A 71,881-nucleotide genomic window follows, 5' to 3' on the forward strand; every position below is an offset into this window, starting at 1 on the left:
AGTTTAATGATATATTTAATAAATCAACAGAACACTGAACAAAATAACAAACAAACAAAACAGTTCCGTATGGTGAAACCACTAACACAGGATACAACCACCCACAAAACACAATAGAAAACAGGCTACCTAAATATGGCTCCCAATCAGAGACAACGACTGACACCTGCCTCTGATTGAGAACCATACTAGGCCAAACACATAGAAATATAACAATAGAACAAAACATAGAAAAACAACATAGAATGCCCACCCCAACTCACACCCTGACCAACTAAAATAAAGACATAAAAAAGGAACTAAGGTCAGAACGTGACAGGAGGTGTGTTGGGTCATTGTCCTGTTGAAAAACAACAGATAGTCCCACTAAGCGCAAAACAGATGGGATGGTGTATCACTGCAGAATGCTGTGGTAGCCATGCTGGTTAAGTGTGCCTTGAATTATAAATAAATCACTGACAGTGTCACCTTTATTTAACCAGGTAGGCCAGTTGAGAACAAGTTCTCATTTACAACTGTGACCTGGCCAAGATAAAGCAAAGCAGTGCGACAAAAACAACAACACAGAGTTACACATGGGATAAACAAACGTACAGTCAATGACACAACAGAAAAATCAGTATACAGTGTGTGCAAATGAAGTAAGGAGGTAAGGCAATAAATAGGCCATAGTGGCGAAGTAATTACAATTTTGCAATTTACACTGCAGTGATATATGTGCAGATGAGGATGTGCAAGCAGAAATACTGGTGTGCAAAACAGCAGAAAAACAAAAACAAATATGGGGATGAGGTAGGTAGTTGATTGGATGGGCTATGTACAGCTGCAGCGATCGGTAAGCTGCTCTGACAGCTGACACTTATAGTTAGTGAGGGAGCTATAAGTCTCCAACTTCAGTGATTTTTGCAATTCGTTCCAGTCATTGGCAGCAGAGAACTGGAAGGAAAGGCACCAAAGTAGGTGTTGCCTTTGGGGATGACCAGTGAAATATACCTGCTGGAGCGGGTGCTATAGGTGGGTGTTGCTATGGTGACCAGCAAGCTGAGATAAGGTGGAGCTTTACCTAGTAAAACTTATAGATGACCTGGAGCCAGTGGGTTTGGTGACTAATATGTAGCGAGGACCAGCCAACGAGAGCATACAGTGGTGGGTAGTATATGGGGCTTTGGTGACAAAACGGATGGCACTGTGATAGACTGCATCCAATTTGCTGAGTAGAGTGTTGGAGGCTATTTTGTAAATGACATCGCCGAAGTCAAGGATCGGTAGGATAGTTAGTTTTACGTAGGATAGTTAGTTTACATGAGTGAAGGAGGCTTTGTTGCGAACAAGGAAGTCAATTCTAGATTTAAGCGATCGGTTGAAGAGCATGCGTTTCCTTTTACTAGCATTTAATAGCAGTTGAAGGCCACGGAAGGAGTGTTGTATGGTGTTGAAGCTCGTCTGGAGGTTTGTTAACACAGTGTCCAAAGAAAGGCCAGATGTATACAGAATGGTGTCGTCTGCATAGAGGTGGATCAAACAATCACCCGCAGCAAGAGCGACATCATTGATATATACAGAGAAAAGAGTCAGCCCGAGAATTGATCCCTGTGGCACCCCCATATAAACTGCCAGATGTCCGGACAACAGGCCTCCGATTTGACACACTGAACTCTATCTGAGAAGTAGTTAGTGAACCAGGCGAGGCAGTCATTAGAGAAACCAAGGCTGTTGAGTCTGCCGATAAGAATAGAGTGCCAGGGAAAAAGCCAGGGAAAATGCAGAGTGCCAAATTCAAATAAATTACTATACACACATGTAAGATACCAAATTAAAGCTACACTCGTTGTGAATCCAGCCAACATGTCAGATTTCAAAAAGGCTTTTCGGCGAAAGCATAAGATGCTATTATCTGATTATAGCACAACAGTAAACAAAGAGAGTAGCATATTTCAACCCTGCAGGCGCAACACAAAATGCAGAAATAAAATTTAAATCATGCCTTACCTTTGACGAGCTTCTTTTGTTGTCACTCCAATATGTCCCATAAACATCACAAATGGTCCTTTTGTTCGATTAATACCGTCAATATATATCCAAAATGTCCATTTATTTGGCGCGTTTGATCCAGAAAAATACCGGTTCCAACTTGCGCAACGTGACTACAAAATATCTCAAACGTTACCTGTAAACTTTGCCAAAACATTTCAAACTACTTTTGTAATACAACTTTAGGTATTTTTTAACGTAAATAATCGATAAAATTGAAGACGGGATGATCTGTGTTCAATACAGGAGGAAAACAAACTGTAGCTAGCTTTCTGGTCACGCGCCTCTATCTAACAGTACACTTCAAGTGACCCTTGTTCAAGATGACCGTACTTCTTCATTACACAAAGAAATAACCTCAACCAATTTCTAAATACTGTTGACATCCAGTGGAAGCGATAGAAACTGCAAGAAGGTCCCTTAGAAATCTGGATTCCCAATGAAAACTTATTGAAAAGAGAGGGGCCTCAAAAACAAAATCTAAATGGTTTGTCCTCGGGGTTTCGCCTGCTAAATAAGTTCTGTTATACTCACAGACATGATACAAACAGTTTTAGAAACTTCAAAGTGTTTCCCATGCATATCTTATCTTATGGGGAGGAGTAGCAGGCAGGTGAATTTGGGCATGCATTTCATCCGGACGTGAAAATACTGCCCCCTGTCACCAAGACGTTAAAAAGGCAGAGCAGTGCTTTATTATGGACATACTTCTCCCCATCTTAGCTACTGTTGTATCAACATGTTTTGGCCATGATAGTTGGTACAATCTACGGTAACTCCAAGCAGTTTAGTCACTTCAATTTGTTCAATTTCCACATGATTTATTATACAATTTAGTTAAGGTTTAGGGTTTAGTGAACGATTTGTTCCAAATACAATGCTTTAGTTTTTGAAATATTTAGGACTAACTTATTTCTTGCCACTCATTCTGAAACTAACTGCAGCTTTTCATTAAGTGTTGCAGTGATTTCAATTGCTTTAGTAGCTGACGTGTATGGTGTTGAGTCATCTGCATACATAGACACACTGGCTTTACTCAAGGCCAGTGGCATGTCATTAGTAAAGATTGAAAACGTAAGGGGCCTAGACAGCAGCCCTGGGGAATTCCTGATTCTACCTGGATTATGTTGGAGAGGCTTCCATTAAAGAACACCCTCTGTGTTCTGTTAAACCGGTAACTTTTTATCCACAATATAACAGGGGTGTAAAGCTTAAAACACACGCTTGTCAAAAGCTACACTGAAGTCTAACAAAACAGCTCCAACAATGTTTGTATCATAAATTTCTCTCAGCCAATCATCATCATTGTCAGTGCCATGCTTGTTGAATGTCCTTCCCTATAAGCGTGCTGAAATTCTGTTGTCAATTTGTTTACAGTAATATAGCATTGTATCTGATTCAAAAACAATTTCTTTCTCCAATAGTTTACTAAGTTTTGGTAACAGACTGATTAGTTAGCTATTTGAGCCAGTAAAGGGGGCTTTACTATTCTTGGGTTTTTGCCAAAATGTAATTTATAGTGCTCCAAAGCTTTTTACTATCATTCATATTTGTTTCATATTGTAGTTTCTTGTTTTTATTCAGTTTTGTCACATGATTTCTCAATTTGCAGTATGTTTGCCCATTGGTTATGCAGCCAGACTTATTTGTCATTCCTTTTCAACCATACAATTTTTCAATTTCTCATCAATCCACAGTGATTTAACAGTTTTTACAGTTTCCTTAATGGTTGCATGCTTATTAGTAACTGGAATAAGCTATTTCATAAATGTGACAAGTGCAGCATCCGGTTGCTCCTCGTTACACACCACAGACCAACAAATATTCTTTACATCAACAACATATGAATCACTACAAAACGTATTGTATGACCTCTTATAGGTTATATTAGGCCCAGCCTTTGGAACTTTAGTTTTCCTAGTATGGCGACTATATTGGGATTTGGATACTGCTTTAAAGCAAATTTATGCAGCAATAGTAAAGATGTGATCAATACATGTTGATGATTTCTGTCACGCGGAGCAGAATAGGTGAACCCAAGAGCAGACTCAGACGAGGAGACTGGGATGAGGAAATCAAGGTATTTATTGAAACATGGGGGGAAAAATTGAGTGCAGGCCAGTGGAATCTTTCTTCTGAAACTCGGCAGTCTATTCTTGTTCTGAGAAATGAAGGCTATTCCATGCGAGAAATTGTCAAGAAACTAAAGATCTCGTACAATGCTGTGTACTACTCCCTTCACAGAACAGCGCAAACTGGCCCTAACCAGAATAGAAAGAGGAGTGGGAGGCCCTGGTGCACAACTGAGCAAGAGGACAAGTACATTAGGGTGTCTAGTTTGAGAAACAGATGCCTCACAAGTCCTCAACTGGCAGCTTCATTTAATAATACCCACAAAACACCAGTCTCAACATCAACAATGAAGAGATGACTCCGGGATGCTGGCCTTCTAGGCAGAGTCTCTCTGTCCAGTGTCTGTGTCCATCTTAATATTTTCTTTTTATTGGCCAGTCTGAGATATGACTTTTTCTTTGCAACTCTGCTATTGGAACACAGGAGTGATGGTTGCTGATAATGGGCCACTGTACGCCTATGTAGATATTCAATTTTTATAAATCAGCAGTTTCCAGCTACAATAGTCATTTACAACATTAACAATGCCTACACTGTATTTCTGATCAAATTGATGTTATCTTTAAATGGACCAAAAAATGTGCTTTCTTTCAAAAACAAGGACATTTCTAAGTGACCCCAAACTTTTGAACGAATGTGTACATTATCAAGCATTTCACACGTTATCCAGATACTGACTGTTAGCACTTGATGGTCTACAGCGGTTTCCCACCAAAATGGGCTTTAGGTGAGGCAGATGAACCTGTAGCCATACTACTTCAACAGTATTTAACATGAGATCCTCTCTCAGCTTTACAGGAATGTGGTTCTATCATGACACAAGGCGAGACCCAGATGCAGACACAGAAGGCAGATGGTTGGAGTCTTACAGTGTTTATTAATCCAAAAGGAGTAGGCAAGAGAATGGTTATGGCCAGGCAAAAGGTCAAAACCAGATCAGAGTCCAGGAGGTACAGAGCGGCAGACAGACTCGTGGTCAAGGCAGGCAGAATGGTCAGGCAGGCGGGTACCGAGTCCAGAAACAGGCAAGGGTCAAAACCGGGAAGACTAGAAAAAGGAGAATAGCAAAAAACAGGAGAACAGGAAAAACGCTGGTTGACTTGGAACATGCAAGACAAACTGGCACAGAGAGACAGGAAACATAAGGCTAAATACACTGGGGAAACAAGCGACACCTGGAGGGGGTGGAGACAATAACGAGGACAGGTGAAACAGATCAGGATGTGACAGGTTCTGAATATAAATGGAAACACCTCCACCTTTGGCATTTATGTATTTTCTGTAGATGTGATAAACATGTATTGCTACCTATATATCATCAAAGATATTATGTATGTGAGTTTCTGAGAATATGAATGTAATCTGTTACTAGCAAATTAGGGAGTTATGGGTTAGGGAGACATGGGTTAGGGTGATGTCCTCTATGACTTTTAGTGCTGCTGAGACCTCTTAGGACTATTCTTTCTATGCCAACAGTCAATGCTTAGTTGACATACAGTGCATTCGGAAAGTATTCTGAAAAACCAAACTAAAATATCACATTTACATAAGTATTCAGACCCTTTACTCAGCACTTTGTTGAAGCACCTTTGGCAGCGATTACAGCCTTGAGTCGTCTTTGGTATGACGCTACAAGCTTGGCACACCTGTATTTGGGGAGTTTCCCCCAATTATTCTCTGCAGATCCTCTCAAGCTCTGTCAGGTTGGATGGGGAGCATCGCTGTACAGCTATTTTCAGGTCTCTCCAGAGATGTTTGATCGGGTTCAAGTCCGGGCTCTGGCTGGGCCACTCAAGGACATTCAGAGACTTATCCCAGATCTACTCCTGCGTTGTCTTGGCTGTGTGCTTCGGGTCGTTGTCCTGTTGGAAGGTGAACCTTCACCCCAGTCTGAGGCCCTGAGCACTCTGGAGCAGGTTTTCATCAAGGATCTCCCATTTCCACAGAGGAACTCTGGAGCTCTGTCAGAGTGACCAATGGGTTCTTGGTCACCTCCCTGACCAAGGCCCTTCTCCCCGATTGCTCAGTTTGGCCAGGCGGCCAGCTCTAGGAAGAGTATTGGGGGTTCCATACTTCTTCCATTTAAGAATAATGGAGGCCACTGTGTTCTTGGGGACCTTCAATGCTGCATAAATGTTTTGGTACTCTTCCCCAAATGTGTGCCTCGACACAATCCTGTCTCAGAGCTCTACGGACAATTCTTTCGACCTCATAGCTTGGTTTTTGCTCTGACATGCACTGTCAACTGTGGGACCTTATATAGACAGGTGTGTGGCTTTCCCAATCATGTCCAATCAATTGAATTTTCGACAGGTGGACTCCAATCAAGTTGTTGAACCATCTCAAGGATGATCAATGGAAACAGGATGCACCTGAGCTCAATTTCAAGTCTCATAGCAAAGGGTCTGAATGCTTATGTAAATAAGGTATTTCTGTTTTTTTTTATTTTATAAATTATCAACATTTTCTAAAAACCTGTTTTCGCTTTGTCATTATGGTGTATTGTGTGTAGATTGGTGAGGAAACAAATGTATTTAAACCAATTAAGAATAAGGCTGTAATGTAACAAAATGTAGAAAGGGGAAAAGGTTCTGAACACTTTCCGAATGCCCTGTAGAGCAACAGACTGTATGCCAATAACATTAAAATTATATTACTATAAGAAGTTCTGTAACTTCTAAGATGATTACCCTTATCTTAAATCAATAAGAATAAATTGAGAAATTACAGTCATTTTGTGTGAGACGCCACGAAATCGGCTGTACAATTGGAGAAAATATGTGATGTCAGCAAAACTGTCTTTACAAAGCATTTGTGCCAAAATGACTGCTGGCCCTGGATGGCTAGTCATTCACCAACACAGGACCCATAAGCCCCTCATACACAGTACAATACTGCTCCTAATAATCTGTGCTGACTAAAACAACATGATGAAAGAAAGTAAGGTGCAGATATTTGGCCTTGTGCCAGCCTGTAATATCCTCTTGATTCTAGTTCAGTGTCTGTTCCTGTTCCTACGTGGAGGTGCTTGTGCAGTGCTGGGAAACCCCAGATCCCAGCCAGAGACAGACTCACTGCTGCTGTATCAAAGTGTATGGCTGTATCCCAAATGACACCCTATTTCCAATAATAGTAGACTACTTTTAACCAGGGCCCATAGGGTAGTGCACCAGGGGAATAGGTGTCAATTTGGTATGCAGACAAAGTGTATAATACTGCTCAGATCCAAACTTCCCTACCTGCCAGGTGTCAGCTTGTGACTCCACAGTAAAATAATGCATTTTTTCCATGCTGGTAATGGCAATGTCAGTAAGCTCTATAAAAATGTAGCATGAATGAAGGCTTGATTAGGTTTGTCATCTATCTATTCATGGTTCATCTCTGCTATGTATTCCCCACAAGGCGAATTAATCATCATATTGAGTGTAGTTGAAATAAAATCAATACATGATTTAACAATGGTCTCTCTATATTAGAGAAATATGATCAAATGCTGTTATGGCTGCATCATCACAAGCAGCCCAATTCTGATATTTTTTCCACTAATTGGTCTTTTGACCAATCACATCAGATCTTTTCACATCAGATCTATTTTAGGGCTGATCTGATTGGTCAAAAGACCAATTAACTGAAAAATTTGGACCAAAATATGACACTACCAAAAGGTCTGTTCTATGCTTTTATTTCAAATCTAGGCTTCAGATGCTGAAGTCCACCGCATTTGTGGAATTCTTACTGGAGAAAGCGATAAGGACAAACTATTCTGTTAGTCAGAGAAAGGGGCCCTTTAAGGTCCCATGCATCTGTGTCCACACATACTTACACCCGCACTGACATTTTCTCAGCAGTATGAGGTTACATACTGAAAAAGAGACTTCTGCATCGCCTAACTGCTTTTTGTTGCTTTGAGGACAAACAAGCGTCTTTACTCTGGTGTCTGGCCCCAATCAGCACTGATGTCAAAAGTCCACCAAAAAGGGCAGCGTTAACTGAATTAGAATGGGCAAGAACCAGTATTTTTAGAAGACCTATGATTCATTCACAATTTTTTGAATGACCTCTAACCTGCTAAGTTTTTCCTGATATTTAAAAAAAATGAGTACAGAGAGCAGAGTGTGTTAAAGTACATCACCAGGATTACAAGTGTTCCGGAGCAGGAGACGCAACTGACAAGCTAGCCTGGTCACGGCCTAGACAGGGTCGCAAGGGGCCTGGAGAAGATTACGAACCCTACACTAACCATAAAGCTACACAGAAAAGGTCCTTCTAATACTAGTAATATTTATGTTAAAATGTATTTCGCAATAGCTCATATTCTAGTTCTCTTCACATGGGCTCAGCAGAACTACAATGATCAACATTCTCTGAATGATGCCTTGGCAACCACAGCACAGTGAGGGCAGACTGACACATTTCCCTGTTAAACCATTAAGTTCATGAGTACACATTATTTTAAAATAATATCTTACAAGTCCACAGGGAAGTCCGTTTTGAGCAGCATCAGCAGAATTTCTAGCTGCAGGATGATCGAGTATACTTAATTTGTACTGACTGATGTTCCCGTGAATGAAGGTTATGGGATCTCTGAAAAGACAGTCATTGTTCATCATCTCCTGGCTGCAAATGACTTTGTACTATTAAGAGGAAGAAAGGCTAACCACTGGACCCATGTGATAGCAGGGCCCTGAAAGAGGAGACCACTGATGCATGAGTGAAAAGTGCCTTATGTCAAACGTAATTGTCCTGGTCTGAAAAACAAGCCAGTGATGTCTGATTTGATTCCCTCCTGTTTGGCTCAAATGACTTCTTGTCTAGCTTCTGAGATGTTACCTTGACAATGATCTTCTGGGTAGGTCTTGGGATGCTTTAAAGCCCCCACCCAGTCCACCCAAGACTAGGATTTAATGACCCATCATGTTCCTGTCTTTTGTTTTCTCTGCTTCGTTTCACAGCCAACAAACAATGCAAAAAAATAATTTACAACAAAATGCTGCAACAAAAAGCACTACAGAAGCAAATGATTCACAATCCACCATAATATGGTACAACCATATCAAACCACTGACATTAGTGACCTGTTTGCGATTCAGAATTACAAAGAGTCATGTATGTCACAGTCCAAAGGATGTCTAAAGTGGACACCTGTCACACAGCCCGACCTTGTATGTGGATGCTTCCCAAATGGCCCAATGGGCCTTGGTCAAAAGTAGAGCACGACATAGGGAATAGGGTGCCATTTGGGAAGCAATCAGAGTTTCTTCTGACTGAGTGTGCTATCTGACCAATCACCTCCAGACATGTTTTTCAGATAGTCAGCCTCGCTGGTCTGGGAGGAAGACATCTCTCTCAGAGACAGATAGTCAGCCTTGCTAGTCTGGGAGGAAGAATTCTCTCTCAGAGACAGGTAGTCAGCCTTGCTGGTCTGGGAGGACGACATCTCTCTCAGAGAACAGATAGTCAGCCTCTCTGGTCTGGGAGGAAGACATCTCTCTCAGAGAACAGATAGTCAGCCTCTCTGGTCTGGGAGGAAGACATCTCTCTCAGAGAACAGATAGTCAGCCTCTCTGGTCTGGGAGGAAGACCTCTCTCTCAGAGAACATGTCAATCCTCAAGAATGTAGATCTTTCGCTACCCACAACTAAATACCATTTTTCCTCTCTGTCACTTTGCTTTTTTCCTCTCTCTCTCTCTCTCTCTCCCTCTCATCGCAAGGATCTTTGAAGTAAATAGTGAAAGGAACCCGGACTGTAGCAAATTACCTGAGGACTGAAACATTTTTGACATAAGTCCTGAGAGATGGGGCGAGCCACTTTTCCTGGCGGTCCCTTTGGGCGCATTTAATCTGGGGCTGTGGAAGACAGCGGCGCTGACAGAGTGACGGGACAGCTGGACACGCTTCCAGGGCACCAGTGACGGACACAGTCAGAGACCGGACCACGGCAACTGCAGACACAGCCCAGACAGGAGCAGGGCCACACAGCCCAGACAGGAGCAGGACCACACAGCCTAGAGAGGAGCAGGACCACACAGCCTAGAGAGGAGCAGGACCACACAGCCCAGACAGGGCCAGCAGGACCACACAGCCCCGACAGGAGCAGGACCACACAGCCTAGAGAGGAGCAGGACCACACAGCCCAGAGAGGAGCAGGGCACACAGCCCAGACAGGAGCAGGACCACAGAGCAGGAGCAGGACCACACAGCCCAGACAGGAGCAGGACCACACAGCCCAGACAGGAGCAGGACCACACAGCCTAGACAGGAGCAGGACCACACAGCCCACAGGAGCCCAGCCCCGACAGGAGCAGGACCACACAGCCTAGACAGGAGCAGGACCACACAGCCCAGACAGGAGCCCAGCCCCGACAGGAGCAGGACCACACAGCCCAGACAGGAACACAGCAGGACCACACAGCCCAGACAGGAGCAGGACCACACAGCCCAGACAGGAGCAGGACCACACAGCCTAGGGACCCACACAGCCCAGACAGGAGCAGGACCACACAGCCTAGAGAGGAGCAGGACCACACAGCCCAGACAGGAGCAGGACCACACAGCCCAGACAGGAACACAGAGCAGGAGCAGGAACACAGCCCAGAGAGGAGCAGGACCACACAGCCCAGACAGGAGCAGGACCACACAGCCTAGAGAGGAGCAGGACCACACAGCCCAGACAGGAGCAGGACCACACAGCCCAGACAGAGCAGGACCACACAGCCCAGAGAGGAGCAGGACCACACAGCCCAGAGAGGAGCAGGAACACAGCCCAGAGAGGAGCAGGAACACAGCCCAGAGAGGAGCAGGAACACAGCCCAGAGAGGGGCATGCAGGACACACAGCCCAGACAGGAGAAGGGACACAGCCCAGACAGGAGACAGTAGTAGGGACACACAGTCCAGACAGATGCAGGGACACACAGTCCAGACAGATGCAGGGACACACAGCCCAGACAGTAGTAGGGGCACAACCCAGACAGAGGTAAGGTCACACAGCCCAGATAGGAAAAGGAAAACAGCCCAAACAGGGGTAAGGTCACACAGCCCAGACAGGAGCAGGGACACAGCCCAGACAGTAGTAGGGGCACAACCCAGACAGAGGTAAGGCAACGCAGCCCAGATAGGAAAAGGAAAACAGCCCAAACAGGGGTAAGGTCACACAGCCCAGACAGGAGCAGGGACACAGCCCAGTCAGGAGCAGGGACACACAGCTCAGACAGGAGCAGGGACACACAGCCCAGTCAGGAGCAGGGACACACAGCCAAGACAGGAGCAGGGACAAAGCCCAGTCAGGAGCAGGGACACACAGCCCAGTCAGGAGCAGGGACACACAGCCCAGACAGGAGCAGGGACACAGCCCAGTCAGGAGCAGGGACACACAGCCAAGACAGGAGCAGGGACACAGCCCAGTCAGGAGCAGGGACACACAGCCCAGTCAGGAGCAGGGACACACAGCCCAGTCAGGAGCAGGGACACACAGCCCAGACAGGTACAGGGACACAGTCAGTGACAGGATCCAAGTGTTGTGTTTTCCCTTTTTATCTGTAAGAAGAAGAATCTATTATTTTCTTCAGTCTAATTTGTTACCGTCACCCTTTATCTGAAGCTAGTTAAACAACGTCTCTCTCTCTATCTCTCTCTCTCGCTATATATATATATATATATATTTCTCTTTCTATGTCTCTCTCTCTATTTCTCTCTATCCAGTCAGCCCCTTTATTGTAATGCTGGAACAGGATGTTAGTTATTTTATGTCAGGTAGATAATCCATTGGTGTTGCACTTAAACTGATTCGTACCTCTGGAATGAGGAAACGAAAACAGAAATGTCAGTTCAATTAATTCCATTCTTGGCAGCCTAATGAGGAACCTTCAATGAGTAATGTAGATCTATAAAGAACTGGCCTGCGTCCCAAATGGCACCCTTTCCCCTATATAGCCACATAGGGCTCTGTTTAAACATAGTGTACTATATATAGGGAATATGTTGCCATTTGGGATGCACACCTGGTTTACATCATAAGTTCTATTGAATGTGACTAAACCAGTGGTATTCAGTTACGTGAATCCTCCTGGACATGACGTATAGCTCATACCCAGCCCTCAAAACCTTCGCACAATTGGAACACTGTTGCTGGACCACACACCACCTGAAAGGGAAAGCTGTTGCTGGACGACACATCACCTGAAATGGAACACTGTTGCTGGACAACACACCACCTGAGATGGAACACTGCTGCTGGACGACACACCACCTGAAATGGAACATTGCTGCTGGACCACAAACCACCAGAAATAGAACACTGTTGCTGGACCACACACCACCGGAAATGGAACACTCTTGCTGGACCACACACCACCTGAAAGGCAATAAATCAAATGCATCTATTTTATAATGTGAGACAAATTACCACAGATTTACCACAGGGCTTCCACAGAGTTACCACAGAGCTTTTCAGATAAATAAAACCCAGGGGTGGTGTGTGTGTGTGTGTGTGTGTGTGTGTGTGTGTGTGTGTGTGTGTGTGTGTGTGTGTGTGTGTGTGTGTGTGTGTGTGTGTGTGTGTGTGTGTGTGTGTACATGTACATGTACATGTACATGAATGATGAAAGCCTTCGACATCCAACATTTTGCTTTATAAATGTGCCAACACCAATGTATTTACCTATGCACCCAATAAACCATGACCAAACCATGACATCTCCACACACCCTCCTCCTGTGGGTTTCCTATAAGTTTCTCCCTCCCTGGCTGTTTGGGACTAATCAGGAATGCATGGGGTGCATTCATGGCTAACAAAACGATGATTACAGAGGGTAACAGGATCAGTACTAATCAGCGTACCCTGAGAAAATGCCAGAGGGATTTCAACCATTGTCAGGTCATCACTTTCCCTTTTAATTATGAGTAATGCAGAGGTAGAATATCCTCTTTAGCTTGGTGGCCGGCCCTTTCTACTAACTGTCACATGGTTCTTTGATTCAGAAATGATCAAAACCTGCAGAAAGACAGTGTGGATAATCAACCTGATGTGCCTGTCTGCCTTCTTATATCTCTGACAATGAACAATGGCCACCTCATAACTAATGGCACTGGTACAGAGAAAGCCTCTTCAATGAAGAGAGAAGGAGGAAAGGAGGGAAGGAGGGACAGAGGGAGGGAGAAAGGGAGGGAAGGAGGGACAGAGGGAGGGAGGGAATAGGGAGGGAGGGAATGAGGGAGGGAATAGGGAGGGATAAATAACCATTATCCAAAGACATGTTCTATCATGTCAGAAAGTCTATTTTCTCTAGCCAAATCCCTCAGTACCTTGTACAGAAAATATTCAGGTCTTGTAATAGAGATTAGAACAGCAGATTAGGAGAAGGGTGGGCATTTATCTGAGCCTGGGAGAGACAGAGAGAAAATAATGATGCTTGTATGAAGCATCTTAGGCTTATCACGGGACTGATAAAAGAGCCAGAAACAATGAAGTGCTCTATTGAACTGACAGCGTATCTTATTGCTTTCAATGTGACAGGGTCAAAGAGATGGAGAGACTTCTACCACACTGCTCTGGCTCTTTGAGCTGATGGCGCCTTCTGCTGGCAAGGTATTGAATAGACGCTCAAACCACATGGAATGACTGCAGTACCCAATCAAAACGCTAGGTGGGAGTGTACAACAAGTCACCTCACCTGTGCATACCCAGGCCTACATGGGAATTTCAATTTAGAGCATTCAGGCAGTTATTGAGTTATGATTGAGTTATGGTTCCGTTGTACAGTTCAGTTTATTCTCTAACAATATATTTACAGGACAATATATATATATATATATACACATTTATACACAGTTTATGCAATTCATATTTACATAGATTATCTAAAAATTGAAAGAGAGAGATTATGAATACTGACATGTTTCAGAAATGATGAGGAAAGTTGATCAAACGAGAAGGGCACCATATTAATGTCAGCAGCAGCAGGGTCATGTTCAGGTTACCTCCATGATCTCCACCAGGTGGCTCTCTCCTCTTGTCAGTTTCTCTAACGTTGGTCCAGTTGAACTGTTTCATAGTCCCTCTGTCAGTTGGCACACACCTGGCTTTCTACCAGGGTCTCCAGTGTGTGGAGCTAATAAATAATTCTTGCCTTCGTGCAGGCACAGGGGACCACAGAGACTTATGGGAGGGAAAGGGGACGAGAGGGGGGCTCGGGAGAGGGAGGCCGGGAGGACTTGAGAGAGGGAAGGTGGGTGAAAAACCAAGTGGAGGAGAAGGGACGTTATGTAGCGACGGGGATCCGGAGCAGGATGAGGGGTTGGAGGAAATAGGTGACAGGCTGGGAGGGAAACTAAAGTGACAGGGAAACGAGGAGTATGGAGGAGGGGTGGTGAAAACCGAAGAAGAACAAGAAAGGCAAGGAGACAGTGGGGAGAGATAGTCAGGTGTCAAGGGGTACGAGTGGCCATTAGGTTGGTAGAAAGAATGGTGGGTGGTCGACAAAGTGGATTTGCGGAGGCAGAGAACTGCCCCCTGTTTAGAGGGATGGCATCCCTCTCTCACAGGCACCATGTCCGCCCAATGAGCCGTCTCCTTACCACCTAACCTCAGATGGATGTCTGTTAATGACGAGGAGGATGGGCACTGCAGCTGCTCTGTACTGGTGTTTGTGGTTGGGTACTGACTGGATGGATACATGGCTGTACTGGTGTTTGTGGTTGGGCACTGACTGTCTATGTAGCTCTTCAGCCCTTGGAGGAGGATGAAGCCCTTTTTCTCCAAGGGGCTGCTGCTGCCCATGAAGCCAGCCAGGTGAGAGACACACTGCTGGAAGCCTGCCGTGTAGATGGCAGGGAGAGCAGACCTGGGGAATGCTGCTGTTGGGGGACTGGGGGCGCCTGCCACGGAGGCCTCACTGTGAATAACCTGCTGCACCTCCTTCGGCCCACACACAGCCTGGCTGGAACAATCTAAAAAAAAGTTCAAGGGTGGGAGAGGGAAACATTTTTCATTTGTACGGACAATTTCATGCACTGTAGATAATCCTTCGCAAACACACTTGCAGGCCAAGAGCTAATTAGATAGACTTACCATTGCTTATGCTTCGTTTGTCTGTCCTTTTTTGAAGATATTCCACAGCCAGGTCTAGAATCTCTGCTTTCTCCAGTTTGGGGTTCTGTAAACGTGTAAAAGTGGTCAAGATGAATAGAGTGAATAGACTAATAAGGAAGCAGGTCAAAAATAAACAGCCACGTAAAAGCCTTTGGATGGCGCTATAGACTTACAGACTACAACAATTAAGGCTAGATAGGATTGGATGGATTGAAAAACTCACCGAATCTAATTTGTAGTTCAGTAACAAAATCCTTAGCTCGCTAAGACTCTGATTTATTCGGTCTCGTCTTTTCTTCTCTATAACTGGCTTTAACATCTGCATCGAGACAAGAGAGGGGAGAGAGGTGCCAATTGTAATCAAACTGATTTATTTTTGTATAGGCCTAATTTACCTTAATTTAAGTATAATAGCATACTGATGTACACAGTATGTTAGCTACTGTACATGTTAGCTATCACTGCAAAGCATGAGGCTATTATTATTACATTTTACCATGCATTTTCCATAGCCTACACATGACACATCTGAAAACATACCAAAATCAGAGTAAAAAAATACAAGTTCCTACTCACCCTTTTCATACTTTTGGTATTTTTCGGGCTTGAATTTCCAATTTTCTTCTTCATCATTGTGCCCATTATTTTTGAAGAAATGTCCAGATGAAAAATGGCACGTACTGGTAATATCCTTGCAGTTCGGATCACGGGTGTTGAATGAATGGGGTGCGCAGTGCTACACCAGTTTATATCACAGAGGCCACACAGATTGGTGTCGAGGTGACAGTGACGTAACTGAAAACTCTGTCAATTAACTCCTGCAACTTCATTGAAATTGAAATAAAATGAGATAAATTAAGAAAGGGTTTATGGGTGGGAAGTTTTAATGTCATGTAGTATTGTAATAATGTAATGTGATAATGGAGCAATGTACATTTGTATAATGCACAATATTTTGTTTGATGTAATGTTTTTATCTCTGTCAGTATCCCAGGAAGAGTAGCTGCTGCCTTGGCAACAGCTAATGGAGATCCTAGTAAAATACGAAATGGTAAACTAATGGGCAAATCCTCTATTTCAACGCTCTCTTGCTAAAAAAAATATATGAGGCCATATTTGTCATTCATTTCCAGTTCAATTTCGATTTTAATTGTGTATTTCTAATTCAAATTCTTCTTAAAAGTAGGCTAATCTGATAAACAACCGTCATCATACGAAATACTTGTCAACAGTAGGATTAGTTTTTAGAGTTAGATTTTATCGAAAGCAACAAAAAAAATATCTAAAATAGTCAGAAATCCGAGAGCGATGGAGACAGCATGGCGATGAGTTGACACCTCTTGGATACATACTGTATGTGCTTCACAATTTGGTGACTCGCGAAGACCATAGCAAATGTTTAACACCTATGAAATCACATTTGGCTGTTTTCTACTGATCACGTTGTCGAATAACGAATTATTATTAGCCTATAAACTAGAGGGTTATAATAATGCTAAGCAGCAGATGCAGCAATGAAGAAAATAAAATGCTATTCTGTTAATAGACACTAGTCTATTATGGCGACCCAGTTTTTTTGTTTAAAGGGTCACAATTGTAAATTGTATTTTCTTCTGTCTACAAGTACCATTTCGTTATGTGTGCATTTGGCACCATGGAGGTGTGCCTATGGGAAAGATAATTTACTCATGGGAACAGTGAAGAAGTGACAAACAGGTGAATAGTTATTTTTTATGATGTGTGATATATCCGCACACTCCGTAAAGTGTCGATATACTTGCAGGTCACGTGAGAACAGGACTGTCCCAGGAGAGAGGGTGGCGATTTCAATACACACCCCAGCATACCCCAATTAACCATAGGCATACTATCACAAACATATGCATTCAAGTCACTACAATACCCACTGGGCACAAACTGGTTGAATAAACGTTGTTTCCCGTGTCATTTAAACAAACAAAACATGCAATGTTGAATCAACGTGGAAGATTGTTAGCAATTTTATTTGCAATTTCGGGATTTCATTTTTGTCTATTTCCACCCAACTTTTAGCCTATCCAATGACATGTTTCCCATTTGTGTTGATTTCTCGTTGAATTCATGTTAGTTTACTAAATTCAAATGTAAATCAAAACTGGACGTTGAACTGACGTCTGAGTCCAGTAGGTAATGTGCTATTTATACTATTTCAAGTGTAGGCTAACAACATGATTTAAAGTATAGTTTTAACAAAAGCGAAAGGATGTACGTAAAAAGGATCAGGTGTGATTGTGTATGTCTGGTAGGGTGGGCGGGGGTCGGGTTTGATTAATAGCTAATGGGGTGTCAAGGTAAGGTTGCACCTAGGTGTTAAGCGTGCACGTGTGTATTTGCAGGAGTGGGCGGGTGTGTGAGTGCCATGAGCCATCTTTTGAGCCAAAGTGTGCCGCTTTTATGCACAGTCCAAACAATGAGAAGGTCAAATCCAATTGTTTTCGTCACATGTGGACTAACAGTGAAATGTTAACTTGGGGCCCTTCCCAACAAGGAAGAGAGAAATATAATAGAGAAATAATAGAAAAGTTAAACACGTAATAATAAAAGTAATAATAGATACCCAATGAGTAACGATAACTTGGTTATATACACGGGGTACCAGTACTGAGTCGATGTCCAGCGGTACGAGGTAATTGAGTTATATATGTACACATAGACCTAACTAGCAACAAAGTGACAGATAGGCTAGTAAACAGTAGCAGCAGCGTATGTGATGAGTCAAAAAAGTCCGTGTAAAAAGGGTAAATGCTGATAGTCCGGGTAGTTATTTGGTTAACTATTTAACTATTTAGCAGTCGTATGGCTTGCAGGTAGAAGCGGTTAAGAGTCCTTTTGGTTTCAGGTGTGCATAGAGGTCGGACTACAATGATGTCGATCAATTGTAGGCTATACGAAGTTGAATATGTGAGTATGTGAACATTGACGACCTCGAGAATCTCCATCTTCCTTATTTACAAAACACAATTTCACACTCAATTCGTGAAAATGATTTTTTTTTAAATGGATTTCAGCAGATTTCGTGCATTTGTGTGTGGCTTAATTCGTAGGAAAATAAGGGAAAATACAAGGGAAAATAAGGGAAAATACATTTTGGGGGGGGAAACTTCAGAACAATCTTTTAAAAATTATTGGAGCAATGCATTTTGGGCAACAGCGTTTACACTGCCTTTTTTGTGTCCCACATGTATTTATATAAAAAAACAAACGCGTTAACAACCCAATATTGTTAATCAACCAGGTTGTCACCTAAATAATTATTTTATATTAGTAGCCTTGCGTTTATTTTTAATTAATGCCAATGCGTTTTTTAATGCTTCTTTTCGCTTAATACTTTGAGATACTGGTGCTAATCAGAAACTTTCTGTCCAAAAATGATGCAGAAAAATTAATCCATGCTTTTGTCACTTCTAGGTTAGACTACTGCAATGCTCTACTTTCCGGCTACCCAGATAAAGCACTAAATAAACTTCAGTTAGTGCTAAATACAGCTGCTAGAATCCTGACTAGAACCAAAAAAATTTTATCATATTACTCCAGTGCTAGCCTCCCTACACTGGCTTCCTGTCAAGGCAAGGGCTGATTTCAAGGTTTTACTGCTAACCTACAAAGCATTACATGGGCTTGATCCTACCTATCTCTCTGATTTGGTCCTGCCGTACATACCTACACGTACGCTACGGTCACAAGACGCAGGCCCCCTAATTGTCCCTAGAATTTCTAAGCACACAGCTGGAGGCAGCGCTTTCTCCTATAGAGCTCCATTTTTATGGAATGGTCTGCCTACCCATGTGAGAGATGCAAACTCGGTCTCAACCTTTAAGTCTTTACTGAAGACTCATCTCTTCAGTGGGTCATATGATTTAGTGTAGTCTGGCCCAGGAGTGTGAAGGTGAATGGAAAGGCTCTGGAGCAACGAACCGCCCTTGCTGTCTCTGCCTGTGATTCTCTGCCTCTAACCCTATTACAGGGGCTGAGTCACTGGCTTACTAGGGCTCTTTCATACCGTCCCTAGGAGGGGTGCGTCACTTGAGTGGGTTGAGTCATTGATGTGATCTTCCTGTCTGGGTTGACGCCCCCCTTGGGTTGTGCCGTGGCGGAGATCTTTGTGGGCTATACTCGGCCTTGTCTCAGGATGGTAAGTTGGTGGTTGAAGTTATCCCTCTAGTGGTGTGGGGGCTGTGCTTTGGCAAAGTGGGTGGGGTTATATCCTTCCTGTTTGGCCCTGTCCGGGGGTGTCATCGGATGGGGCCACAGTGTCTCCTGACCCCTCCTGTCTCAGCCTCCAGTATTTATGTTGCAGTAGTTTATGTGTCGGAGGGCTAGGGTCAGTTTGTTATATCTGGAGTACTTCTCCTGTCCTATCCGGTGTCCTGTGTGAATTTAAGTATGTTCTCTCTAAATTCTCTCTTTCTCTCTTTCTCTCAGAGGACCTGAGCCCTAGGACCATGCCTCAGGACTACCTGACATGATGTGATGACTCCTTGTTGTCCCCAGTCCACCTTATGAACATTTGAACATCTTGGCCATGTTCTGTTAAAATCTCCACCCGGCACAGCCAGAAGAGGACTAGCCACCCCACATAGCCTGGTTCCTCTCTAGGTTTCTTCCTAGGTTTTGGCCTTTATAGGGAGTTTTTCCTAGCCAACATGCTTCTACACCTGCATTGCTTGCTGTTTGGGGTTTTAAGCTAGGTTTCTGTACAGCACTTTGAGATATCAGCTGATATACGAAGGGCTATATAAATAAATTTGATTTGATTTGCTATGTCAGATTTTATGAGGGTTGCCAGATTGGAGTAAAAAGCTTTATTTGTCTTTTTTTGTGTGGAATTGATGAAGGTTTTCAATTGGGGAATGGGGATACATTTTCATGATGGGAAATTAGTTAATCAATAAATGTGGGGGAAACAGAAGACCTGAAAAAAAAATGGTTTGATTTAAATTCCCCTGGTGCAACTGCATGGTATTTGCAACTATAAGAGTCTGGGCTATGATCAATTAGGCCATATCAATGCAGTTAAACAGGTTCATGTAAAATAATGAATTATGTTGGCTTACACTTATGGCACTTCCAAGGTCATTTCATGATGATTATTATGGTCCTGTCAATCATGTTATATAATATTGTAATAAGGCATATTCCAGCATTGTAGGCCTACTGCCTTTGCCCAGAGGCCTACTAGGCTTTCATGACAACAGCTATTAGAGCTCACATTGCAATGTATGAGCCCTGGTTAGAGTCCCTGTTGTAGCTTTCACTTTCTTATGCTACACTGGTGGCAGCGTTGGGATCCCGTCCAGCTCACGCCTGGTTATGTGATCTAGTGGTGGGAAGCATTCTGTTTTTCAACATTGTGTTGGGTGTAATTACATTGATACATCTAGTGAACAATGGATAATCAACAACGGGTGTGACAGATAGAAGTAGTCACTACAGGTGTGATCAAGCCTTACATCAAAGTTGCCTGAAGCTCGGTCTAAGGCACTGCATCGCAGTGCTAGAGATGTCACTAGAGATGTCACTACAGATCCAGGTTCGACCCAGGGCTGTGTCGCAGCCAGCCTCGACCGGGAGACACATGAGGTGGCGCACAATTGGCCCAGCATTTGGCCCACCTGTTCAAAGTATTATTACAATCATGGTGGTCTTTTGTTACTTAAGCTTATACGTCTAATAACCTGACAATGATCCACATCATATGGGTAGACAAATAATATAAGTGTGTTATGCTGCAAAACACAACTGTCCTTTTTTTAGGATACCAACCAGTAATATGAATCACTGTTGATCCATCCTGTTCTGATCTAATGAGATGGATGTAGGATTTCCTACAGCCTAGAATTGAGGCCTTTCCCAGTCATGAAGGACAAAGTTAGGCCCCTCTTGGTTCTCATTGGCAAAGACTGACTCTCCTACACCATTTTGCCCAATATGTTATACCCCTGAGTTTGTAATTAAACCCTTTTTAAGGTGGTATAACTTGTATCATTATGGGCTGTGAAACTCATAGCCGAATGGCTTCAGACTGAACATTTCTCACTGAAAATTGCTGCTGACATTGAACATAGCTTAGGGTTAGGGTATATTAATTCATTTCAGACTATCCTATGCCACTATTCACAATATCTCATACCCCATAGGTTGTAAATAAACACTTTTTAAGCTGATATAGCTTGTGTCATCATTATAGGGCTGTAAACCCATAGCCAAATGGCATTTCTCACCATTTATTTACAGAGATTAATTTCCATTTTGTAACCGGTAGTGTCCATTTATTTACAGTAGAGTGTTGATTAATTATTACTTTCTTCAATGGAAATACAGAATATGTATAAAAATGCCAAATATACCAAAAGCTAAATCAAGCAGAGATTTACGACTACTTAAACATGTTAATCATTACTGAAACATGCAAACTACAAACATTTAACAAATTACAGATAATGAATACACAACAACATGATAGAAATATTTTATGAAAAAGAATTCATACAAAGGTCAAGAGTTGGCTATAACATGAGTACAAACAAAGTCAGTGTGTGTGTGTGTATTATAATTTCCCATAATAGAATATGTATCCCCATTCCCGAATCAAATACCTTCATCATACCACAATAAAACAAAACAGAAAAATCTGTATTTTTTTTCTCCAGTCTGGCAACCCTCATACAATTAGTCTTGTATAAAATGCATTATGAAGAACATTGAGTAATTTAGGCTCCATGAAATATGAAATGCACTATGAAGAAACTCGTGTAGGCCTATAGTTGCTTACAGGAAAAAAAGTGCGTTTCTGACTACAAGTGCATCAGAATCATTAAGCAAAAACAAATATAGAAAACAGTGTTGGCATTAATAAATAAAAACAATATAAGCTACTATTATATTTTAATTACTTCGGTGAAAGTACACGTTTGTATTTTTATATAAATAAACGTGGGACACAGCAGTGTAGAACATCATTACCCATCATGCATTGCTCTAATAAGATTGTTCCAAAGTTTGCCCCCCAAATTGTATTTTCCCATGAATTAAGTCAAACAAAAATGTGTGTATTTCCTTATTAATTAAGTTAAAAAATTGTACATTATGCTGAACAAAAAATCACGAAATCTGCTGAAATTCTTTTTGTACATATTTGCACGAATTTAGTGTGGAATTGTGTTGATATTTTAGCTCTATCTTTGAGTCCGAGCCGTTTTGACCCCTTTGTCTGCAGAGCTGACGCGCATGACGAGTTTCTATATTGGTTGGGACTTTCTCAAAGCGGCCAGGGGTCTCGAGACCTTATTAATAAAGGCCAGATGTCGCTAATTGCATTCCTTCAGTGGGGCAAGCAAGCGCGCTGTGTCCATCACTCCGGCTCATTTATGGGGCGGGTCCACGTGCCTTGAAATTATTGATAGCACTTTTGTTTTCTTGTCCTTTGTAGTGCAGGTGCACACTGAACAGAAAGATGCTCTTTTAGCCGATTGTAAGAAAAGGATTATCTTCAAGGACATGATGGCAGACTATAGCCAAACAAGCTGATGGTGTTTGATAATGACAAAGCATTTGTTCAAATCACCTGCCATTTTAAATGAATTTATATTTCATAGATTGTCTATATTGTTGACATTTTGGAAGACATTTTATTGCACACAATTAGGCTATTCCTTTCTAAACGCGTAGCTACAGCCTAGACCTATCTCGCGCACGCGCGCTCGCACACACAGGATTAAACAGAAGTCATGATTCTTCAGAGCACTCACCAGTGACTAAACCGTAAGAAAGAAGCTCTCTCTTTTTTGTTAAACGGAACTATCAGTGCCTCTTCAAATCCAGTTAATCTCTACGGGATGTCCCTGATCCGATCATTCCGTTGTTATCTCCACATATCCCCATTATAATGGTGGGATCACGGCCAGGGCCACAAATGTTTAGAGAACTCTCTGTGAAACACGGTTTGACTAAGTACTACTATTTTTCATTATTGTCTGTAGGACAAAGACTAACGGCCTAGACCTTATATGATCAATTTAATTTGGTTTAACATAATCAACTTTTCTCTGCGGATTCACCACAACGCCAGATATCGTTTAATGGAGGTGTCCTCCCATAAAGGCATTACCTCTAAGTGAAATCACCAAAGGTACGAAGGCTCAAGGCGGCCAGGTGCCGTGCGCAACGGCTGACTTGTGCAGAGGTTGAGATTTGTTGTGCTACCAGAGTTTTGCAGAGTTTATATCACAGGTTAAACAGGTAAAAATGCTGTAGACACATTGAGACGGATAGTCTCTTATCGCCACCTATTTGACTGTGCAAACAACTCCATTAAATATGCTTTTGTGTTAATGCCGTGGGCAGTGTTTCAATGATAGCTTTAAATGTCAGTATAAAACATCAACAAGAAAGCCTAGACCTTGATAGGCAGTTAGACTAGTGGTCTCCAAGGTGAGCCAGTGTTTCTAATTTTCCCATACTTTCAATGCGTTTATTAAGTAAAATGTCTGACTAAACATGGGTCCAAATGAGGAGTTAGATGTGTGTATTGCGGCGTGGCTGCGGCTCCGAAATCCGAAGCGTGTGTGCATGTGCGGAATATTCTCTGCTCTACTCATTCGGCTGCCCAGAGAACAGTATACTCTGGAAAATTTCACTGACGAATGGAGAATGGTGCTCATTTAATAAAGTTAGATCAAAGCTCAATTAATTTCTGCAAGATCACATAAGCTAATGATATTATACATGACAGAACCGAATTTAATATCATAGTAGTTTATAACGTTACTGTAAATCCAAATGTTTAAACTATTCAAATTAGAAGATTTTGAATGGTCCAATACGTGTAATCCAGTCGTGTCTTGAATTGAGAAAGGTGAACACATCTTTGTGGTTAATGTCGTCCATCACCTTCTAATGGTCCTTATCCGACTATCAATGTATTCATGTTTATAAATTGAACATGTCCTTAAACTGAATTGTCGACCCTATTGTTGTAAGACGACGTTTTAGCCTCTGTGGGACACCTGAATGGGACATTTGAGTTCCATCCAAATGCAAATCTAAGAAGTGGCCTATCACCATCCCAGACTCCAGACCATCACACCAACACCAGCTTGGATGTTGCTAGATTGTGGGGGATGAAGCCATTTAAAACACATCAGACATTTTAAGACAACCAATGACTTGTAGCCACTGGTCATAATGTTGTGAGATGGCTGTGTAATTATTTTTTTTACCTTCATTTAACTAGGCAAGTCAGTTAAGAACAAATTCTTATTTTCAATGACTGCCTAGGAACAGTGGGTAAACTGCCTGTTCAGGGATGCAGAATGACAGATTTGTACCTTGTCAGCTCAGGTTTTGAAGTTGCAACCTTCTGGTTACTAGTCCAACGCTCTAACCACTAGGCTACCCTGCCGCCCCAATTGATGGCATGTGGGTGTATAAGGCCAGCAACAGGCATACATTACAAATGGAACATTAGAATAAAGATAACTCTTGTTTTTTATATGATTGTAGCCTATGCTATATGATCCAATGTCACAGCCCCCTAACAATGTTTAACTGTCCTCTTTGCTGGCATAAACATGTTTTTAAAACAAAGGCCATATATTATGGATTCAGACATTCACTTTGGTCGGAATGTATTGTTTTATGAAAACATTGAACCTCATGGACTTGCAGTTTCCACCATTCCACCTATTAGCCTACTCTGACGATAAAGATATCATGAAGAACTATTAATTTATCGAATTACAGGATAAACCTTCCCACTGGGCACACACTGTTTGAATCAACGTTGTTTCCACGTCATTTAAACGAAATTACGTTGAACCAACATGGTTGGTGCCCAGTGGGATATTTCCCAAACGAAATTAGGGTACAGGATTAGGCCTAGGCCTAATAACACTAACAATAGTGTTATTCGATGCCAAGGGCGTGCGCATCTGGGATCAGGGGTGGTGCCCTTTCTTGAATAAACCAATAGCCATGCCTGGATGTATTGACTGTATATGTCATGGTAACTGTAATCCAATAACTGTAATCCAAATGAAGTAGAACGGAGGGCGGGAATGGGCGTGGTTGTATTCTACGGCATTTATAGATGTGAAGCGCCATTTACCTCTCTGATTTTAAACAACATCTCGACATTATTTTATCAGGAAAACGATGGAGACTGTGCTCCCAGATCAAAAGGACGTAAGACGGGTAAGTAAAACTTTTTCATTTTCATTAGAGTTCATTATTTGTCATTTCTGTTTCGTACAAATTAGGTGCATGGACGATAGGCTGTTTATTGCCACAAAACTCCGTCTGATTTTCATCAAGCCTAAACGTGTCCGGGGATATCCTGTTTTTGTCATTCAATTTTATACATCAGTAAACGAATAGGCCTAACTCAGGGATTTATACGTTCAGGTCCCCAAACCCCTCATGGAGAAACGGAGGAGAGATCGTATCAACCACAGTCTGGAAACCTTACGACTTTTGTTGTTGGAGAACACAAGTAATGAGGTGAGTTACATAAAGTTGGTCTGTGTCTTTTTTCTGAGTATTTTCAGATGTATTTATTTTGTACTTTTGTTTATTTAGAAACTGAAGAATCCCAAGGTGGAAAAGGCAGAGATTTTGGAGAGTGTGGTCAACTTCCTGAGGACAGAGCAGGAAGGAGAACAACAGCATCAGCAAACGAAAAGAGGCCACTCCAAAGAGGGTGGGGTAGAGCAGAGGTCCCCCTGCAAGAGGAAGCAGCATAACTACCGTGAGGGCATGAGGTCATGCCTACTAAAAGTCAGCCACTTTATTGCAACCAAGAGCCAGGAGTTGGATGAGCCCAGCCACGATGCTGATGCCCCACCTCAGAGGTCCCGCATGGGGCTCACCCATCCTCCATCATCTGCCCAGCTCCATGGTACATCACCTTCCACCCCCGACCAAACTCCCCTGGCTAGACAGCAGCTGCCACAGCCTCACCCAGGCCCAGGTCTGAGAACTGGCCTCGGTAACATGGAGCGTCTTTCCCCCTCCAAGCCGTACATGGAACACAGTGACTCTGTGTGGAGGCCATGGCCACAGCAGTGATTGACAGCCTCCAATGATCTGCACAGTTGGGGTCCCAGTTCTGCACCAGAGATAAGGTTGTAGAACTTCTAACAGCTGCCCGCTCATCAACTGCCCAGCAGGGATGGGATGGAGGAGGTTGATTGGCAATAGGTAGTGATTGGGAGTAGAGTGGACAGTGATGGGAAGTGGAGTAGACAGTTAAAGGTGGGGGCTGACTGGGTTAACTGTGTGACTCTCGGTCAGTAGACTGACTGTCATTTGTTTAAATGTTTAAATGTACATCTTGTATATATGGATTACTTTATTTGTTCATGATATGAACAGATACTGTCGTGGAAATGCCAATATATGTCAATTGTTTCCATACGTCTAGTATATATCTACAAGGGAAATATGGCAAACTGAATTTCCTTTGGAACATTTTTTTGTGTGTATTTAAAAATACAAAAGGGAATCAGATAACCAGTCATGTAACCCATTATGTCATTTTTTTTTGGCTTCTTTGGGTTCAGGGTTCTGCCTTTTTCTCAGGCATGTCTGCTGATTATATTTGTAAGTTTAATGTTGTTTTTTTAAATCACGCTCAAAAACCACAAGTCTTTCTATTTTTTTGAGCCACTGAAGGTAAACAAGATGTTTGACTCTCAATCGTATCTTTTTCAATATGAACCTTACCTCTGTGGCCTTGCTATGGCACGAGACTTTGTGTGGTGATATATTATTAGACAATATAGCCTTGATTAAAATACATTTTTTCTTATCGTTTTAAGGGCATATAAGATAACAAACTGCATTCAACTTTATTTTTTGATGAGTGGTTTCACTCTTTTTTTTAACCAGGCAAGCCAGTTAAGAACAAATTCTTATTTACTATGATGGCCTCGGAACAGTGGGTTAACTGCCTTGTTCAGGGGTAGAACGACAGATTTTTCCCTTGTAAGCTTGAGGATTCGATCTAGCAACCTTTCAGTTACTGGCCCAATGCTCTAAACACTAGGCTACCTACTGCCCCATTGTGCTAGTCTTGCTGGTTTACATTGTAAACTAAAAAAGTGTTTTGTCCAAGTGAGAAACACTGACATCCTGTTTATGTTAAACATGGCAAAAAAAATGTTGTCCTGTATTTTTTTTTATATTAAAATTGAGTGAAAGTGGACTCTTGTCTAAAACTTTGTTGGCTGCTATGTCTGTTTGCTCTAAATGTTCTACTTCCTGAGCCATCAAAACACATTGTCCCACATTGTTAGTGTGAATGGCCTGGACCTGGGTTGAGAACAGCCCTGACATTTGCACATTTTTTAGGTGAGAAGACCATATATGTCAATGGGCAAGACCAACTATCACCATTAAAACAAACGGTGCACTTTACACTGGCATGGGCAACCATCAGCAGACATTGAGATGCAGAGAGTTGAGCATCGTAATACAGTCTGGAGCATCCAACCGGCTCTGATCTCAAGTCGCAGGCGTGGATAGGTAGATCAGGGGTCATTCGCAGCTTGACCATATTCATTGAATAGGAAATATTCAAGGGGTAGTAGGCCTGACTCAAATACTAGAATTTACATTTTAGTCATTTAGCAGACACTTATCCAGAGCAATTTACAGTAGTGAGTGCATGCATTTTTCGTACTGGTCCCGTGTAGGTATCAATCCCAGAACCCTGGTGTTGCAAGCACCAAATGAGCCACACAGTCCAATAATTGAAAAATCAATCATTAAGATCTATTTATTTAGACAAGTCCTATAGAGGTTCTAGGTACCATGAAGTTATGTGTAAAATATTTGCATCATATTTTTGTGTAGAAACTGATGAAGACTGACTTAACAACTTAATTTAAAATACAGTGAGGTCCAAAAGTATTTTCACAGTAGACAACTATGTTCTGGCTCTTTACTGCATCCCTTTGAAATGATACAATCACTATGAGTTTCAAGTGTGGACTGTCAGCTTTAATTTGAGGGTATTTTAATCCATATTGAGTGTACCGTTTAGAAATTACAGCACTTTTTGTAAATAGTCACCCATTTTAGGGAATCCAAAGTATTTGGACAAATTCACTTACACGTGTATTAAAGTAGTCAAAAATGAAGTGTTTGGTCCCATATTCCTAGCTCGCTATGGCTACATTTGCTGTTTGTTTTGGTTGTTTCATATTGTTTTGTGCCCAATAGAAATGAATGTTAAATAATGTATTGTGTCACTTTTATTGTAAATAAGAATAGAATATGTTTCTGACCACTTCCACATTAATATGGATGTTACCATGATTATGGATCAGGTCCTCATTGCAAATGAGAATTTGTTCTTAATTGACTCACCCTGATAAATAAAGGTTAAATAAAATAAAACATCCTAACCTCGCACCATTACCAATAACCGGGGTGGGGGGATACACTACATGGCCAAAAGTATGTGCTCATCAAAAATCTCATTCCAAAATCATGGGCATTAATACGGAGTTGGTCCCCTCTTTGCTGCTATCACAGCCTCCACTCTTATGGGAAGGCTTTCCACTAGATGTTGGAACATTACTGTGGGGACTTGCTTCCCTTCAGCCACAAGAGCGTTAGTGAGGTCAGGCACTGATATTGGGCGATTAGGCCTGGCTCGCAGTCGGCGTTCCCATTCATTCCAAATGTCTTCGATGGGGTTGAGGTCAGGGCTCTGTGCAGACCAGTACGTTCTTCCACACCGATCTCGACCATCCATTTCTGTATGGACCTCGCTTTGTGCACAGGGTCATTGTCATGCGGAAACAGGAAAGGGCTTTCCCCCAACTGTTGCCACAACCTTGGAAGCATAGAATTGTCTAGAATGTCATTGTATGCTGTAGCGTTGAGATTTCCCTTCACTGGAACTAAGGGCCCTGGCCCGAACCATGAAAAACAGCCCCAGGAAATTATTCCTTCTCCACCAACTTTACAGTTGGCACTGTGCATTGGGGCAGGTAGAGTCCAATGGCAGCAAGCTTTACACCACTTCATCCGACGCTTGGCATTGGCAATGGTAATCTTATGTTTATGTGCGGCTGCTTTTAATGAAGCTCCCGACGAACAGTTCTTATGCTGATGTTGCTTCTAGAGGCAGTTTGGAACTCAGTAGTGAGTGTTGCAACCGAGGACAGATGATTTCGACTCCCGAGTGGCGCAGCGATCTAAGGCACTACATCTCAGTGCTAGAGCTGTCACTACAGACTCTGGTTTGATTCCAGTCTGTATCACAACTGGCTGTGATTGGGAGTCCCATAGGGCGGTACACAATTGGCCCGGTGTCGTCCGGGTTAGGGTTTGGCCGGGCTAGGCCGTCATTGTAATTAAGAATTTGTTCTTAACTGACTTGTCTAGTTACATAAAGGTTCCATTTTTAAAAAGGCTCTACGCACTTCAGCACTAGGTGGTCCTGTTCTGTGAGCTTGTGTGAACTACCACTTCCAGCTGAGTCTTTGTTGCTCCTAGACGTTTCCACTTCACAACAACAGCACTTACAGTTGACCGGGGCAGCTCTAGCAGGGGAGAAATTGACACACTGACTTGTTGGAAAGGTGGCATCCTATGATAGTGACATGTTAAAAGTCACTGTGTTCTTCAGTAAGGCCATTCTACTGCCAGTGTTTGTCTATGGAGATTGTATGGCTGTGTGCTCGATTGTATACACCTTTCAGCAACAGGTGTGGCTGAAGTAGCTGAATCCACTAATTTGACGTGGTGTCCACATACTTTTGTATACATAGTGTATTTATGCCTCTGTAACTATCTCACTCATCATTACTCACGATTCATTAATGATTATCCTTAATCATTGTAGCATCCACATTAATGTAGAAGTGTTTAGAAACATATTATATTCTTATTTACCATAAAAGTGACTCCAAAATGGCACAATATATTATTTTACATTAATTTCTATTTGGCACAAAATAATTTTAAACACAACCAAAACAAACTGCAAATGCATCCAACAAGTTTGTAGGCTCCCGAACTTGATGTAGTCATTGCGTTCTAGGAATATGGGACCAAATACTAAACTTGTGACTACTTTAATACACATATAATGGAATTTGTCCAAATAATTTTAGTTCCCTAAAATGTACAAAAAGAGCTGTAATTTCTAAACGGTTCACCTAATATGGATGAAAATGTCCTCAAATTAAAGCTGACGTCTGCACTTTAACCATTATATCACTTCAAATCCAAAGTGCTGGAGTTAAGAGCCAAAACAACCACAAATGTGTCACTGTCCAATTACTTTTGGACCTCACTGTATGTAGAATGATTTATTAGTCTCCAATTTGATTTGAAGGAGCTTTGTGGTAAAAGCACAAAGGCCTAATAGAAAGTTGTCATCAGTGAATATATGTTCGCATATGTCAAATCCAACACGAGCTATGTTGTATAGTGTTCAATAGAGTACAATATTAAAATATTGTCATAGCTAAACATAAACTTGCTATTTGTAACGTTCAAAAATTTCGCCTGATTGGATTATTAGTGTGTCCACAATTGCATATTACAACTCCTACATTCTTCAAGGCCTCACTTGTGCCTATAGTAACACCTTATATCAAAGGAGGAGTTAGTCCCGCTAGGTCGCGCCCTGAACAGGACGCGCTATTGAACGGAGCTTTGGACTGCTTTAACACCCCTAGATAAGCCCATAAATAAACGGGTTAAAAGCGAAAATCTGATTAAGGATTCATTCGAAGGGAATCTTTCTCCAAGCTGACTAGAATACCGTGTTAAATTGTTATTATTGTCGGAATCCCTCACTAAAACGCATTTACCAGCTCGGTGGTAAATGGATTAAATGAGGCAGAGGACTTTTTTTCTAGCCTAGAACTGCCCACTGAGGATGTGTTGGTCAAAGCGCACTAAAGAACAGAGAGCATTTAGTCTATCCACACAAAAATAAAAAACGAAACATTTTATTTATATAGTAGTTTGATTTTATAGCTTCACGTTACATTTACATGGTCTTATTTGTAGGCTAAGTATGATTTGAATATGAGTCAGTAAATTAGTGTTTAGAGACAGATACTTTTAGCCAGATTGTCAAATCAAAGCCCATCGTTGTATAATGTTTATTTTCTGCCACAGAAATTAGTAGATTGTCATCTGTTCAGCGCCCATGTTCACGTCTCGTGTTGGCACGAGAGCCACGCGTTCAGCAGCCTACCTGAGATGTTTCACACCATCCAGCTGTCAAATTGAGTTACCTCAAGCTACACAGATGGTGTAGTAAATAGTTGCTTTTCTACGAAGGTCAAAATTATGGAAGTATTTTTTAAATTAGCAACAACTCCAGCTTCATAAAGACAATTATTAATTTCACGCGTGGGTAGGCTACATATGGAGGAAAGTTCTTAATAGGCTTTTAGTAAGATTTGTTATTGAATATGCCAGTGTATCAAATGAATTGCCATATGAGAACCAGCGTTCACTCTTCATAATTTGCTGCCCCATTCACCTTGTAGAGTTTAGAAAAGATACATGATGTGAGCGACGTTTACAGGCCATTCCCACGGCCACAGGCATACACGTGTGAAGTATACAAGGAGAGAAAATAGCAAAGTAAATGCCACCTTTTTGTTTTTGCCAACGGGAGTAAATTTAATCAGGTAACAAACCATTTGTCTGTTGTCTCGTGCAATGCATGAACCCAATCCCACACCCAAACAACGCAAAGGAGAGTAATCTGGTCCATTTTAGGCCTACCTCTATTTAAATGTTTTTTTTATCAAACGAATTCACAATTGTCGATTAATTCATCCCAAATATGTCCCGTTGTCCAAATTGTTGACTGAAAATAGAGATCCTTCTTTTTAGCATTCTTGACATTTTCATACAGTAGCCTATTTAATTACCAAAGTGTAGTGTGGTGCACGAGGCCTGAAAAAAAACTTGAGTAGGCTAATTCGATATTGCTGTAAATTCTACAATTGGAAATTTGCGCTTCATTCATTTCGAATTACGCATGGTCCACAATCAATGCAATATAAATGATGATTAATTGACTGATTGCTGATTTAGTTATCATGATAATTGATCACAATCATAATGAAGAGGAGAACTTTGATATGAGCTGCCATGGTAGACGAATAAAGAATTCCAGTAGACATATATTTTAATTGACTAGGCTAAATGCCTGAGAAAATAGTAACACTTCGACAGAAGGGAAAGGAAAAGTTAGCATTTAACACCTTGGCACAAAGGATTTGCCACCATCATTTCTGCCACGTGTTATAGCACATGGGGTGTTAAAACGTTTGCATGCACCCACGAGCCAAAAAAGTGCTCTTGGAATAGCCTACATAAAAAGTAGGCTCGTGCGCTGAAAACGGATTTTGACGTTCCACGTACCCCTGTGGTTAATCATGGAACATGGATAAAAAACGCAAACTCACCTCTATCGGCTACTTTCACTGTTAAAACATTGAATATGGTAATATTTCGCATTGTTTGTTATACGTAGGCTATTCAAGGTTATTCAATGGGCTTATATAAAATGTAGCAGGGCAAATTGACAAATTGATTCAGGCCATATCTACTACTTTATTTTAAACAAAACAAATGAAAACGTTTATTTTTATATGTAAATATGTTGTAGCCTTGTCTTTTAACGTTGTGCACAGACAGTTCTTGGCTACCCGACTTTATCAAACCATTTGGAATAGGTTAGAATGTTGCCCAAATGTAATGAGTTTTAATCCGTCTTTAGAGGGGCAATCTGCAGGTGCTACATCCATTTATTTTACTTGATTCTTGAAGAACATAATTTATGAATGCCTCGTGAGCTTAGTTCAACCGTCGAAACCAAAATGTAAGCTTGTTTAACTCCAATGTTTGTTAACAAAGTACATTTAAACAAACACTATACAGCCTCAAAACATGGTTCAAACTATAATGTTGATATCATGGGTGGTCAGTTCTTGCATCCATATGTCTGTCTATGAATTTGAGAGGTTGCATTTCTCCACACCCATCCCTAAGCTTTTTAACGGAACAGGGGCAGATTTCCCCTTCAGTCTTTTAATAAATATTGTGGGTTTTTTTTTCTTCTCTCAATCAAGCGACAAATTAGCCTTTAGAGAAGAGGTCATGGTCTGAGCAAGTCTACTGCCCTGACGAACCCATATAACACTTTTGATTCGTAGTCTGGAAGAGACTAGAGAGGAGAGAGCGTCAGACACAGAATATTGTAAATCGAAGACAAAACGAGTGAATTTGGAAGATGAAACCTTCATCAGTAACTCAATTTGACGCCACAATTTCTCCTAGAAAGGTACAATATGTGATTTTAAACTTTTCATTTGCCCCATATTTGATTCTATATCTTAAATGTGTCTTTGATATTGTTGTTGAACCGACCCTCTCTCTAATTAGTCATATTGTATTATTCTTGACAGCTTCTCAAACCATAAGTGGAGAAGCATTGCAGAGGGAGAATGATCAGAAGCTTGGACACCCTGAGAACCCTTCTTCTGCAGGGGCAACAGGATCAGGTATGGACAGCATCTCCCTTTCTTTACAGTGTGTCTCCTTATCCTCTCCACCAGCTGTTAAGTTTTTAGTCTTAGCAATGCTGACGAAACATAGTTTTTTCTGATCTCCAGAGTTTGGCCAGCTGTCACATGGAGAAGCCAGGCAGAGATACTGGAACACACCGTGCTTTTCCTGAAGAGCAGAGATACTGGAACACAGTCCTTTTCCTGAAGAGCAGAGATACTGTATGCAGAGGTCTAGTCAGTTCCAGGAGGGCTTCTCAGCCTGCATGCAGAGTTATAGTCAGTTCCTAAAGATTAAAAGGGTGGACAGGGATTTAGCTACAGTGCCACAGAGCAAAAACCAAGACATGAGGTCGAAGGATGTCACGATCGTCTAATGAATTAACGGACCAAGGCTCAGTGTACGTAGAGTTCCACATGTTTATTAAATGAAACTCACAAAAACAATGAAGACCAACGAAACGTGACGTTCTGTAGAGCTCACAGGCCTCAACACAAAAACAAGATCCCACAAAAACCCAGTGGGCAAAGGCTACCTAATCAGATCCCCAATCAGAGACAACGATAGACAGCTGCCTCTGATTGGGAACCATACCAGGCCAACATAGAAATACAAAAACTAGACCGTGGATCATTGCAGGGACTCTGGACCGTGGATCGTTGCCGGAAGAACCGGACTGTGGATCATTGCTGGAGGCTCTGGACCGGGTACCCTCGCAGGAGGCTCTGGACTAGGAACCCTCGCAGGAGGCTCTGGACTAGGAACCCTCGCAGGAGGCTCTGGACTGGGGACCTTCGCAGGAGGCTCTTGACTGTGGATCATCGCCGGAAGAACTGGACCGTGGATCATCGCTGGAGGATCCAGACTGGGAACCCCCTAGGAGGCTCTGGACTGGGAACTTTCACAGGAGGCTCTGGACTGTGGATCTTCACTGGAAGAACCGGACCGTGGATCATCGCCGGAGGTTCCGGACTGGGAAACCTCGCAGGAGGCTCTGGACTGGGGACCTTTGCAGGAGGCTCTGGACTAGGAACCCTCGCTGAAGTCTCTGGACTGGGAACCCTCGCTGGAGGCTCTGGACTGGGAACCGTTGCAGGAGGCTCTGGACTGGGAACCATTGCAGGAGGCTCTGGACTGGGAACCGTCGCAGGAGGCTCTGGACTGGGACCCCTCGCTGGAGGCTCTGGACTAGGAACCATCGCTGGAGGCTCTAGACTGGGAACCCTCGCAGGAGGCTCTGGACTAGGAACCCTCGCTGGAGGCTCTGGACTGGGGACACGCACTTCAGGGAGAGTGCGAGGAGCAGGCACAGGACGTACCTGACTGGGAAGGCACACTTGAGGGAGAGTGCGAGGAGCAGGCACAGGACGTACCTGACTGGGAAGGCACACTTGAGGGAGAGTGCGAGGAGCAGGCACAGGACGTACCTGACTGGAGGCGTACTAGCGACCTGGTGTGTAGAACTGGCACCGATGGTGCTGGAACGATGACACACTCCGCACGGGGAGTGCGGGTAGCTAGCACAGGATGTACTGGGCTGTGGAGGCGCACTGGAGACCTGGAGCATAGAACTGGCACAGATGGTGCCGGGACGATGACACACTCCGCACGGTGAGTGCGGGTAGCTAGCACAGGACGTACTGGGCTTTGGAGGGTCACTGGAGACCTGGTGCGTAGAACCGGCACAACTTGTACTGGAACAATGACACACTTTGCACGGCGAGTGCGGGGAGCTAGCACAGGACGTACTGGGCTGTGGAGGCATACCTCAGGGCGAGTACGGGGAGCAGACATAGGACGTAACGGACTTTGGACATGTACTTCAGGGCGAGTATGGGGAGCAGGCACAGGACGTAACAGACTTTGGACACGTACTTCAGGGCGAGTATGGGGAGCAGGCACAGGACGTAACAGACTTTGGACACGTACTTCAGGGCGAGTACGGAGAGCAGACACAGGACGTAACAGACTTTGGACATATACTTCAGGGCGAGTACGGGGAGCAGGCAGGCACAGGGACACGTAACAGACAGACACAGGACGTTTGGACACGTACTTCAGGGCGAGTACGGGGAGCAGACACAGGACGTAACAGACTTTGGACATGTACTTCAGGGCGAGTATGGGGAGCAGACACAGGACGTAACAGACTTTGGACACGTACTTCAGGGCGAGTACGGGGAGCAGGCACAGGATGTTTCGGACAGGGGACACGTACTTCAGGGCGAGTGCGAGGAGGAGACACAGGACGTACCGGACTGGGGAGGCACACTGGAGGCCAGATGTGTGAAACTGGTGCAGATGACACCGGACTGGTGTCACGCTCCACACCACCTCTCTCCGGAATCTTTCGTTGAGTTCCTCCTTCGACTCCCTGACGGCTCTGGCTCATTCCTCGCCTCCCCCGACCACCCCGTGTGCCCCCCCTGTCTTTTGGGCTTAATCTGTGGCCGCAAACTCCTGCGTCGTCGCTGTGCTCCCTTCTCTCCTTGCTTCTCCCGCCAGGGAAGGCGATCCTGTCCTGCCAGGATCTCCTCCCAAGTCCAGGATCCCTTCCCATCCAATATCTCCTCCCAAGTCCAGGATACACTCTCCTCCTGGGCACGCTGCTTGGTCCTGTTGTGGTGGGATCTTCTGTCACAATCGTCTAATGAATTAACGGACCAAGGCGCAGCGTACATAGAGTTCCACATGTTTATTAAATTAAACTCACCAAAACAATAAAGAACAACATAACGTGACGTTCTGTAGACGTCACAGGCCTCAACACAAAAACAAGATCCCACAACAACCCAGTGGGAAAAGGCTGCCTAAATATGATCCCCAATCAGAGACAATGATAGACAGCTACCTCTGAGCTACCTCTGATTAGGAACCATACCAGGCCAACATGGAATCATGTAGAAACCAACATTGATTGTGTATGTGTACCATTCAGAGGGTGAATGGGCCAGAAAAAAAGATTTAAGAAACTTTGAACGGGGTATGGTAGTAGGCACCAGGCGCACTGGTTTGTGTCACAAACTGCAACGCTGCTGGGTGTTTCACGTTCAACAGTTTTCTGTCTGTATCAAAAAAGGTTTCCTGTCTGTATCAAAATATTCAGATGACTGAAAGATAACATATTTTCAGATGAATGAAAGATAAAATATATTTAGATGACTGAAAGATAACATATATTCAGATGAATGAAAGATATTTCAGATGAATGACAGATAACATATTTAGATGAATGAAAGACAACATATATTTAGATGACTGAAAGATAACATATATTCAGATGAATGAAAGATAACATATATTTAGATGACTGAAAGATATAAATTCAGATAACTGAAAGATATTTCAGATGAATGAAAGATAACATTTTCAGATCAATAATAGATAACATATATGCAGATGACTTAAATGTAACATTTTCAGATGACTGAAAGATTACATATTTTCAGATGAATGAAAGATAACATATATTGAGATGAATAAAACATAACATACTGTATTTTTAAATGACTGTCAAGACAACTTGTTTTGTTGATTTAATTGTTAAAATTACTCATACAATGCAAAAACCCTTGTCAGTATCCACACAATCTAAGAGCCATCATCAGTATCCACGAAAATGATAAGAATCATGGATATCCTGGATATCTTGCATATATAGCCTTTTTATGTCTCTATTTGGTTCCAGTGCGTCTCTTCGGTCCAGGATATACTGCGCCGGCTCTACGCACAGTGTAGCTCCACGGACCAGGCCTCCTGTGTGTCTCCCCAGCCTGGTGAGTCCTGGACCTGCTCCACGGACCAGGCCTCCTGTGTGTCTCCCCAGCCTGGTGAGTCCTGTGCCTGCTGCACGAACAAAGCCTCCAGTGGTGATTCATGGCACAAAGCCCCCAGTGATGATCCATGGCACGAAGCCTCCAGTGATGATCCATGGCACGCAGCCTCCAGTGATGATCCATGGCACAAAGCTTCCAGTGATGATCCATGGCACGAAGCCTCCAGTGATGATCCATGGCACGAAGCCTCCAGTGATGATCCATGGCACAAAGCCTCCAACGACGGCCTCCAGTCCGGGGCCCGCAACGAGGGTCCCCAGTCTGGGGCCCGCAGCGAGGGTCCACAGTCCGGGGCCTGCAACGAGGGTCCCCAATCCAGGGTCAGTGGCGAGGGTCCCCTATGTTTTGTGTTTCTATGTTTTGGCCGGGTATGGTTCTCAATCAGGGACAGCTGTTTATCGTTGTCCCTGATTGGGAATCATACTTAGGCAGCATGTTTTGCCACCTTAGGTTGTGGGATGTTGTTTTTGTTAGCTCTGTGTAGCCTTCAGAACGTGACGTTCTTTTGTTGTTTTGTTTGGTGTTCGGATTAATTAAAGAATCATGAACACTTCCACACTGCACCTTGGTCCACTTCTTCCGACGAGCGTTACATAGATGACTGAAAGATATTATTCAGGTGAATGAAAGATAACATATATTCAAATGACTGAAAGATAACATATATTCAGATATTTCTAAATGACTGTCAAGACAACATGTTTTGTTGATTTAATTGTTGAAATTACTCATACAATGCAAGAACCCTTGTCAGTATCTACACAATCTAAAAGCCATCATCAGTATCCACGAAAATGATAAGAATCATGGATATCTTGCATATTCATATTCATGGTTATCTAACATATTTTCAGATGACTGAAATGTAACATATTCAGATGAATGAAATATAAAATATACTTAGATGATTGAAAGATATTATTCAGATGAATGAAAGATAACATATTTTCAGATTAATGAAACAAAATATATTTAGATGACTGAAATATATTATTCAGGTGAATGAAAGATAACATATATTCAGATTAATGAAAGATAACATATATTCAGATGACTGAAAGATATCATCTAAATACTCTCCTGCAACCCGCGTCACCCAATGTGGCGTGGATTTTTTTTTTTTTCCTAAAGTATTTATATTTACTTCAGATCTGGAATCCCTCAACTGAAGCTAGCCAGCTAACTACCAGCTATCAGTCAGCAAACCATTGCCAGCAGTCATCAGCTAACCTTCAGCTCGGAAAGCTCTCGCTAGTTCGAACAACTTGACTCTAACCAGAGCATAACGGACCTATTATTTTTATCCCCGGATTCCCACCGCAAACTGAACATTTTCATCTGGATCTTCACAACAAGCTAACCGCAATCCCGGATGACTACTCCTGACTAGCGTTTCCATCCCAGAGGAAGCATAAATTAGCTTGAATCTAGCCCGGCAAGAGCTCCTGCGCTACCACCGAAGTATACTCCTGGGCTACCACCGAAGTATACTCCTGGGCTACCACCGAAGTATACTCCTGGGCTACAATATCCGGACCCCTTCTACAGACGGTACGGGGCATGGAAAGATCCCCTACGACTGGAATACCGTCATAATCTGCCCGAGGACTCCCAACAGGCCCCTCAGGCGTGACGCCCGCTGAAGGCCCATTATGCTAACCAGCTAGGCCTGCTAGCTACCTAGAGCTACTTGGAACCCTACTAATTCCACGACTGGTCTATCGACGTCACCGCACGAAGAGGCAAAACCAGACTTACCCTCATCGTGACGTCCCCCAAAGGCTAACTTTCTAGGCCCTGCTATTTGCTTGCTGGCTAACCCGGTCGGCTAACTGCTAGCTTGCCTGCCCGGTCTGCTAACTGCTAGCTCTTGCTAACTGCTTGCTTGCTAACCCGGTCTGCTAACTGCTAGCCCCTGCTAACTGCTTGCTAACCCGGCCTGCTAACTGCTAGCTTGCCCCGGTCTACTAACTGCTAGTTTCCGGCCCCGGGCCGGCTAACTGCTAGCTTACCTTCCCGGTCTGTAACTGCTAGCCCATGCTAACTGCTTGCTTGCTAACCCGGCCTGCTAACTGCTAGCTTGCCCCGGTCTACTAGCTGCTAGCTTGTTTAGCCACGGCCTACTAACTGTTAGCTTGTTGGCATCGGCCTGCTAACTGTCTGAATCGCTGTGTCCCCAGCCAGCCCAACCACTCACTGGACCCATATATTCACTTGGCTAAGCATTGCCTCTCTCTAACATCAATATGCCTTGTCCATTACTGTCCTGGTTAGTGATTACTGTCTTATTTCACTGTGGAGCCTCTAGCCCTGCTCAATATGCCTTAATCAACCATGTTGTTCCACCTCATACATATGCGATGACATCACCTGGTTTAAACATCTCTAGAGACTATATCTCTCTCTTCATTACTCAATGCCTAGGTTTACCTCCAATGTACTCACATCCTACCTTGCCTTTGTCTGTACACTATGCCTTGAATCTATGCTATCGTGCCCAGAAACCTGCTCCTTTTACTCTCTGTTCTGAACGTGCTAGACGGCCAGTTTGTATAGTCTTTAGCCGTACCCTTATCCTACTTCTCCTCTGTTCCTCTGGTGATGTGGAGGTTAATCCAGGTCCTGCAGTGCCTAGCTCCACTCCCACCCCACAGGTGCTCTCATTTGTTGACTTCTATAAACGTAAAAGCCTTGGTTTCATGCATGTTAACATTAGAACCCTACCCCCTAAGTTTGTTTAACTCACTGCTTTAGCACACTCTGCCAACCCAGATGGCTTAGCCGTGTCTGAATCCTGGCTTAGGAAAACCACCAAAAACCTTGAAATTTCCATTCCTAACTATAACGTTTTCCGCCAAGATAGAACTACCAAAGGGGGCGGTGTTGCAATCTACTGCAGAGTTCTGTATTACTATCTAAGTCTGTACCCAAACAATTTGAGCTTCTACTTCTAAAAATTCAACCTTTCCAGAAACAAGTCTCTCACTGTTGCCGCTTGCTATAGACCTCCCTCTGCCCCCAGCTGTGCCCTCGATACCATATGTGAATTGATTGCCCCCCATCTATCTTCTGAGCTCGTGCTACTAGGTGACCTAAACTGGGACATGCTTAACACCCCGGCCATCCTACAAACTAAGCTTGATGCTCTCAATCTCACACAAATTATCAATGAACCTACCAGGTTCAACCCCAAATCAGTAAACACGGGCACCCTCATAGATGTCATCCTAACTAACTCGCCCTCCAAATACACCTCTGCTGTTTTCAATCAAGATCTCAGTGATCAAATGACCACCCCTCAACCAAACGACCACCCCTCATCACTGTCAAACGCTCCCTGAAACATTTCTGCGAGCAGGCCTTTCTAATCGACCTGGCCAGGGTATCCTGGAAGGACATTGACCTCATCCCGTCAGTAGATGATGCCTGACTATTCTTTAAAAGTGCCTTCCTCACCATCTTAAATAAGCATGCCCCTCTCAAAAAATGTAGAACTATGAATAGATATAGTCCTTGGTTCGCTCCAGACCTGTTTGCCCTTGACCAGCACAAAAACCTCCTGTAGCGTTCTGCATTAGCATCGAATAGCCCCCGTGATATGCAACTTTTCAGGGAAGTGAGGAACAAATATACACAGGCAGTTAGAAAAGCTAAGGCAAGCTTTTTCAAACAGAAATTTGCATCCTGTAGTACTTACTCAAAAAAGATCTGGGACACTGTAAAGTCCATGGAGAATAAGAGCACCTCATCCCAGCTGCCCACTGCTCTGAGGCTAGGAAACACTGTCACCACCGATAATTCCACTATAATTGAGAATTTCAATAAGCATTTCTCTACGGCTGTCCATGCTTTCCATTTGGCTACCCCTACCCCGGTCAACTGCCCGGCACCCTCCACAGCAACCCGCCAAAGCCCCCACCATTTTTCCTTTACCCAAATCCAGATAGCTGATGTTCTGAAAGAGCTGCAAAATCTGGACCCCTACAAATCAGCCGGGCTAGACAGTCTGGACCCTCTCTTTCTAAAAATATCTGCTGAAATTGTTGCAACCCCTATTACTAGCCTGTTCAACCTCTCTTTCGTATCGTCTGAGATTCCCAAAGATTGGAAAGCTGCCGCGGTCATCCCCCTCTTCAAAGGGGGTGACACTCTAGACCCAAACTGCTACAGACCTATATCTATCCTACCCTGTCTTTCTAAGGTCTTTGAAAGCCAAGTTAACAAACAGATTACTGGCCATTTCGAATCCCACCATACCTTCTCCGCTATTCAATCTGGTTTCAGACCTGGTCATGGGTGCACCTCAGCCACGCTCAAGGTTCTAAATGACATCATAACCGCCATCGTTAAGAGACATTACTGTACAGCCGTATTCATCGACCTGGTCAAGGCTTTTGACTCTGTCAATCACAACATTCTTATGGGCAGACTCGACAGCCTTGGTTTCTCAAATGATTGCCTCGCCTGGTTTACCAACTACTTCTCTGATAGAGTTCAGTGTGTCAAATCGCAGGGACTGTTGTCCGGTCCTCTGACAGTCTCTATGGGTGTGCCACAGGGTTCAATTCTCGGGCCGACTCTCTTTTCTGTGTACATCAATGATGTTGCTCTTGCTGCTGGTGATTCTCTGATCCACCTCTACGCAGACGACACCATTCTGTATACTTCTGGCCCCTCCTTGGACACTGTGTTAACTAACCTCCAGACGAGCTTCAATGCCATACAACTCTTCTTCCATGGCCTCCAACTGCTCTTAAATGCAAATAAAACTAAATGCATGCTATTCAATCGATCACTGCCCGCACCTGCCCGCCCGTCCAGCATCACTACTCTGGACGGCTCTGACTTAGAATACGTGGACAACTACAAATACCTGGGTGTCTGGTTAGACTGTAAACTCTCCTTCCAGACTCACATTATGCACCTCCAATCCAAAATTAAATCTAGAATCGGCTTCCTATGTCGCAACAAAGCATTCTTCACTCATGCTGCCAAACATACCCTCGTAAAACTGACCATCCTACCGATCCTCGACTTCGGCTATGTCATCTATAAAATAGCCTCCAACACTCTACTCAACAAACTGGATGCAGTTTATCACAGTGCCGTCCGTTTTGTCACCAAAGCCCCATACACTACCCACCATTGCGACCTGTACGCTCTCGTTGGTTGGCCCTCGCTTCATACTCATCGCCAAATCCACTGGCTACAGGTTATCTACAAGTCTCTGCTAGGTAAAGCTCCGCCTTATCTCAGCTCACTGGTCACCATAGCAGCACCCACTCGTAGCACACGCTCCAGCAGATATATCTCACTGGTCACCCCCAAAGCCAATTCCTCCTTTGGTCGTCTTTCCTTCCAGTTCTCTGCTGCCCATGACTGGAATGAATTGCAAAAATCTCTGAAGCTGGAGACTCACATCTCCCTCACTAGAGCAGCTTACAGATCACTGCACCTGTACATAGCCCATCTGTAAACAGCCCATCTATCTACCTACCTCATCCCCATACTGGTATTTATTTATTTATTTTGCTCCTTTGCACCCCAGTATCTCTACCTGCACATTCATCTTCTGCCAATCTACCATTCCAGTGTTTAATTGCTATATTGTAATTACTTCGCCACCATGGCCTATTTATTTCCTTAACTTACCTCATTTGCACTCACTGTATATAGGCTTTTTGTTTTCTTTTGTTCTACTGTATTATTGACTGTATGTTTTGTTTATTCCATGTGTAACTCTGTGTTGTTGTATGTGTCGAATTGCTACACTTTATCTTGGCCAGGTCACAGTTGCAAATGAGAACTTGTTCTCAACTAGCCTACCTGGTTAAATAAAGGTGTTCTCAACTAGCCTACCTGGTTAAATAAAGGTGTTCTCAACTAGCCTACCTGGTTAAATAAAGGTGAAATAAAAAATAATTTAAAAAAAACAACATATATTTAGATTAATGAAAGATAACTGTCACGCCCTGACCTTAGAGAGCCTTTTTTATTCTCTATTTGGTTAGGTCAGGGTGTGACATGGGTGAGCAAATCTATGTGTTCTATTTCTTTGTTGGCCAGGTATGGTTTGTATGATTGGGGATCATACTTAGGCAGCCTGTTTTCCACCTGAGTTTGTGGGATCTTGATTTTGTTAGTTGCTCTATAGCCTGCAGAACTTTACTGTCGTTTTGTATTTTGTATTTTTTTGGGGGTGTTCATTTTAAATAAAAGTATGATGTTCGTCTACCACGCTGCACCTTGGTCTAATTTATCTAACGGCCGTAACAATAACATATATTCAGATGACTGAAAAATAACATATATATTTAGATGACTGTCAAGACAACTTATTTTGTTGATTAAATTGTTGAAATTACTCATACAATTCAAGAACCCTTGTCAGTATCCACACAATTTAAGAGCCATCATCAGTATCCACGAAAATGATCAAGAATCATGGATATCCTCGAGTGAAATATTTGGGCCTAATTTATTTAGAAAATATGTATATTTTTGACAACTGAGATCCAATGTATTTTTTATATTCTTACAAATAAAAATGTAAAATCACCTCAGTCTTGTTTATTTGCATCTGTGTTTTGATTCATAATTTGTTTTACTGTCTTGATTTGAAAACAAGTTTTAACTGCAAAAAAGGACGGTAGCACACAGAAACATTTTAATCTGCATAATAAAGTTAAGCAATATATGTCTTGCTGGAGAAGTGGAAGTGTTCATAACCATAAACTGGACTAAAATTGAGAACTTTGATTCACCATGGAGTCACTTCCCACCGGGTAAAAACTGGTTGAATCAACGTTGCTTCCACGTCATTTCAAGCAAAAAAAAAGATCAATTTGCTGAGGTTGAAACAACGCGGAAAACTGATTGGATTTGAAAAAGGAAATCAATGTAAGGGAATTTAGTATTTTTTTCACCCAACTTTCTCCCTAAATCCAATGACATGGTGACATGTTTTGTTGTCTTCACTTTTGTTGACAACTCAACCAAATGTTATTCAAAACGAGACGTTGAATTGACATTTGAATCTCTTGAAATGAGTAGCCTGAACTATGTGTAATTCGATGCTTGGTGTGGTATAGTTTCACCTTTATTTTCCTTTCCCATGGAAATCTCTAAAGAGGGAGTTACATTTGCACTTGTAAAAGGGACATCGTTCTTATTTTCTCAACTGGAAGTTTGATAGTATGCTGCAAGTAAGTGCGAATGTTATCCAAGGCGCGTATGGTGCAGGTTTGCCAGATTTACCGCCATGTGAAAATAAGGACCACAATGGAAATAAGCTGTTAAGCTTTATTGTGTTATCGTTGCTGATTTTCTTAAATTGTCTGTGGAGGCGTCACCAGCTGGAGGGCCCTTATGTATGGATTTGACAAATTGTCAAATAAATTCAATCAATCAAAGTGAACCAAACCGAGGGATCTTGCACGATAATGATTTTCACATGTTGTTACTAGGCCTACTTGTGGCCATGGGTTAGTCTGAGAGCCTTAGCCGAAATCAAGGATATTCTATGCTGCTGCGGTGCCACGGATGCAGAGATATGATTATTCAGTGAGGATTGGTAGACCTCGTCCGCAGGCTGGATTGGGAGAAAGTGTCTGGTGAACGAGATCCTTATAGGCTGTCATGTAGGCTATCATAGAATAATGTTTCACAATTTTCTACAATAATGACTTGGCTAAACTGGTCCTTAAAGTGTACATGAATTGACATGATTTACATGCATGTTTTAGCCTAACGTTTAATGTAGCGTACGCCTTCACTTTATTCCATTCTATGAATAGGTACTTTATTCATTTGCTGTGCCAGTCTTAAATTGAGGCATTTCAGAGGGTGAGGTTTGGTGGAGGAATATTGGTTTGCAGACCAACGCGCCGTTTTCAGGCCCATTATTCATGCTGGTTAAATCCTCTTCAGGGGGGCAATGAAGGGGGAATGGTCTTTCTCCGCTGGATATTAATTGCGGGGGACGCTGCACAATGCGGTCTCCGCTGTGCTCTATCCACTTTTCATTGAAATAGAAATGGGGACCGGAGCTGCGGGGGTGCACGCTTTATGTGGGCGGGGACACACCCCTTTGCTCAAGCGCAATGCTACCAGTGCGGTTTGAATGAGATTCTTCCGGTTAACATCTGGTCGCATGGTCCCGCTTGCCTGCCTCTGTAATTAGAGCAAATGTCTCGCTCCAGCAAACGACTCCCCACCTCGTTAATTCAAGTCGTGGCAAGAGCACCACGGGGTTCCTAAACAACTTTTAACGGGAGCAAGGCTATATGTGTATCTTTAAACCAATGTGGGGTAAAAACTTGGAAAAGTATGTTATGGGAGAAATTACTTCAAAAATGATGTTGGGATTATATTATCAGAATATAATTTGCCAAGCCTGGAATCCTCTGAAAGTAAACTAGCATGTGTTGTGCATGGCCCATGTTTGAATGACGCGTTACCTGGCTTAAAGTTCATATATAATTGACTTTATGATCTGATTAAATAACATTTACGAATATTTTGCAACACAAACAACTGTCAGGGACCTGGAGATGGAGTCCAGCAGCATCATGATAATTTTAGCTACCATGGCAGTCAGTACATGTACAACAGTACAGTGTAACTTTTGAAATTAGCCGAAATCTGTAGCCTTTTGTAAAAAAGTATGTGCTCAATAGCTATTAAGCCAACATTGGGTTTATCGTTGGAGCAACTTTGAAACTGAGGATGTTAGGGAGTCAATGGGATCAGTAGCGCCATCATGTGGCACAAAGTAGTGGTGTAGAACGCTAAAAAAGACAGACCTCAATTACATGGGCATACATTATTTAGTGCCTCAACAGGCTGGGAAAACAATTTGTAAATATATGTTGTATAATAATTATTCAGTGAATTTGCATCATTCACCATTAGTTTGATTTCTTTTGTCCCCAACTTCTAGACTAGCCATATTAAGTAATTCATGGAATTTTAATAGTTGCTGTGGCCTGTGGTAAGATTTTAGCCTGGTTGACACCAGACCGCGTGGCAGAACTCGAATTGTGTAATCACTGTTGTCTGGAATGATCCAGTCTGTCAATTTAGCCAGGAAAGTAACATTATCGGCTTCTGCATAAAATTCAACAAAAATATAACACATCCCCCCATGGCCCTGATAGCAATACATATTTCACTCACTCATTCCAGTCACACTGGCTGGCTCATGGGGCACCAACAAAGTAATCACTTCTGTCGGTCTGTGGCCATCTTCCCCACCGTGCCCCAGCTCCAATACATATATATGTTCCACATATTCGTCGCCAGACCCACTGGCTCCAGGTCATCTACAAGTCCATGCTAGGTAATGCTCCGCCTTATCTCAGTTCACTGGTCACGATGGCAACACCCACCCGTAGCACGCGCTCCAGCAGGTGTATCTCACTGATCATCCCTAAAGCCAACACCTCATTTGGCCGCCTTTCGTTCCAGTTCTCTGCTGCCTGTGACTGGAACAAATTGCAAAAATCGCTGAAGTTGGAGACTTTTATCTCCCTCACCAACTTCAAACATCGGCTATCTGAGCAGCTAACCGATCGCTGCAGCTGTACATAGTCTATCGGTAAATAGCCCACCCAATTTTACCTACCTCTTCCCCATACTGTTTATATTTATTTACTTTTCTGCTCTTTTGCACACCAATATCTCTACTTGTACATGACCATCTGATCATTTATCACTCCAGTGTTAATCTGCAAAATTGTAATTATTCACCTACTTCCTCATGCCTTTTGCACACAATGTATATAGACTCTTTTTTTAAATTTTCTACTGTGTTATTGACTTGTTAATTGTTTACTCCATGTGTAACTCTGTGTTGTTGTCTGTTCACACAGCTATGCTTTATCTTGGCCAGGTCACAGTTGCAAATGAGAACTTGTTCTCAACTAGCCTACCTGGTTAAATAAAGGTGAAATAAAAAAAATAAAAAATGTCTAGACACTGCACTGTATTTCACCAGTGACCAGGAAAAAGATGGACAACAAAGCATTTAATCACAAAAAGAAAAACAATGTATTTATTATAATAACAGCAACAGAAGTCACACTAACAAGCAGCTGCATACAATAAGTACAAAGGACAATAAGTAATTGGATTCATGGCGACATTGTTGGGTGAGTAGTAAAGCTCTGCGGCTGGATTCAGTGCTTTTCTTTCTCCCTGTATGTGTGTGCATCCATGCCATCTGTTGGTCAGACCTTGCCCACAGCCAGGCCCTGAGCCCTCTGGTACTCTTGCTGCAGACTAGACAGGACCTCACGATGCTGATCAGACTTCTTCTCCATGTCCTTTAGTAGAGTCTCATATCTTTGACTACAGCCCAAAACAGACAGAAAAATGAGTTACACTTCTGGATGAAATACTTTAGGCAATAAGCGGTTGTTATTTCGGACACGTTGTGGAGTTACTAAAATTAATAAACATTATCTTTCAGACTCACATCTCCCCATTTATGTATTCTAGCCTCTTTGCCACTGTGGCTTTGGCTTCCTCCAAGTCTTGCTTCACCAGAACTGGACCTATAAGCTTGTAAACTGTGTTCTGGGTGTCCAACAAGTCCAACTCCTGAAAGACGGAAAGGAAGTGTATCAGCAACGGAATATGTACTGGGATTCATTCATAATTACTGAACATCCATTGTGAAAGGATAGAGACATGTACTCACCTCTTTGACTATATTATTCTCTGTCACCTGAGCCTCCAGTTTCTGCCTGGCTGACATGCTCTTACTAACATCTAAAGGGAATAAAAAATAAAAGCAACGTTAGCAAATCAGTGTGGGTCTTGACATGCACATGTAAACCATAACAACTTTGGGTACAAGAGGACCAGTGATACTGAGTGATGTAAATAGAACATAGCTAATATCCATTTATATGGTCATGTCTATGGTAATACTATGCTGTATAGGGAGTAGCCAACTGTACAAACTATTGATCTTACGACGACCGATCGTAAGATCCTAAGACCGATCCTATGGGATGGAAGATCAGAGGGGTATACTACAAAGCAGGTTCAAGGTGTTAACCAGTTAACTTGCCTGAATATTCTGAAACTGAAATAACTTTTTTTTTTAAATAAAGATACGCTTTAAATGGGTATGGAAGATCAGGTAGCAAAAGGGCAGTTGTCTAACGTTAGATTTCAAGAATAATGCACATTTTGCAAGTTACTTGACCTAATAGCTAGCTGTTACAGTATAACCAGACAGATGTAAATTTCTAGCTAGCTGCTGAGGTAACAATAAATGACCATGTCAGCAGAGATGTACCATGCATGTAACATTACAGCTATAGCTAACGTTAGCTAGTTAGCGAGCTAACGTTAGCTACATACCTTTTTGCATCTGCTGGTATTTTTCTAGCTCTGATTGTAATTTCTTCTGAATCGCCTCTGCCATGTCTACGGTGTTTCTTATCAAGCCTTTGTTTAGTTTAAACTGGAACAAAAGCAGTTCCCTATATCTAGCAGAAACAGAATATCGTGCGTGGCTAGCTCAGGAACAACCCTTCTTCTTCGATGAGATTTAGCGGCGATTGGCACCCAATACATTTTGCATTACCGCCACCTACTAGACAGGAGTATAACTCCTTTATACTTGCTTGAAAATAAAAATAAATAAACAAATACCTTACCATCTAACAGTACACGCACTAAAAACTCACCACCCTACTCCACTATTACATATATATATACATATATATAGTCCTGCCTCAGGCCAAAAGCCGGAAAGGAAGGGACACCACCACCACTCTTCTGAAGTCAAGTCTCAAACACCCAAATACCTCTCTGCAGCTGCCACCACAACCTCAATTTTCTGCGACTTACGTACCATCCCTGCAGTACAGCAACCATTTCTATAAATGCTAAAAATCCAATCTTTCTGAAGCATATATCACTATCCTTCTGTACTGGTACAGGTCTACTGCTCACACCACTCTTCTCAGGATCCCTCCCCTTGAACCATCTTCCTCTACTTTCTTCACTGCCTCAGCATAAGACAACATCTGCACTACTCTAACCCTGGAAACCTCAACCTGCCTCTCTTGCAGGTTGATCCCCAGCTCCATGGGCACCCCACCCCTACAACTAACATATACCACTACTTTCCCCATGCTACACATTCCTTTGTCTTCTGCACACTTCTCACACATAGGAACCTCCCTCCTACACACTGCTGCCACAAGCACATAAGCTTGACACCTGTAACAATGTAATGTATTCGGCAAAAAAGTTTGTACATGATAATTTATATATCCTAACATCACTTTTTTGGGCAAGCATCCCTTCTTATTCTTCTTTGTAATTGGGTTTAGTGGTGGAACAACCCATTTTTGGAGAAAAAAAAGATTAAAGTAACTACTTCCAGTTAAAAATGTTTAAAGAAACTTTAGAATAGAAGTCCTTGTTTGAAAACTGTAAAGGAAGCAAAGCTGATATGAAGGGTAGCATAATTCGATCCTAAATCAAACATATATTCAATGTGTGCTCTGTAATGGACTAAAAAGGCTGTTAATCTCTTAATCCACGAGATCAGAGAGGAACAGGCGAAGGGTAAAGGTTTTACTCCGCCCAAAATCTTTCCACGAAAATAAACCCACGATGTGAAGGATTTTTGAATGGAGGTCATTGAGAAATTGTCGAATTTGGTCAACAAAAAATGGAATTGCTTATTTTCTCTGTGAGGCTTATTTGATCAAATAATAAGGTTGTTAGGAATGCACTGATATAAGTAAATGCAGGTGGCATTTCGGGCAAATAAAAACAACTTTATATCTGAGTTGTGCCTGTTGTTAGAGAAAGATAGAGGACTCGTTTTAGCATCGACATTGCCATTGAAGGCTTCCACCATTTTAAAGTAGTCAACTGGGTGGTGCTTCCTATGATTTGGGAGAAATTAGCCAATGAAGAAGAAGGCATTTGACTACTTTGGGGAAATGATCAGGGGATGTAGTATTTAATTATGGATTTCATTTCCTTCGTGAGATTAGAATATTGAGAACATTGGGTAGGTTTAGACCTTCCGTCTCTGGTCTACACTCCAGTCCAGTTGGTTGCGGTAAAGCACCTTAAAGTTGGTTGCCATCCGACATTTAAAAAAATCCCCAGAAGAAGAAGAAGGGATCAATATCCCACTTCCGGGTTCATCTTCATCGCTTACGACATTTTGTAGCGACACTGTTCATTTCCTTTCTTTCCTCATGAAGATGGCTTCGTCTTTTTGGAAAGGTGTTGTATGTGTTGGTCTATTTGCCTTGGCTCATGCAGCTTTCTCAGCCGCTCAACGTAAGTGCGATATCAAAAAAGAAGATTATCATATCTGGGTTTTTATTTTGCTCTTTAGATCAAAATCCACATAGATATCAGCCATGCAGTGAACTGCGGCCTGTTAACTAGCGCGAGCTAGCTAGCTAATTTTCATTCCACATCAACCAAAACAGTTTAGCAAGCAATGGAAATTAGTTAATATGCCAGACATGTATAACTACTAACTAGCTATTTAGTTAGTTAACTACTTAGTATATCATATTATTGTCACTGCAAGCAGCTACAGTAGCTAACAATGGGCTTTTTCGACATTGCAGCCGATAGTGCAGGCGACTGCTGACTGATCTACAAATCACCTTTTATCATAAATAAATAGTAATTGTTTGTAGATCAGTCAATGTCTGCTTGCCAACGCGATATGTTAGTACAATGTTAGCATAAAATATATATATTTTAATTGACTAACTAAGCCTTCGTTAAAATGAAAACAAGGAAGCTATGCTCCCCAAGTCCAAGTACTAACAGTTATGCAAATTAGATAGCAAAATCTGGGGTGTAATCATTAGTCCACAGTTCCGTTTTGCAAATAAAAATTGGACAAATTCAGATAGGGGTTTCCCCGTTTCGTTTGCTTCCGATTAAAAAACGTTTAGCCACAAACGGCGGAGTGAATATACCTCTGTTATGGATGGAACTAGGCTACCAACTTGTTTTGGTCTTAACTGTAGCCACATTGTTTCCAGTGTGATAAATGTTATTCTCTTCTACCACCAGATCGATCCTACATGCGTCTGACAGAAAAAGAAAATGAAACCCTACCAGTAGATGTAAGCTATTTAATACTGTTGTAGCTAGTTAATTTTATATTATTTATTATTTTCGTTGATGTTTATCTATTGTATTCATTGCTCCGTTTGCCATATTGGTTTTCATTTTGTTTTGCAGATTGTCTTACAGACTTTGTTAGCGTTTGTTCTGACCATTTATGGTATAGTCCACATTGCGGGAGAGTTCAAAGAAATGGATGCCTCCTCAGAGCTGAAAAACAAGTAAGCCACCATTTCATATTAGTCATGGACTTTCCTATATGGATAACCCTATGTTGTTATTGACCCATCTCACTGAAAACATGAGTATAGTTTAAACTTGACTCAATGCCCTCTTCCCATTTTTCAGGACATTTGACACGTTGAGGAACCACCCATCTTTCTACATGTTCAATCATCGGGGTAGGGTGCTCTTCCGCTCCCCTGACCAAGAGGCTTCCGCTGTCCCGAACCCACAGGCCCTGCCCAACCCCCTGCGGCTTCGCAAGCTGGAGCATTTGCACTGAGACTGGCCTTCTCTGCCCACATGTCTTTATTTCTGTGCAGATGAGCTTATTGGTTAGATGGAGGGAAAAGTAATTTCTCCCACTTTTAATTTGTCTTTGTACATATATTAATATGCTGTACAAATTTGCATCTTTCCATAAATGTGGTTACCAATATTTAACTCCTGACTGTGCCAACCAACCCCTCAGTTTTCAGGCATATTTGTTTGTATATAATTGTTATTGCTTAGGAGTTGTAAGGATTTGACACCTCATCCCCTACCTCTTCCTAACAGCATGGGGGAAATTTTCCCCTTTGTTGGACAAGGGGCATAATAGAATGTTTTCTGTTTTGTTTACCACACATATGTCTATCATGAGCAGCTGTCTGGAACTATTTATTTCATATTTTATCTGCAGATATGAGATTTGTTTTATGGAGTAAAAAGCCTTCACTTCAGTTAAAGAATTCATGACCATTCATTATGCCGATCTGTTGCAAAACGTTTCTTAAATGGGAGCAAATGAAGCGAGGAGGGACTAATCTGAAATTGTCCAATTGAAACACTCTTGTTTAAATGATTACACCCCTGATCTCCTGGAGTTTGAAATTTGGCTTTTGAGTTTATTCTGTATGCAATAAAGAGTTATTACAGTCGGAGTCACAAACGTCAAGCCAGAAGGGTGCAGCATGGAAAGCAGAGTAAGGCAGTGTTCCAGAGATGCTAATGATACTATGAACACTAAGTAGAGACTAATGGTACATTTATTTGAGGCCATGTGTTTTTTTCTTCATTTGACATTTTGGTTAAGATTAACTCCCTGTTTTTAACTTAATAAAATCAGACTGAGATTTTATCAATGTCAGGCTGCATGTTCTTTTGATGCATTTATTGGTCAAAGGTAACTAAATGCATGTAATATCTTGCACATCCACTACAGTTTATATATATGAAAGTATGTGGACACCCCTTCAAATTAGTGGTTTTGGCTATTTCAGCCTCACCCATTGCATAAAATCGAGCACACAGCCATACAATCTCCATAGACAAACATTGTCAGAACGGCCTTCCTGAAGAGCTCAGTGACTTTCAATGTGACACCGTCATAGGATGCCACCTTGCCAACAAGTCAGTTCGTCATATTTCTGCCCTGGTAGTGCTGCTCTGGTCAACTAAATTTTATTTGTCATATGTGCCGAATACAACAAGTGTAAACGTATTTTAAATTTAACTTGGCAAGTCAGTTAAGAACAAATTCTTATTGACAATGACGGCCTACCGAGGAACAGTGGGTTAACTGCATTGTTCAGGGGCAGAACGACAGATTTTTTACCTTGTCAGCTCGGGGATTTGATCCAGCAACCTTTCTGTTACTGGTCTAATGCTCTAACCACTCGGATACCTGCCGCCCGACCATACAGTGAAATGCTTACTTTACAAGCCCTTCACCAACAATGCAGTTTTAATAAAAAATAATAATTAAAGAGCAGCAGTAAATAACACTAGTGTGGCTATATACAGGGGGCACTGGTACAGAGTCAAATGTGGAGACTATATACAGGGGGCACTGGTACAGAGTCAAATGTGGAGACTATATACAGGGGGCACTGGTACAGAGTCAAATGTGGAGGCTATATACAGGGGGCACTGGTACAGAGTCAAATGTGGAGACTATATACAGGGGGCACTGGTACAGAGTCAAATGTGGAGGCTATATACAGGGGGCACTGGTACAGAGTCAAATGTGGAGGCTATATACAGGGGGCACTGGTACAGAGTCAAATGTGGAGGCTATATACAGGGGGCACTGGTACAGTCAAATGTGGAGACTATATACAGGGGGCACTGGTACAGAGTCAAATGTGGAGGCTATATACAGGGGGCACTGGTACAGAGTCAAATGTGGAGACTATATACAGGGGGCACTGGTACAGAGTCAAATGTGGAGACTATATACAGGGGGCACTGGTACAGAGTCAAATGTGGAGGCTATATACAGGGGGCACTGGTACAGAGTCAAATGTGGAGACTATATACAGGGGGCACTGGTACAGAGTCAAATGTGGAGGCTATATACAGGGGGCACTGGTACAGAGTCAAATGTGGAGACTATATACAGGGGGCACTGGTACAGAGTCAAATGTGGAGACTATATACAGGGGGCACTGGTACAGAGTCAAATGTGGAGATTATATACAGGGGGCACTGGTACAGAGTCAAATGTGGAGACTATATACAGGGGGCACTGGTACAGAGTCAAATGTGGAGACTATATACAGGGGGCACTGGTACAGAGTCAAATGTGGAGGCTATATACAGGGGGCACTGGTACAGAGTCAAATGTGGAGGCTATATACAGGGGGCACTGGTACAGAGTCAAATGTGGAGGCTATATACAGGGGCACTGGTACAGAGTCAAATGTGGAGGCTATATACAGGGGGGGCACTGGTACAGAGTCAAATGTGGAGACTATATACAGGGGGCACTGGTACAGAGTCAAATGTGGAGGCTATATACAGGGGGCACTGGTACAGAGTCAAATGTGGAGACTATATACAGGGGGCACTGGTACAGAGTCAAATGTGGAGACTATATACAGGGGGCACTGGTACAGAGTCAAATGTGGAGGCTATATACAGGGGGCACTGGTACAGAGTCAAATGTGGAGACTATATACAGGGGGCACTGGTACAGAGTCAAATGTGGAGGCTATATACAGGGGGCACTGGTACAGAGTCAAATGTGGAGACTATATACAGGGGGCACTGGTACAGAGTCAAATGTGGAGACTATATACAGGGGGCACTGGTACAGAGTCAAATGTGGAGGCTATATACAGGGGGCACTGGTACAGAGTCAAATGTGGAGACTATATACAGGGGGCACTGGTACAGAGTCAAATGTGGAGGCTATATACAGGGGGCACTGGTACAGAGTCAAATGTGGAGACTATATACAGGGCACTGGTACAGAGTCAATGTGGAGACTATATACAGGGGGCACTGGTACAGAGTCAAATGTGGAGACTATATACAGGGGGCACTGGTACAGAGTCAAATGTGGAGACTATATACAGGGGGCACTGGTACAGAGTCAAATGTGGAGGCTATATACAGGGGGCACTGGTACAGAGTCAAATGTGGAGACTATATACAGGGGGCACTGGTACAGAGTCAAATGTGGAGGCTATATACAGGGGGCACTGGTACAGAGTCAAATGTGGAGGCTATATACAGGGGGCACTGGTACAGAGTCAAATGTGGAGACTATATACAGGGCACTGGTACAGAGTCAAATGTGGAGACTATATACAGGGGGCACTGGTACAGAGTCAAATGTGGAGGCTATATACAGGGGGCACTGGTACAGAGTCAAATGTGGAGGCTATATACAGGGGGCACTGGTACAGAGTCAAATGTGGAGACTATATACAGGGCACTGGTACAGAGTCAATGTGGAGACTATATACAGGGGGCACTGGTACAGAGTCAAATGTGGAGGCTATATATACAGGGGGCACTGGTACAGAGTCAAATGTGGAGACTATATACAGGGGGCACTGGTACAGAGTCAAATGTGGAGACTATATACAGGGGGCACTGGTACAGAGTCAAATGTGGAGGCCATATACAGGGGCACTGGTACAGAGTCAAATGTGGAGACTATATACAGGGGGCACTGGTACAGAGTCAAATGTGGAGACTATATACAGGGGGCACTGGTACAGAGTCAAATGTGGAGACTATATACAGGGGGCACTGGTACAGAGTCAAATGTGGAGGCTATATACAGGGGGTACACTGGTACAGAGTCAAATGTGGAGACTATATACAGGGCACTGGTACAGAGTCAATGTGGAGACTATATACAGGGTGTTACGGTACAGAGTCAATGTGGAGACTATATACAGGGGGAGACTATATACTGGTACAGAGTCAATGTGGAGACTATATACAGGGTGTTACGGTACAGAGTCAATGTGGAGACTATATACAGGGGGTACTGGTACAGAGTCAATGTGCGGGGGCACCGGTGTCGAGATAATTGAGGTAATATACACATGTAGGTAGAGATATTAAAGTGACTATGCATAGATAATAACAGAGTAGCAGCAGCGTAGAGGGGGGTGCAAATAGTCCGGGAAACAATTTGCTGTTCAGGAGTCTTATGGCTTGGGGGTAGAAGCTGTTTAGAAGCCTATTGGACCTAGACTTTTTGCTCCGGTACCGCTTGCTGTGCGGTAGCAGAGAGAACAGTCTATGACTAGGGTAGCTGGAGTCTTTGACCATTTTTAGGGCCTTCCTCTGACACCGCCTGTATTAGAGGTCCTGGATGGCAGGAAGCTTGGCCCGGTGATGTACTGGGCCGTACACACTACCCTCTGTAGTGCCTCGCTGTCAGAGGCCGAGCAGTTGCCACACCAGGCAGTGATGCAACCCGTCAGGATGCTTTCGATGTTGCAGCTGTAAAACCTTTTGAGGATCTGAGGACCCATGCCAAATCTTTTCAGTCTCCTGAGGGGGAATAGGTTTTGTTGTGTCCTCTTCACGACTGTCTGGTGTGTTTGGACCATGTTAGTTTGTTGGTGGATGCCCTTACTGCTGCTCGATCATCCTATTTTTCTAACTTAATTGAGGAAAATAAGAACGATCCGAAATTCCTTTTTGATACTGTCGCAAAGCTAACTAAAAAGCAGCATTCCCCAAGAGAGGATGACTTTCACTTTAGCAGTGATAAATTCATGAACTTCTTTGAGGAAAAGATTATGATTATTAGAAAGCAAATTACGGACTCCTCTTTAAATCTGCGTATTCCTTCAAAGCTCAGTTGTCCTGAGTCTGCACAACTCTTCCAGGACCTAGGATCAAGAGAGACGCTCAAGTGTTTTAGTACTATATCTCTTGACACAATGATGAAAATAATCATGGCCTCTAAACCTTCAAGCTGCATACTGGACCCTATTCCAACTAAACTACTGAAAAAGCTGCTTCCTGTGCTTGGCCCTCCGATGTTGAACATAATAAACGGCTCTCTATCCACCGGATGTGTACCAAACTCACTAAAAGTGGCAGTAATAAAGCCTCTCTTGAAAAAGCCAAACCTTGTGACCCAGAAAATATAAAAAACTATCGGCCTATATCGAATCTTCCATTCCTCTCAAAAATTTTAGAAAAGGCTGTTGCGCAGCAACTTACTGCCTTCCTGACAAAAAATGTATACGAAATGCTTCAGTCTGGTTTTAGACCCCATCATAGAACTGAGACGGCACTTGTGAAGGTGGTAAATGACATTTTAATGGCATCGGACCGAGGCTCTGCATCTGTCCTCGTGCTCCTAGACCTTAGTGCTGCTTTTGATACCATCGGTCACCACATTCTTTTGGAGAGATTGGAAACCCAAATTGGTCTACACGGACAAGTTCTGGCCTGGTTTAGATCTTATCTGTCGGAAAGATATCAGTTTGTCTCTGTGAATGGTTTGTCCTCTGACAAATCAACTGTAAATTTCGGTGTTCCTCAAGGTTCCGTTTTGGGACCACTATTGTTTTCACTATATATTTTACCTCTTGGGGATGTCATTTGAAAACATAATGTTAACTTTCACTGCTATGCGGATGACACACAGCTGTACATTTCAATGAAACATGGTGAAGCCCCAAAATTGCCCTTGCTAGAAGCATGTGTTTCAGACAAAAGGAAGTGGATGGCTGCAAACTTTCTACTTTTAAACTCGGACAAAACAGAGATGCAGGTTCTAGGTCCCAAGAAACAAAGAGATCTTCTGTTGAATCTGACAATTAATCTTAATGGTTGTACAGTCGTCTCAAATAAAACTGTGAAGGACCTCGGCGTTACTCTGGACCCTGATCTCTCTTTTGAAGAACATATCAAGACAATTTCAAGGACAGCTTTTTTCCATCTACGTAACATTGCAAAAATCAGAAACTTTCTGTCCAAAAATGATGCAGAAAAATTCATCCATGCTTTTGTTACTTCTAGGTTAGACTACTGCAATGCTCTACTTTCCGGCTACCCGGATAAAGCACTAAATAAACTTCAGTTGGTGCTAAATACGGCTGCTAGAATCCTGACTAGAACCAAAAAATTTGATCATATTACTCCAGTGCTAGCCTCTCTCCACTGGCTTCCTGTCAAAGTAAGGGCTGATTTCAAGGTTTTACTGCTAACCTACAAAGCATTACATGGGCTTGCTCCTACCTATCTCTCTGATTTGGTCCGCCGTACATACCTACATGTACGCTACGGTCACAAGACGCAGGCCTCCTAATTGTCCCTAGAATTTCTAAGCAAACAGCTGGAGGCAGGGCTTTCTCCTATAGAGCTCAATTTTTATGGAACGGTCTGCCTACCCATGTCAGAGACGCAAACTCGGTCTCAACCTTTAAGTCTTTACTGAAGACTCATCTCTTCAGTGGGTCATATGATTGAGTGTAGTCTGGCCCAGGAGTGGGAAGGTGAATGGAAAGGCTCTGGAGCAACGAACCGCCCTTGCTGTCTCTGCCTGGCTGGTTCCCCTCTTTCCACTGGGATTCTCTGCCTCTAACCCTATTACAGGGGCTGAGTCACTGGCTTACTGGGGCTCTCTCATGCCGTCCCTGGAAGGGGTGCATCACCTGAGTGGGTTGATTCACTGATGTGGTCATCCTGTCTGGGTTGGTGCCCCCCCTTGGGTTGTGCCATGGCGGAGATCTTTGTGGGCTATACTCAGCCTTGTCTCAGGATGGTAAGTTGGTGGTTGAAGATATCCCTCTAGTGGTGTGGGGGCTGTGCTTTGGCAAAGTGGGTGGGGTTATATCCTTCCTGTTTGGCCCTGTCCGGGGGTATCATCGGATGGGGCCACAGTGTCTCCTGACCCCTCCTGTCTCAGCCTCCAGTATTTATGCTGCAGTAGTTTATGTGTCGGGGGGCTAGGGTCAGTTTGTTATATCTGGAGTACTTCTCCTGTCTCATCCGGTGTCCTGTGTGAATTTAAGTATGCTCTCTCTAATTCTCTCTTTCTTTCTCTCTCTCGGAGGACCTGAGCCCTAGGACTACCTGGCATGATGACTCCTTGCTGTCCCCAGTCCACCTGGCCGTGCTGCTGCTCTAGTTTCAACTGTTCTGCCTGCGGCTATGGAATCCTGACCTGTTCACCGGACATGTTACCTGTCCCAGACCTATTATTTGACCATGCTGGTCATTTATGAACATTTGAACATCTTGGCCATGTTCTGTTATAATCTCCACCCGGCACAGCCAGAAGAGGACTGGCCACCTCTCATAGCCTGGTTCTTCTCTAGGTTTCTTCCTAGGTTTTGGCCTTTCTAGGGAGTTTTTCCTAGCCAACATGCTTCAACACCTGCATTGCTTGCTGTTCGGGGTTTTAGGCTGGGTTTCTGTACAGCACTTTGAGATATCAGCTGATGTACGAAGGGCTATATAAATACATTTGATTTGGATTTGTTGCGCTACCGAGTTCCAAACTGCCTCTGGAAGCAGCATCAGCACAATAACTGTTCATCGGGAGCTTCACAAAATGGGTTTCCATTGCTGAGCAGCCGCACACAAGCCTAAGCTATGCTCAAAGCCAAGCGTCGGTTGGAGCTGTGTAAAGCTCGCTGCCATTGGACTCTGGAGCAGTGGAAACATGATCACTGGAGTGTTGAATCACACTTCACCATCTGGAAGTCCAACGGACAAATCTCGGTTTGGCGGATGCTCGAAGAACGCTACCTTACCAAATGCATAGTACCAACTGTAATGTTTGGTGGACGAGGAATAATGGTCTGGGGCTGTTTTTCATGGTTCGGGCTGAGCCCCTTAGTTCCAGTGTTGAGAATTCCTAACGCTACAGCATACAATGACATTCCAGACGATTCTGTGCTTCCAACTTTGTGGCAGAAGTTTGGGGAAGGCCCTTTCCTGTTTCCGTATGACAATGCCACCGTGCACAAAGCGAGGTCCATACAGAAATGGTTTGTCGTGATCGGTGTGTGGAAGAACTTGACTGGCCTGCACAGAGCCCTGACCTCAACTCCATTGAACACTTTTGGGATGAATGGGAACGTCGACAGCGAGCCAGGCTTAATCGGCCAACATCAGTGCCTGACCTCATTAATGCTCTTGTGGCTGAATGGAAGCAAGTCCCCACAGTAATGTTCCAACATCTAGTGGAAAGCCTTCCCAGAAGAGTGGAGGCTGTTCTAGCAGGAATGGGGAGACCAACTCCATATGATTATGGAATGAGATGTTTGAGGAGCAGGTGTCCACATACATTTGGTCATGTAGTTTATATCTGTGAGTCAGGATGCAGTAGTTAGGTTACAGATTGATACTTCAGGGCTCTCAGTCAAGGCTGTAATACATGAACATCCCAAATTGCACCATATTCCCTATATAGTGCAATACTTTAGACCAGAGCTGTATGGTCCCTTGACAAAAAGGATGACATTTTGGACGTAGACATGATTAGATGTATAGGTTTAAAATCAGAAACTTTCCCGACTGAAAGCTCAACGATAACCCAGACGACCGAGCTTGTATATACTTCTAGTATATTCCACTAAATGCTAAAAGTGCGCTACATTTAGACTGTTATCTCATTTGACATTTCCAACAAGCAATTGTACATGACACAATTTTACTTACTAAGTGCACAACATTTCTAATAATACACTTCATAGTACATTAGTCATTTGTTTCTTTTATTTTTTGTTTATTTAAAAAAGAATTGTACATTTTCAATGTTATATATAACAGTTAACAAAATGGCCTTTATACAACTTTTACTCTCAAAATATTCTCTTTTTTTATGTTCTGGTATGAACACCATCCAAAAATAGTTTAGATTTATGAACAATAAAATACAATCTTTCATTTTAAAAAGAAACTTTGGGGGGGAAGACAAAAGAGAAATGGGTAGCTTGTGTTTGTTCTCTGAAATACAGGTTGGTTGTTCCCAAGCTGTGCTAGTCCAGAAAAAGGTGACCGACGAACGGGGAGCAGAGATTTTGGTTGACCACACAGTTCTTCCAGGGGAGAATCAATGGGGAGACTGTGACACTTGGGGCGCTTCCAAAATGGCACCCTATTCCGTATATAGTGCACTAGAGTGCCGAGGAGAAGGCAGGGAGAGAGAGAGTGGAGACAGCAGGCCAGGCTCCAGTCCCTCAAGATGGACCCCAACAGCTAGCGTCCTCTCAGTGACTGCACCAATGTTTTACTGAACCAAGTCCACATGTTACTGAACATAACCTACATGAAGTGTGCTATTGCTTTGAGAACAGCTCCCATGCTGGGACAGTTGATCCATGGAGGGCATCTTAGGTCAGTATGTGATTTGACATGGTATTATTGTCCTGCAGGCCCATGCAGCACAAAATACCCACAGCACTCCAACACCTAGAAGACTTGAGGTAGATCAGATTTCTCATGTGAGCCACAACGCCTATGTAGTTAGTACACAGTGTGTTTCTTACATCAAATGTATATATTTAGGCCAAACATAAATAGGCTAATGTTAAACCTTCTGATCAGTCGGCAGATATCCTTATTGCTCTAAACTGTAATGTGAGCACAGTTATCCTACAGCTGTATTGTCAATAGTCATTACCAGTATTACTAGTAATTACACTACATGGAAAATTGCTGTAATAAGAGTTCCATTATTACATGCCTCACATGAAAAATCCTTCCTGTCCTATAATGACTAATCAGAACTGCACTAAGACCTGATTCAAAAGGTGTGTGTGTGTGTGTGTGTGTGTGTGTGTGTGTGTGTGTGTGTGTGTGTGTGTGTGTGTGTGTGTGTGTGTGTGTGTGTGTGTGTGTCATAGAGAAATATAGAGAACTAGTGCCCAAAAGCCAGTTTGAGCATGGGCAGCGCCATTAAGGACTTTCACCATTTTGAAGTAGTCAACTGGGTGGGACTTCCTATGGGTTCAGGAAGGATCACATGAAGGGACAAGCCAAATAATTACACTTGTGAGCAAAACCTTGGCTTTATACCTGTTCAAACAACACATTCTAGAGGATAGTATGCGCCCTTTCAGTTTGTTTACCAACTCATAGAAGTAGTAGAATAAGAAAATGGGCTACTTCAAAATGGAGATGGCCTCAATGGCACTGCCCATGCTCTCACAGACGGCATAAAGAGACAGATACAATGATGTGATGTCTATCTAAGTCTATGGTGTGTGTGAATTAATCAATGTCTGTGGACAAACTGAATTAGCCATATGGTCAGCAATGGCATCAGTCACTATTGGAGTGGATTACATCCAGAGTCTCTTAACTTATCTCCACATTGGTCTGGCTCTGGCCCTACCCTCCTCCTCCCTCCTGAATTATAACCCCTGACCCTTCCATCTCCATGTGTGAGTGCTGTTGAGGCACAATGTCACAACACATAGATAGGGAGGGATCTCAGCCCTCTGTCGTCTCCTCTATTGCCTCCTTCTTTCAACTTTACATCCTATGGGGTGTTGTTGGACCATGTGTAAGTCATGTCTTATTAAGGAGAGTACCCTGTTCCTGTCCATGTCTTGTTAAGGAGAGTACCCTGTTCCTGTCCATGTCTTGTTAAGGAGAGTACCCTGTTCCTGTCCATGTCTTGTTAAGGAGAGTACCCTGTTCCTGTCCATGTCTTGTTAAGGAGAGTACCCTGTTCCTGTCCATGTCTTGTGAAGGAGAGTACCCTGTTCCTGTACATATCTTTGTGATTCTGAGCAGGGACCCCTGCAGGCCACTTCTTCACTATCTACCATGGTCGTTGTTGAGGCGGACAGCAGGGAGCTGCAGCTCCTTCTCCTCAATCAACTCCAGAGCTGTCTCCAACTGCTGGATCAGCACCCGCTTCTTAAACCTGGGAGGAGAGGAAAGAGAGAGAGAGAAAGAGAGAGAAAGAGATAGGGGGAAAAGGGATGGAAAGAAAAAAGAACAGATGAAAAATGGAAGGAAACAGAGGCCATGAGGTTTGCAACTGCATTGCAGTGGAGGTGTTATACGAACGGATGCAACGACTGCTTTGACGAAGCAGAATAATGACTGCAATGTATTTATGGCCAACAATTTATATCTGCAGTGTACAGTGTACTGACAGCACTAAACCTGGGGAGGAATCGCAGTTAGAGCTCTAAATGGGTAACAGCAGTGAAGTAAGTAGCTTACTATGCTTTCAAATGAAGAATTACTATGCTTTCTGATCAAGAACAGTGTCCTTATCTTAAGTTGCATTTTTTATTGCATTTCTTAACTTAGTTTTTGTATTTCCAAATATCATACAGACCGATGTAACCACCCTTGCTGAAAATTAATATAATGAATGAATGATGAAAGCAAGATTGCAGCAATATTCTCCTACACAGTGGAGCTTAGTTATACTGTGTTGTTTTCATTGTTCTCAGTCTGTACTGTGGGTAGTCTGGTGTAAACAGACAGATGGTGTGTCAGTCTGTACTGTGGGTAGTCTGGTGTAAACAGACAGATGGTAGGTCAGTCTGTACTGTGGGTAGTCTGGTGTAAACAGACAGATGGTGGGTCAGTCTGTACAGTGGGTAGTCTGATGTAAACAGACAGATGGTGGGTCAGTCTGTACTGTGGGTAGTCTGGTGTAAACAGACAGATGGTTTGTCAGTCTGTACTGTGGGTAGTCTGGTGTAAACAGACAGATGGTGGGTCAGTCTGTACTGTGGGTAGTCTGGTGTAAACAGACAGATGGTGGGTCAGTCTGTACTGTGGGTAGTCTGGTGTAAACAGACAGATGGTGGGTCAGTCTGTACTGTGGGTAGTCTGGTGTAAACAGACAGATGGTTTGTCAGTCTGTACTGTGGGTAGTCTGGTGTAAACAGACAGATGGTGTGTCAGTCTGTACTGTGGGTAGTCTGGTGTAAACAGACAGATGGTGTGTCAGTCTGTACTGTGGGTAGTCTGGTGTAAACAGACAGATGGTGTGTCAGTCTGTACTGTGGGTAGTCTGGTATAAACAGACAGATGGTGGGTCAGTCTGTACTGTGGGTAGTCTGGTGTAAACAGACAGATGGTGTGTCAGTCTGTACTGTGGGTAGTCTGGTGTAAACAGACAGATGGTGGGTCAGTCTGTACTGTGGGTAGTCTGGTGTAAACAGACAGATGGTGGGTCAGTCTGTACAGTGGGTAGTCTGATGTAAACAGACAGATGGTGGGTCAGTCTGTACTGTGGGTAGTCTGGTGTAAACAGACAGATGGTGGGTCAGTCTGTACTGTGGGTAGTCTGGTGTAAACAGACAGATGGTTTGTCAGTCTGTACTGTGGGTAGTCTGGTGTAAACAGACAGATGGTGTGTCAGTCTGTACTGTGGGTAGTCTGGTGTAAACAGACAGATGGTGTGTCTGTCTGTACTGTGGGTAGTCTGGTGTAAACAGACAGATGGTGTGTCAGTCTGTACTGTGGGTAGTCTGGTGTAAACAGACAGATGGTGTGTCAGTCTGTACTGTGGGTAGTCTGGTGTAAACAGACAGATGGTGTGTCAGTCTGTACTGTGGGTAGTCTGATGTAAACAGACAGATGGTGGGTCAGTCTGTACTGTGGGTAGTCTGGTGTAAACAGACAGATGGTGTGTCAGTCTGTACTGTGGGTAGTCTGGTGTAAACAGACAGATGGTGGGTCAGTCTGTACTGTGGGTAGTCTGATGTAAACAGACAGATGGTTTGTCAGTCTGTACTGTGGGTAGTCTGGTGTAAACAGACAGATGGTGTGTCTGTCTGTACTGTGGGTAGTCTGGTGTAAACAGACAGATGGTGTGTCAGTCTGTACTGTGGGTAGTCTGGTGTAAACAGACAGATGGTGTGTCTGTCTGTACTGTGGGTAGTCTGGTGTAAACAGACAGATGGTGTGTCAGCCTGTACTGTGGGTAGTACGGGGTAAACAGACAGATGGTGTGTCAGTCTGTACTGTGGGTAGTCTGGTGTAAACAGACAGATGGTGTGTCAGTCTGTACTGTGGGTAGTCTGGTGTAAACAGACAGGTGGTTTGTCCGTCTGTACTGTGGGTAGTCTGGTGTAAACAGACAGATGGTGTGTCAGTCTGTACTGTGGGTAGTCTGGTGTAAACAGACAGATGGTGGGTCAGTCTGTACTGTGGGTAGTCTGGTGTAAACAGACAGATGGTGTGTCAGTCTGTACTGTGGGTAGTCTGGTGTAAACAGACAGATGGTGTGTCAGTCTGTACTGTGGGTAGTCTGGTGTAAACAGACAGATGGTGTGTCAGTCTGTACTGTGGGTAGTCTGGTGTAAACAGACAGATGGTGTGTCAGTCTGTACTGTGGGTAGTCTGGTGTAAACAGACAGATGGTGTGTCAGTCTGTACTGTGGGTAGTCTGGTGTGAACAGACAGACAGACAAACAGACAGTGGGTCTCACCTGGCAGCCTCCTTGATCGCGTGATGGATGAAGTACCTCTGGACCGTCACAGACCCCTTCACCTCCTCCAGCAGCCTGAATATGGTCTCATAGTCTGGGAACAAGGACAGGCACAGTCAGGGATCAGTGGAGGTGGTCCAGCAGATGGGAGATAAGGGACTTTTCTAGTTTTGTCCAGATCCCTACACTATAAAGGGAATAGGGTGCCGTTTGGGACACGACTCAGTACTCTTCTAAGTAGTATGTGTATCACGACTCAGTACTCTTCTAAGTAGTATGTGTATCACGACTCAGTACTCTTCTAAGTAGTATGTGTATCACGACTCAGTACTCTTCTAAGTAGCATGTGTATCACGACTCAGTACTCTTCTAAGTGTGATCTGGACAGAAATGCACTGCACACGACAGCGTTGGGACAGTAGTATGTGTATCACTACTCACTGCGGCCAGGTTTGCGGACCTCCTTGATGACCCGTGTGCGCAGCTCAGCATTGCTGCCATCTAGTGGGGCTATGGTGACCGCCTCAGGCTCAGCTTGGTCTGCTCCATTTTCATCTCCCTCCAGCTCTCCCTCCTGGTCCCCCTCACAGCTTTGCTGCTGTCTCTCTGAGGGGGGCCGCTCATCCAGGCCACCCTCCCCTAACCTGTCCTCCTCCACGCCACTGTCCTCCCCACTGTCCCCCGCACACATCCCAGGCCTCTCATTCTCTCTCTCCTCCAGGATGAGTGCATTTGTGCCCCCTCCCACACCGTCCACCACCACTCCAGGCCAGCCGTCCCCTGATTCAGGCCCCACACCCCCCTCCCCGTTATTCTCTGTGCCCAGCATGCTGTTCCCCTCTGCTCCTGTGGGGGGCAGAAGAGCACATTTCATGACATTATCAAGATGATGAACACCCACACCAGGGAAACTGTCTTAAATGAAGATCCATTTAATATTGTTGTTAAAGTTTTATGTCTGCATGTCATTTCCTGACCACTAACTAACACTTTCAGTAGAATGAGATCCGCCATTTCCATACTGTATGTGTCCAGTTCTATTACACTCATATAGCAATCAATACAAACTGAAATCCATGAGCATACTACATATCATTAAAAACATTATTTAAACAAAAACAAATGTTTAAGTCTCAGTCAGGATGGAAGGGAATTTCTCTGGGAGTTGAGAGAAGAGGAAGTGTTGATGGTCTCGGAGGGATCCAGTCAGTCGGCGTCAGAGAGACAGTCAGGCCAGAAGCCTCAGCAACTCACCCCTACCTTTGTGCAGTGGGATGGGCTTGATGCCAGGCTGGCCCTGGACCCCGTTCCCATTGGACCCCTTCCCCACTACATGGTTGGTGATGATTGGTGGAGTCTGGGGCCGACGCAGTAAAGGGGACATGCTCCGCCTTCTCTTCAGAGCAGCCCCCGAGTTGGGGTCCCCAGTAACACCTCTCTTCTTGCTTTGGGGACCCGTTACAAACTCATCTGCCTCATCAATCATCATCCCCTGGGATCAAGAACAAAGAAACCAAGGGGTTGTAGGCAAAAGACTTGCAAACAATAATTATGATGTCATACTATTATCACTGTTGTTTTTGCTGATCTCTGCCGTGTGTGTGTGTATGTTTGTACCTTCTTGTCCTGTTTGAATGGGTTGCCGAAGGTGTGCAGGCGTTTGGGTTGGTCAGGGTCGATCTCTCTCAGAGGAGACGGCATCATCTTTAGATACTCCTGATAGTTGCCCATCTGAACCATGGGTATACTGTGAAGGTAGTCTAACAACCAGCACATAGTCAATGTCAAAACAAATTCATTTAATTTCAATCAGCATAAAAGCCCAATTGTTGTATTCATTAAAAACATTCTTAGGATGGCTAGTATCAACAGTTCATGTGACATTTTTCCACTTCTTACATAATCTTTTCATACTGTAGTCAATAGACTGACAAGAATAATATAACTGATGATTCATTCTTTAGATTCTAAGCCTTTGGGGAAGGGGGCACTAAGCTGACATATGGAATTTTACTATGGATCATTTAGCTGTTTGATTTTGAATTTTAGGACCTCTTTAGGTATAAATAATAATATAAAACAATGTTTTGATAAAATATAGATGTTTGCCTTTACTACTATAGCCCATAGAAACACATTGAATAACACATTCATTAATTTCAAAAAGACAGTCACAAAATGAATCATAAGAAACAAGGTTTTGAAGTGTCTGTCCTAAATCTAGGAGATATATATATATATATATATATTTTGTTCACATATTTAAGCCCTTTTTTTGGGTTGGAACAAAACTACCTTCATACTTCCATTTCTTTTTTTTAAACGGTACCGGTTTATTTCAGACAAGTCCCATGACACGTGTGGGGGTCGTAGAGCAAAATCAGAGAACACCATCATGTTCATGAGAATCTCCCCTTTCCACAATGGGGTTTGTAGTCCAAATGTTTCGGACGCTACCTGACAGAAGGTGGCACATCGTCGGTACCGACAAGTCTCCTGACACTTGGTGGGGCCGTAGAGTAAAAGTTTTGTAGGTCAAACCATTCGGACACTACAGACGATTACACAAAAAAAACTGATTTTCAGGATGTCTCATGGTCTGACAAACACCGCTCTAGCTCTGTCACCTTTCACCACGGATGCAGAAGTGCGACACTGGCGGGCAGATGCGGTGGATTGAGAAGCATCCAATGCAAAAAAACTGATATCTCTCGCTTACACTGATGGATTTTGATGGGGATTTTTTTGTTATGTAACTTAGATTGACGCACCAGTGCATCAACCGACTCTAGGGGGTTAAGCAGCTTTCAAGCCTGCCTACCTTCATCTTGTCCTCTGATAAGTTTCTGAGTAGTCCTCAGAAGGTTGGAGCGCATCCGTGTCAGCTGATCCAGAAGGTTCCTCCTTGGGATGTCATAGGCGTTTCGATACGCCTGAGGCTTTAGATCCTGAAGAGATCGGAAGTAATGAGATACAGAAACCCTGTCTGCCACTTCAATCTAGGAACATCGTCTGCATCCCAAATGGAACCCTATTCACTGGGCTCTGGTCAAAAGTTGTGCACTATATATGGCATAGGGTGCCATTTGGGATACAGTTATCCTCTCAGGCATCTCAGCGTTTCACCCTGCCAGTTCTGTACCTTGTTGAGCAGTGCAATCTGAAAGCCGGCAAACTCCTTGAAGTTGATGTCTGCAAGGCGGAGGGACATCTCTCCAGTGATACCCTGCAGCAGCTGCTTGAAGTCTTTGCGGTGGGCCAGGGACAGGGTGTTGGAGTGGTTCTTCACCTTTATCCCAGTCTCTTGGGGAGCCTTCTTCCCTACAGACACGATCAGGCGATCCGACTCCATCTTTGCCTGCAGACAGAGAAAGAGACAAAGACAGGTTCTTTATTCACTAATTCACACCAGCTGGGTGTGCTCCTAAAGTGTATTCAGACCTACATAAGTGACCCTTGTAAGTTAAACACGTATCACGTTGTACAAACTTTGAAATCTATAGATATATACTAAGTCTAGGTGTGCGTCCCAAATGGCACCCTATTCCCTATATAGTGTACTACTTTGAGCCCTGGTCAAAGTAGTGCACTACATAGAGAATAGGGTGCCATTTGGGATGCTGCCCAGGTGAAGGGAAGCACCACCTGCTGGCTAAGCTTCTTTAGGTAGGAGATGACACTGTAGCTGAGGCCACAGTCCATGTTGTCGGAGATGAGGTTGGGCGCTCCCATCATTCGCAGTGCCTTCTTCAATGGCTGTATGGAAACACAGAGAGAGCCCATAGAGAAAGTGCATCACCATCAAACAAACATGAAATACATAAAGCACATATGGATACAAATATATATTTACATATATGACATTGACCAAGAACAGTACATTACCAAGAGAAAGTAAGGAGGCATGGTCTTCAGGTAGATCTCAAAGGCCTGCCGCCACTTTAGGTTTGGCTTCAGTTTGTGCACTTTAAACAGGTCATCTGTGAAGACAGCAGGGTTGGGGGTTGGGAAGAGGAAAAAGACCCGAGACAAAATACAAAATAACCTTAAGACCAATGTATCAAAATAATCTACACAAAACTGGGTATTTTTTATTTATTTAATTGAAATACATACATTTGCACGTAGCAGCCTTAAATAAGTCATAAAACAACCTGTGACCTTCGGCTTACACGAACAGTACCAATAGCCGAGTTCATATATTGTTAGTCTTCAGAACTTTGTGGCCCCTATTACTCAACATACACTGCATTGGTGTCAGAAATGAGATTCCATACCTTACCATGAGTATCACGTAATCAGAGGTGCAGATGGAGGCATAAAGGGGTTTGATATAAAGTTGAGGTACAGGACTCACTTCCCAAATGACAGAGTGTAGTGATAGTATGGCAATATCAAAAAACAAGAGTTCACTTCCACCTTTGGGACCATATTCACGGCATTATCCTCACTCCTCCTCCACCAACACCTCTCAGGGCAACACGATAGTGACCTAACATTTCTTAAACAAATGCAGCAAATTTGGGGTAATATGGGGTATCAAAATTCTGAAGCATTATAATATATTTTGAAAATACAAAATACCATTCTCCGAAGTATGTTCTTACAAATACATTGTGATTTTGGTCAGGTACTCAGGCCTTCCAAATACATGGTAATTCTGGTCAGGTACTCAGGCCTTCCATATACATGGTGATTTTGGTCAGGTACTCAGGCCTTCCAAATATATGGTGATTTTAGTCAGGTACTCAGGCCTTCCAAATACATGGGGAGTTGGGTCAGGTCTCAGGCCTTCCAAATACATGGGGATTTTAGTCAGGTACTCAGGCCTTCCAAAAACATGGTAATTTTGGTCAGGTACTCAGGCCTTCCAAATACATGGTGATTTTGGTCAGAACCTCAGGCCTTCCAAATACATGGGGATTTTGGTCAGGTACTCAGGCCTTCCAAATACATGGGGATTTTGGTCAGGTTCTCAGGCCGTTCAAATACATGGGGATTTTAGTAAGGTACTCAGGCCTTCCAAATACATGGGGATTTTAATCAGGTACTCAGGCCTTCCAAATACATGAGGATTTTAGTTAGGTTCTCAGGCCTTCCAAATACATGGGGATTTTGGTCAGGTACTCAGGCCTTCCAAATACATGGGGATTTTAATCAGGTTCTCAGGCCTTCCAAATACATGGGGATTTTAGTCAGGTACTCCGGCCTTCCAAATACATGAGGATTTTAGTTAGGTACTCAGGCCTTCCAAATACATGGTGAATTTGGTCAGAACCTCAGGCCTTCCAAATACATGGGGATTTTGGTCAGGTACTCAGGCCTTCCAAATACATGGTGATTTTGGTCAGAACCTCAGGCCTTCCAAATACATGGGGATTTTGGTCAGGTACTCAGGCCTTCCAAATACATGGATGATTTTAGTCAGGTACTCAGGCCTCCAAACACAAATGACAAAATACTCAAAAGTAATTTAAATACCTATTTCAAATACATGTAACAGAAACACCCCACAAATGTCGTTAATGTATGACTGTTACAGCTTCAGCATAGAAGACATCCACAATCTCTCTTACCAAGGAGTGGCAAAACAACTGGGTAGTTGTAAGGCATGACGAAGAGGTTGACACAGGAGAGAGTGGTGCTGGCCTTCAGGTAGCCAAAGGGCTGGGCTAGGTCACTGTGCTTTCCACTACTGTTCACAAAGACCTGTAGGGAAAGAGACAGAGAGAGAGAGAATTGGGGGAGACAGCAAGAGAGTGAGAGAGAGACAGACAGAGAGAGAGACAGAGAGAGGGGAGGGGACACAGCGAGAGGGGAGAAACAGGAAGACAGAGAGACAGGGGGGGCAGTGAGGAGGGTAGAGAAAGAGAGAGAGACAGAGAGAGAGAGGGGAGCGAGAGACAGAGAGAAAATGAGAAAGAGAGAGCATGAGAGAGGGGGGGTGAGCGAGAGACAGAGAGAAACAGAGAGAGAGAGAGAGAGAGAGAGAGAGAAAGGGGGAGCGAGAGAGAGAGGAACAGAGAAGGAAAAAGAGAGAGGCAGAGAGAGAGAGCAAGTGAGAGAGAGAAAGAGAGAGAGGGCTCAGCACAAACAACATCCCACAGCATAACTAGAAATACAAACACCATAACTCCTTGAGGTTGTGTGTGGGAGTATTTCTCCTACCTGCCAGCACATGTGTG

The 71,881-nt window shown here is 43.2% G+C and overlaps 4 protein-coding genes across 5 annotated transcripts in view; 2 read left to right on the forward strand and 2 right to left on the reverse strand.

Moving 5' to 3' along the window:
• Positions 1–25,285: 25,285 nt before the first annotated feature.
• Positions 25,286–27,492, forward strand: her5 (hairy-related 5). Its single transcript, XM_024430648.2, has 3 exons — positions 25,286–25,483; positions 25,694–25,789; positions 25,868–27,492. The coding sequence occupies exons 1-3, from the start codon at positions 25,445–25,447 to the stop codon at positions 26,354–26,356; spliced, it is 624 nt and encodes a 207-aa protein (XP_024286416.2). The 5' UTR covers positions 25,286–25,444; the 3' UTR covers positions 26,357–27,492.
• Positions 27,493–47,711: 20,219 nt separating this feature from the next.
• Positions 47,712–49,267, reverse strand: pfdn6 (prefoldin subunit 6). The gene is made up of 4 exons (XM_024430647.2): positions 49,054–49,267; positions 48,383–48,453; positions 48,158–48,282; positions 47,712–48,030 (listed from the first exon to the last, which is right to left on the reverse strand). The coding sequence occupies exons 1-4, from the start codon at positions 49,115–49,117 to the stop codon at positions 47,910–47,912; spliced, it is 381 nt and encodes a 126-aa protein (XP_024286415.1). The 5' UTR covers positions 49,118–49,267; the 3' UTR covers positions 47,712–47,909.
• A 1,582-nt stretch (positions 49,268–50,849) lies between these two features.
• mmgt1 (membrane magnesium transporter 1) lies at positions 50,850–53,155 on the forward strand. The gene is made up of 4 exons (XM_024428839.2): positions 50,850–51,003; positions 51,760–51,812; positions 51,931–52,034; positions 52,162–53,155. Exons 1-4 carry the CDS (start codon positions 50,919–50,921, stop codon positions 52,316–52,318), a joined length of 399 nt encoding a protein of 132 aa, XP_024284607.1. The 5' UTR covers positions 50,850–50,918; the 3' UTR covers positions 52,319–53,155.
• A 7,845-nt stretch (positions 53,156–61,000) lies between these two features.
• ints6l (integrator complex subunit 6 like) overlaps positions 61,001–71,881 on the reverse strand; it is a 28,817-nt gene continuing 17,936 nt past the window's right edge. Inside the window, exons 8-18 of one of the 2 annotated variants that reach the window (XM_042325918.1) lie at positions 71,865–71,881; positions 71,273–71,405; positions 69,582–69,676; positions 69,342–69,452; positions 68,839–69,054; positions 68,518–68,644; positions 67,314–67,456; positions 66,951–67,188; positions 66,138–66,542; positions 65,697–65,790; positions 61,001–63,163 (exon numbers count right to left, since the gene is read on the reverse strand). The exon at positions 71,865–71,881 is cut by the window's right edge and continues 136 nt beyond it. In XM_042325918.1, the coding sequence (XP_042181852.1) occupies positions 63,055–63,163; positions 65,697–65,790; positions 66,138–66,542; positions 66,951–67,188; positions 67,314–67,456; positions 68,518–68,644; positions 68,839–69,054; positions 69,342–69,452; positions 69,582–69,676; positions 71,273–71,405; positions 71,865–71,881 (1,688 nt within the window). In that variant the 3' untranslated portion in view covers positions 61,001–63,054. The remainder of the gene's footprint in view (positions 63,164–65,696; positions 65,791–66,137; positions 66,543–66,950; positions 67,189–67,313; positions 67,457–68,517; positions 68,645–68,838; positions 69,055–69,341; positions 69,453–69,581; positions 69,677–71,272; positions 71,406–71,864) is intronic. The other variant, XM_042325919.1, reaches the window with a different exon arrangement.

The sequence above is a fragment of the Oncorhynchus tshawytscha genome, linkage group LG08 (assembly GCF_018296145.1).
Source record: "Oncorhynchus tshawytscha isolate Ot180627B linkage group LG08, Otsh_v2.0, whole genome shotgun sequence".
In the NCBI taxonomy this organism is placed as follows: Eukaryota; Metazoa; Chordata; class Actinopteri; order Salmoniformes; family Salmonidae; genus Oncorhynchus; species Oncorhynchus tshawytscha.

What these genes read in the sequence shown, in the direction of transcription:
- mmgt1 (XM_024428839.2), top strand. Translation starts at nt 50,919, where the DNA reads ATGAAGATGGCTTCGTCTTTTTGGAAAGGTGTTGTATGTGTTGGTCTA. An exon ending in AGCTTTCTCAGCCGCTCAAC is followed by an intron (nt 51,004 to 51,759) that starts GTAAGTGCGATA and finishes TTCTACCACCAG; the next exon opens with ATCGATCCTACATGCGTCTG. An exon ending in TCCTCAGAGCTGAAAAACAA is followed by an intron (nt 52,035 to 52,161) that starts GTAAGCCACCAT and finishes CCCATTTTTCAG; the next exon opens with GACATTTGACACGTTGAGGA.
- her5 (XM_024430648.2), top strand. Translation starts at nt 25,445, where the DNA reads ATGGAGACTGTGCTCCCAGATCAAAAGGACGTAAGACGG. An exon ending in ATCAAAAGGACGTAAGACGG is followed by an intron (nt 25,484 to 25,693) that starts GTAAGTAAAACT and finishes TTATACGTTCAG; the next exon opens with GTCCCCAAACCCCTCATGGA. An exon ending in TGGAGAACACAAGTAATGAG is followed by an intron (nt 25,790 to 25,867) that starts GTGAGTTACATA and finishes TTGTTTATTTAG; the next exon opens with AAACTGAAGAATCCCAAGGT.
- pfdn6 (XM_024430647.2), bottom strand. Translation starts at nt 49,117, where the DNA reads ATGGCAGAGGCGATTCAGAAGAAATTACAATCAGAGCTAGAAAAATAC. An exon ending in AGAATAATATAGTCAAAGAG is followed by an intron (nt 48,283 to 48,382) that starts GTGAGTACATGT and finishes TCCGTCTTTCAG; the next exon opens with GAGTTGGACTTGTTGGACAC. An exon ending in GAATACATAAATGGGGAGAT is followed by an intron (nt 48,031 to 48,157) that starts GTGAGTCTGAAA and finishes TTTGGGCTGTAG; the next exon opens with TCAAAGATATGAGACTCTAC.